The following is a 69690-nucleotide window of genomic DNA, read 5'->3' as shown; positions in this document are numbered from 1 at the left end:
ATGATTGACTTCAGACCTATGCCCCCTCATCAGTACCCCTTTCATCCAGCCAACCAAACACATGTGCCCGACCTCAACCTCAACCGTGACCCCTGACCCCCTAGCCGGCCTACCTGTGCGATGACATCCGGGTCGTCCAGCATGTCGGCCACCTCCGGGCTGGTCTGGAGGAGCTGCAGGATCAGAGGGTTGGACAGGAGGAGCTGTTTGGTGAGCTGGGGGCTGGAGGCGGAGAGGGCGCTCTGCACCAGGGGGCTACCCAGGAGAGTGCTCATCAGCTCCGGGTCGGAGAGCAGCTGTTCCTCCATCTGGCGCTGGAGGGGCTGGAAGAAACCCGGAGCGCTGACGGACGGAGCCAGGCTGTCCAGCTCCTCCACTGCGGTAGGGGGGAGAGGGGAAGGGTCAGAGCATAAGACATGCTGGGGCTTTGTGATACGAAGCGGGGTGGGTGGGTGGATCGCAGGGCGTAGCACGGGGGACTGGATGTGAGTGGATCGTAGGATTTGACTCATCTGGCTGAAGCCAGAGTGGTGATGGGATGGGAATTAGAAAAATGTCTATTAGAGGTGTCAAATTGAGTTTGATGAGGTGAGTTTGATGCATTACGGCGTGAATAATACCACAATTAGATATGTTATTAAAATGTACAATAGAAAAGAGAAAGAAAGAAAGGGGAAGGGGAAAGGAGCTTCCAGATTCATAATTGACCAGTGATCCACCTAACTTGAGCTAATATGTAAGCTACATCGACTGGAAAGTTCAGTTCAGTTAAGTTATCCTTTATTGTCCCTTTTTGGGGGAAATTCTTTCTCTGCTTTTGACCCTTCCGGGAGTGGAGGGAGGAGTGTGTCACAGATAAAGAGGGGTGGGTGGGAGTGCGTAGAATATGAATGATTGGAGAGAGACAAGACAAGAGTAGGATGTTAAGACACGGTGAGACAAATAATGTGAGGTGATAATAACATCTTGCTGGAGATCATACCAAGACAGAGTGGAGAGGTGGGTGAAGGTGTCAGGTCATCAAGGGTAAGGTGATCAGTCTCTACTTTGTAGTCTGTTCTGGAAGCAACACTGCAGGACGCGGGTGTAGACGAAAGGTGAGGACTGAGGAGGAAGAGCAGTCGACCAATCAGAACGATTTATAAAATCATAGACAGAAGTGACCTATAGCCCTAAAGCAGTGGTTCTCAACCTTTATTAGGTTATTTATTTCAGGTAGCCTATTTTTGCACCAAAAAGATTTGAAAACCATGAATGTTTGAAAATCTAACGCCCCCCAGGGGGCGGTACTGCCCCCGTTGAGAAACCATGCCCTAAAGTATGTAGTCTACCTGATAAAGATGTTGAGGTTGACTGTTCCGTCGTTTCCTTTGTGCTCGCTGAGCAGCTCTGACCCACTGAGAATGCTACCGGAGTGGATCAGCACCAGTTGCTCTGCGGTGGTCCCCAATCTCTCCGCGACACACCTTTTCAACTTCACAACCCCAGGAGCATCCACCCACACACAGTATCATTACTAAGTTTAACTTGTCCATGACAGCTGCAATTAAACGTACGATTGATCCTGTCAAGAATTTTAATTATCCTCCTAGCATCACACAATATATTCTACTCTACTATATATTGTATGAGGATTTTTTTTAGTTTAATATAATTTGTGTTGGAATTGTAAATAATTCTACTTGAAGAAAATACTTTTGTTTTGAGCGTCATACAATATAGGCCTATTGTAGCCTATGACGCTAGGAGGATAATTAAAATTTTTACTAAATGTTTACATTTTTACTTTTATGACTATAGTCATAAAAGTAAAAACCTTGGCATGCTAATAGTCTAATAGCTCAAGCCTTGCCATCAACGAAGACCAACACATCAGCTTGATAAGGCTACATTAACGGTCTTTGAATAAAGTCACGTTTGTCCACGCAGTTGCGTTCACGTTTACCTGGCTTACGGTGCAGTTAACCCCGACGGCGAAATCATTTATCGCTATAGTGGTCTTCAGGGTCACCCGAAAGCTGTTTGAGAACAGGCCCGCCGGTCCCTCCGCATCCTTCACCGCGCCAGCCATCCTTGCCCTGGCCCAGAGATGCAGTCGGGTCTTGGCCGGGCGTGGAGCGCCGCCTAGATGCGTCTGTTCAGTGACTAGGCAGAACGACGGGACTCATGCCAAATTTAAGTGGCTGCGCAAGATGTACAGCCTATTCTTTTTTGTAGGATTTATTTCTTATATCTTTTTCACTATTACATTTTTTTTAAATACGCTTGCCTTCATTTATTTCAGACTTACGTTATTGCATCATTTAGACAACAATTGCGCTATTTTTTAAAGATTTCTTGTCCTCCTACAGGCATGGAGGTGTGGTTTTAAGTCGCCACACGTAACTGCAACTGTGATGAAGTGATTTCAGTCACTTTAACCCACCCACACACACACACAGACACCCACTTCACTGTAAAGTAGTTTTATTAACTTCACCGTGTGATAAGGAAAACAAACAAACAATTTGGCATACAGCCAAGGGTTTCAACCAGAAATGTCATGGGGATGCCGTAGCATCATGTTGCGATATAAGGCAGCACGGGATAACAAACCACCATCCTCACATAAACTCAACAGAGCATTGTTTTAAAAAATGTTTAAATAAAAAAACAGCTGTTGACGCCATTGGGTAGTGGGGGAGTGGGTCCATGAAATGTCGATTGAAGTGTTAAGAGTGGCATGCATAGTCTGCTGACATGACAGAAAAATAAAATTAACAACCCAGAGGGGTGGGGAAACATTTAATTCTCTCGAAACAAATAGGAGAACTAAACGTCAGCAGCGTCTTCTTCATGTATTTGTCCCGGTGGACACATTCAGTGCTGGACTCTTCATAGATCACACTCGGAGCCCTTCTTCCCCCTCTTGTTCCCCTGCCAAACACAAACACAACGACATGTTAGCATGTGACCGCACTGGATTCAGTATTGAACTCAGATGTATGTCTTTGAGGAGCAGGAAGGGGTTTGACATTTTTCTCTAGTATGCCAACAGGTAGGTTGTGGGACAAGGCAGATCGAACCCAGAACCTTTTGGCTGTAACCTCGTACCCACCACAGTATCATGGACCCCGTTTAGATTATATTTTATAATTGATAAGAATGCCAACGTGACGTATTCCTACCTGATGTTTGGGTTGATCCGTTTGCAGTCCTTTAACTTTAGACTTCTCTTGTTCAAGGGCTGCATGCAATAGTGTTACCTGAAGAATCAAAACAACCAAGTTTATTTAGCGTACATTTGGAACAGTTAGGATTGACTACGTGGCAAATTCTTTGTCAGTTGTTACAATGATACAATGCCAAACAAATCAAAAAATACGAAAGAAACATAAATAACAAATATCCTCTATCCTCTGCTAAAATAGCCAGTAAGAAAGTCAATTTAAGATTACCTGTGAGGACAGTTCCTCTTTTATATTCAGCAGCTCATCCACATGGAGGAGAATTTCTGCTTTATCTTTCACTGAGGGAGACAGGAAAAAACACATTTAATAGGACTCCTCTTTTGCCCCATAATTTGCGATACATATCATACAAGGGCTTTCTGGGTGCAGTGACAATGCATTTTCAAACTCACTCTCTCCCTGCTGAAGCATCTTGAGCAACTGTGCGTTTCTTGCCTTCACCTCTTTGTATTTAACCTGCACAATTGGAGAGAATAGGGAGAATCGAGGTCACCAACATTGATTTTCCAATCTCAGGAAGACACAAACTTTTCTTTTGAAATTAAATAAACATGAAGACTACCAGTAATGTAGAATGTGTCTACTACTACTATACAGTTTAACATAGGACGAGTATAAAAAAAGATCCACGAGTCCAATCAAAGTGCCTATGTAAAGATAAGAGAGTGGCAAGTGGCCCTTTTGAAAACGTTCAGGGCTGCGACGCTCACCTCCCATTGGGATATGGTGGTCTTGAGTTTCTCGATCTCCTGGTCCTTCTTCTCCAGGTCGTCCATCAGCTGTTCCGCCCGGGGGTCCTGCAGAGACGGCACACGTACCATAGCAATTAAACCATCAGAACGCACTTAGCTCCTAGAGGGCCTCTGATTTATTCTCAACTGTTTATCATTTGGCTACAGCAACAACCCTGTCGCTGTAGGACCACACATAGTGTATGTGTATGTGTGTGTGTCTGTGCGTGCATGCACCGCTCTACATCTAAGAAGAATAATGATCAGCTATTCGACATGGTGTGCGTTAGTGTCAGGCTCACCGGTTCGTGTTCTGTGGAGTTGTTGGCCTCTTGGCCCGGGCTGGTAGAATACTGTTCTTGCCGTTTCTCCCTCTGGATGATTTTGCTCACGTCGTCCTCCAGCTTGTTGAAGAAGCGCTCGTCTTGCGCTGGCCCGACGTTGGCTGCTCCGCTTCCCTGTTTTTAAATGAGTTGACCATAACATTCAGAACACCTCAAACACCTCAAAACATGTTCATCAACCTATGGTTCACAAACACATTTATTTATACACAATTTGTTCCCAATTACTACAGAAAACGTGTAGTACTTGACGCCAGGTTGATAAATAAAGATTAAAAAAAATCACTTTGCTCACCTCCTTCTCCTGCTTTTTACCAAGATGTTCTGCAAGACAAAATAAATGGTATCAAATTATTGCATATTCAATCTAAATAATATTTAGCCTCTGCAGTTAGCTAATCGAAACTGATGCAAAGTTACTCATTAAAATAATACAATAATAATTTAATTGATAATCTGTTAATCGCAATCAAGATATCTGGCAAAATAATCACAATTACGATTTTGTGACATTAATCATTAATCCTACATTATCATGATGACAACAAAGCAGACGCAGAGCAAATGCAGCAGGTGGTTGAAAGTCAAAGGTCCCATGACATGCCACCAGGTGTGGTGTGATTAGCCGTTACAAGCCGTTTTGGAAATCGTCCCCATGACATCACAGGTGGGCGTGTCCACCTAGATGTGTGACGGGCAGATTTCCAAAACGACTTGTAACGGCTAGTCACACCACACCTGGTGGCACGTCATGGGACCTTTAAGGGAATTGATTTGCCCTGACAACAAAGCAACATTCTCAACTATCAAAGGCACCAGACTGCAAGAGACCCCTCTGGGTATAATGAAGGGGACCCCCCCACCAGCCAGGCGGTGGCGGTGGGGGTGGGAAGGCCCTAGCATCCCCTCACCTGCAGCCCCGTCACTCTGGAAGTTCTGCAGAGAAACCGTCTTTTTGTCTTTCCCCTGTTGACCCTTCTTCTTCTCCTTTTTCCCTCCTCCCTCCTTCCCTCCTCGAGACTTGGGCGAGGATGCGTCTGTCGTTTTCTGTCGGCGGGCGGAGAAGGTGTGTGCATTATCCGACTGAACCCAGTTGCATGGCTAAGTGAGCAAGTTAACACAGCTAAACTATCAAAGGTAGTTTTGAGCTTAACATTTGCATTTGTCAGCCTAACTTTGTATGTATTCTTCAAGGCCCCAAAAAGACACATTCTTCATCCGAGTGCTGGGCTATTGTGTATTGGATGGGTTTTCAGGACAGAACTCTAGGGGGCAGCATACAGTATGCATACAGTATGTATACAATATACATGGTCAATATGAATACATTCTCAAGGGTGGCGTGTCAATTAATTAACATATAAAGAAAGGTTTTAAGCTTTAATGTATTATTATTATTAGCTGATCATCCTATAGTCTGGGTCATAGTTTGTCTGTCTGACATACCTGATGTTTTTGCTGCTCAAAGAAGTCCTGTTTGCTCAGAATCAAGGCCTTTTCCAAGTCGGCCTCATACAGTTCACTGGTTATCTAAAGAGGAGCACATACACAAATGCTCATCAAGAAAGCATATACATACTAAGAGCTCAAGCTTGATATAAGGGCATATATACACATCTATCCTTTTACACAACGTACGCGATACAAAGGGGTTTTTACACCAGTTTCAGAGAAGAAAGTAGCAGGGGACCAGTGGCACATTATGCACAATGTCACATCATTTTCACTATACTCATTTTAAAGCATTGTAGGGGACCTCAGCTGAGCCAATCACTGAAGAAACTAGATTATGTGTCATTCTCACCTTGAAAGCAGTTGTTTTAATATGTGGCACATTTAATTACCAACTCAAAAGCACACGATTTCAATTACCAACACCAATTTAGTCATAAGCCTGGTTCTGATATTGAGGACAGTGATGGCCTATATTTTCAACAGAGAACAGCAAACTGCAGTGCAGACTGAATCATGTCCTGCATTTATCCAAGACATGGCTTAAGGTCTGGGATGTGAATCACACAATACAATTCCATGCAGGGGGAAAGCTGGTTAGGCAGGGTAACCAGGTTACTAGGGCTGTTCTGGTCGGTAGGAATTAGTTCGACCAAATTCTCATTGGACAGATAATCGCTGGTGATACTTTCATAAGAAAAAAACCTCTTCTTAACCCATTATTTCTGGGGGGCCTGTGCAGATCGATGTAATTTATTGTTGAGTGATGGGCTGTATTGTGTTAGAACTTAACTATTACTAGTCCGACTTAGGGTGACTGCTAAACTACTGACTGAACATTTACCCGGCTAGAAACTATTTTACACTATGTCAAATAAGTCGTTGATGGCCACATTTGGTTAAAAGGGACTACACAAAAGTGTGTTGGCATTCTAAAAAATATTTTTTTCATGTTGTCTGTGATGCTCCGTCAACTATCGTGTTTTACCCTGATAGGCTTCAAGCATGAAGGTATCAGACAATGCACCGTGGCACGCATCGTCACCCATTCAATTGGGACACATTATTTTAAACACAGATAAATCAAATCTTTTCAATTCTAGTTTGATTCTAGTCTTTCTACTAAACAACGCTGCCTGTGCCGCGTTCAGTGGCTCGTCTGGTGACCCGCTTTAAGTTGAAGTTCTGCCGTAACCGTCACGACTCTGACCATGAGTGGATCTGAAACCCACCACTTCCTCCAAAACAGCACATAGGTGATATTTAGTTTGAGTGGAGTGCACTGTGGCCGATTAAGATAACCTATAGACAATGTGAAAAAAAATGATTTTGACCAATCGGTCATTAGAGTTGGTCGAATTTCAGTATAGCAAGATTTTCTTTGGATGACTACAGCCCTACAGGTTACAGTGTTTATTCTGTGGACACATTTCCCATATCATCTCATCTTGCATAGCAACAGCACAGGTTAGGGTTACGGAAGCAAGTTGAAAAGCCAGGTGCGCTAAATCTACCACAACATTTGACGAAAACAAAAAAAAAAGTATACAAATCAAGACTGACTTTAAAAGGTGTTTATATCTGCCAAATAAAGTTCCCTTGGCGGTCGAAGAGTGGTTTGAACGGAATGACATCTTAAGTCTACTAAATGGGAAGAGAATCGGGGGAACTGGGTTCCGTAAACCGCCTTCTTTGCTTACATGGCAGTTAAGAACCCTGGTTACGGCGGTAACCAGGTCTGCTGTGTGCATAGTGAGTGCAACGTACTGACACAGACATGATGTGTCAACATGGTGGGAGTGAAGGGGCCTCCGTTGCTCCTACCTGCTCATCCCTCTGCCTCCACTGCTGCCATCCTTCGGGTGGTGGAGTACCCTGGTCGCCTAGCCCTGGATTCAGAAGCACATTGGCTACGCCTTGAAGGGTCGGTGGTTGAGATGAAGGCTTTTGAGGGATCTTCTTGAATGCCAGACTTCTTAACTAAAATGGGAGAAAATAAAAATAATAAGTTTGACATCATGACATATAGGCTCCAGTCTGAATCTAGTGTAAACATTATTCTAGAAAGCATTTAACATTGCATAGTGTTTAGGTACCAATGCTTTGAGTACATGAATAGTTGTAATCAGCGAATGAATCACGTAATCAAGTTATATTTATTCTATCAACCACCGGTTGGCATTAAAACTGCACTGTATGAGCAACCTGTGGTAATAAGGCTCACCTACACTGTAGGCCTACCTATTCGTGGCTTGCTCTCGTCCTTACCTCGTTCACTTCACACTTTTGTTGGTCCTTCATTTTCTTCTTCTTATCTTTCTTCTGGTCGTTTTTCTGATTCGTTTTGCCAGCTGTCGTGGTCTTACCCGGTCGGTTCTTCCCGGACGAGTCGCGACCGGCTTTCCCAGTGCTCTTACCCTCAGAGTCCGAATCAGAGTCGATTTGCAGCAGGGCGAACCGGGAAGCGGTGGTTGGGACATTGATCATTGTTGACGATGCCATTGATCAAATGTAGGTAGCAAACTGTTCACAAAGACAAAAAAATACTGCGTGAACCGCCGACTACACAGAACCACACGTGTGGGAGGTCCACTCGTTCTGAAATGAAGCAAGTATGCGGTAACGTTAACAATACGGTTGATGTAGAAACCTGACGCCAACGCTTAAGTCTTTCGGTTTCATTTATACAGATATTGCTGCGATATCATAAGAAACCCGCAGTTAGCATTACATCGCATTTAGCCTCGCTAAGCAACACATCGTTAGCCGGACAAAGCTAACCAAACAAGTGGAGAACAGGCTCAATGAAACTAACCACGAACGCGTTCACCGTTTGAAAAGGAACACGTACTGCAAACACTACTCGCCAAGTATTTTTGGATGTCATACCGGGGACATATGGTGGGTGAAAACCTACTTTTAGTTGTGAAAGAAAGTGTCCTGTTTGGAACCAACACGTTCAGCTCAGCAGTGCTCGCCGGAGGAGTATGTACAGCAAGCCGGGTGGACCAAAAACATCCCCGTGTCTCGGTGTATGTAAATGACTATTCGATTTTGTTGCAGAACGCTTTGATATAATGTTAACAAGTTTTAAAAAAATTGCTAGAAAGAGGAGTGAGAAAGAGAAAAACTTTAATTTAAACCTCATGACTGAATGGAGTTGAAAACGACAATGAATAATTGATTGATCTAAATAAGGAACTAGGGATCTCCCAAAATGACCCCACACCGCCATGAACAGATCCCAAAAATAAATAAAAGTAACCAACGCATTTCTTAGGAATTTTTAATTCAACTATCAAACCACATTTCATCATTACAATAATAGCACGCACTTACAGTGCGTGTTTACACACTACCTAGCATTTTCAATGCTAATTCGACATCTGCCATTCAAATGGGTTTATGTTGAAATACTAAGCTATTAACTAGTAACTCAACTATTATAAACTTTAATGTAGTACAGCGATAGTGATAATTTACTACACAGAAGCCGTCTTACATCTTATGTAGATGTTTTTATTAAGATGTTTAATCCCCTACTGTGGCTTTGAGATTGTAGCCTTCACAGCAAATGTCATTACCTCTGGAGTAAGGCTTGGAGGCTCAGTGGAAATAGTAATGACATTAATATGTATTGACAACCTGTAAGAGATAACCTTAATTTAGTTTCCAACAGTTTCGTCTTTAACCTTGACCTGCATTTACAATTGGGGAGGAACCCACAAGGATTGTCATTAGACCGGAGAACAGAAAATAGAACACATAAACTAACAGGTTGCCATTCTGATTAGTAGTTAGTATATTATATTATAATAGTATATTAACAATTGGCAAACAGTGTTACTACTATTGCTAGTAGGCAAGGCACTCTTGTCTTTGCTCGTTTACATTAGTGTTTTCGAGATAACTCTATAGAGTCCTCCAGTATCGACTCTGTGCTGGTCTTCACTGCTGAATGGCGCCCCCGTGTGGCCGAACGAGAGACCTGAAGGTCTGAGGGTGAGATCTCCCTAAGCTCTCTGCGAGACACGCGGATGGTGGCGATCTCTGGCCCCTCCCCAACCCCAACAGTCCCCTGTGCATGTGTCTGAATATAAGAAGGCTCCTTTGGTGTTGTTTTGTTCATTTGAAGGTTAAAGGTCGACGAGGAAAATGCTTCGGTCGGGTGTTCGCCCGTCCGTGCCTGTGTCCCAGTGTGGTGTGCGCTACTCTCTGATGGCCGAGAGGGTGTCTTTGTGTTCCTCTGCACGTATTGGGGCCCCTGGGGGTCCACGTGTGGGAGTGAAGGCTGAGCGGCGGAGGGCTCTTGTGGGGTTTGTCGAGGATCACCGAGCAGCTCTTTCAGTTTCTTCTTCAGCTGGCGGCTGGTGCACTTGTAGAAGAACAACTCCCTCTCCAGCTGCTGCAGCCTAGCTCGCACGGCCTGCTCTGCCTCCCCAGAGCTCCCCTCTACACACACACACACACACACACACACACACACACACACACACACACACACACACACACACACACACACACACACACACACACAAAAAGTGACTATGAATCCCATCAATTACCTTATTGACAGTTACATAAAGTCACACATGAAACCAAACAACTTGGCTTCCTATCAAGAGGCGCGTCAGGAAAATATTCATGTTGCCAAGCACTCTATGTACCAACACATTTCCCCCGCCACACACTTTCTGAGCACTAATGAGCCCCCCGTCCCCCAACCCACACCCACACATACACACACCCAAACACTCACACACAGACACACACACACACACCCTCCCTTCTGGGTACCTCTGAGCTGTTTGAGCAGCAGCTGCATGCTGCCCTGGTGCTGCTGTTGCTGCAGGGTGAGCCTCCGGTCCGTGTCCAGCACCAGGTGCTGCAGGGCGGCCTCGGCCGTCCGGTACTGGCCCTCCCGCTCGCCGGCGGCCAGACGCAGGTCCTCGTAGCACAGCCGCAGGCAACGCAACTCGTCCCGCAGGCACACCACCTGGTGGGGTGAGGGGCAGGTTTGAGGTGGCGGTGGTGGTGGTGGTGGAGCATTGATATAATGTTGAGATCCGGACGGGAGACTTTTGGCCATTGATGTATTGGTATATTAGAAGTATTACGTGCTGTTATCTTTTGCGTTTACATAACATTACAATTTGTCATCCAGTTGGATATGAACTGTACTTGTATTGATACATGCCACCGGGTGGATGCATTGATACATAGCATTTACCAATACCATGTGTTCAAACATGAGTGCATACATTCTGAGCATGGGTGGGCTCAGTGGGTAAATCCGCCCCCTTACCCTGACAGTGTTCGCACAACCCTCTACCATTAGAGCCGTTTAGTAGGCGGCTGTAGCTCAAAGGAATAATTATGTGCATGCACGTCTACCGTATTTGAGTATGTTGGACATTCACCTTGTTGAAGTATTTCAACAGCAAATTGGAGGCCTCTGTCTGCGAGAGCTTCTTCAGCTTCCCGGAGACGTTACATAGTTGGGAGGGCTCAGCGGTCTGGGACTGGTGGGAGATCATGGCGGTGAATGACAGCTGCTTCTGCCTGTCTTGAATGGACTGGTTCTTAAAGTCCAGAGCAGCCTCCAGCACTTCTATAGCCTCCTCCAACTCAAGCAGGGAATGCTCTTCCTGGACACAGACAAATGAATGACATATTAGATACTTAGTTAGCACACATGTGCAAATACATTGATTGAACATAGGTTCATGGAAATGGCTTATATTACATACGATTAAAGATAGGGGAGGCAATTTGGAGAAACCAGTCAGAATAAGATAGATTTTTAAAGTATCCTACCGAAAAAATCTCAACCCTGGCTTCAGGCCTCTCGCCAAAGCCACTCCCCTGACTAAACAGATTAAACATCTCGCTAGCTTCAGCAATAGTTCTTCCTGGACTTGTAGATAACTCGGGTCACGTGCAATGAGTGCTCCGGCAGAGTGCGCGCAGCTAGCCAGGTAGGCCTTTAATAATTAAATTCAGCCCGAATTAAATGATTGGATGCCACAGCCATAGATGCCAGATTCGATTTGTTTTGTCAGAGCATTTGATTTATCGATTGCTGTGAAAAAGAAAATTGCGGTCTATCAAGATTTTTAAATGCCGGAAACGCACACACACACACGCACAAACACACACACACAGTCACCGTCTCTTGTCCTGACCTTTGTGGACAGCACCTTCCCATCCCGGAGTTGTGTGTTCAGAGTGTCTCTCCTCTCTCTGAGGGAGTCTCTCTCCTTCTCCAGTTCCTCTGCGGTGACCACTCGGCTGTGCCCGGTCTGGTCGCTGCCCCCTAGCTGCTCCTCAAGGGACTCCAGGCGTGTCGACACGCGGAGTAGATCCTGACTTAGAACCTGAGAAAAGGGACGGAGACGGATGACAAGGAACGTTATGTTGTATTTCAATAATAGAAGATTACAAACTATTTTATTTGTATTTGGGGCAATTTTGAAAACTTAGAAAGAAATATCATTATTATGATGAATGGAAGTTATAGTGAGATAAGTATGTTGATTAAGTATGATTAAAGGGGTCCTATTATGGGCTTTTTTTTACTGTTTATTATTTAATTTGTTTGATCTCATAGCATTTACTTACAACAATAAAGGGTTGTTGAGTACATTATTTTTTCTCCTACTTTTATGAGTATTACAACCCCTATGTGAAACACCCAGTTGAATTTTGAGGCAGTTAGGTGGCTATGTGAAGGCTCTGCCTTTGGCAAAGCATACAAGGGAGATGTCCCTTCACAACGAAGAAAACACCTTCTAACTTTGAGATAATTTGTTAGCACTTTGAGATTGTTTGTTTGATGTAAAGTGTGTTATAAATAAAATGTATTATTATTATTATTATTATTAACCATTGTTAACCAAAACTTTACTTGATGAGAGTAGCAAAATCTAACTGTTCTTCTGACTGATTGTGAATCATCTGATGACGCTCTCCCATTGATGCCGCCTTCAAAATGCTCAGAATTTCCGGGAGGTTCTGAGGTTCGGACCTTAAGCTCGGAGGAAAGTGCTTTGAACACTCTGTTGGATTGGAGTTTGAAGTGACCCGAGTCCTCTGAGTTCACGTCACAACCATGGATGCCCATTTCGCTGTCATTACATTGTAGACTAAAGTGAACTTGCAGCAAGCATTAAGAGGCAAACTTAACACCCATTGTAACATTTGCATTACTATACATTGCTTACAATTATAATCAACCCCATGATAAATTCTCGCTCATGTTCAACCATCGCAATCAGTTCTACTAACTGATTCATCTGATTCAGCAAAGAAGCGCAAAGAGGCCCCTGCGGGCATCCATACTTGTTGTTGTCTGGTCTCAAGAACGATTTTATGCCATAGCCTACGCACTTCGGAGGGGCGTTTCCTGAACGCTCTTATTTCGGAAGAAGGGAAGGTTTACGTAAAGACACGTAAGAGCTTCCGAACCTCCGAGCTGTTTTGAAGGCGGCATGACTCCCAGCGAAAGTACAACCTTACGTCACCTTGTACCGGAAGTAAAAGAAAGCCGCGGATGAAATCCCAACGAGCCGTTTCTGGCAGCTCAGCAACTTTGATTTGCGTCATTTACTCCCCCTTGTGGCAACTTTGTGGTATTGTAACTTTGCCAACCATTTATATACCCAAAAAACATATGTAAAGAGCAAAAGGAGAAGGAAAAAACGGAAAAGCATAATGGGACCCCTTTAACTTTTTACAATGTCCAAGGAAAGCCATAAGTTAGGTAACCGCAACATGTTGTGTGTTATGTGCTTGAATGCGTTCACATTCAAGCACACACACCCACGCCCACACACACACCTGGCTGGAGCGCAGCCTCTTGTTCTCCAGTTTGCTGCGTTGCTGGAGACACGCCTCCTTGCGTAGCAGCATCTCCTCTCTCCTCTTTAGCTCCGCCTCCAGCTCCTGGAGCTCCGCCTTCCGCTGCAGGGCCCGCTCCTCCTCCGTCTCCAGCCAATCACCATCATGCTCCTTTTACCAGGAAGAAGAAGGATAATTAGGCAATTAGGAGTGGAATGGAAATACAGTCAGCATAAGAACAAGAACATTGTTTCATTATCGTTCTAATAATATTGTTAAATTATGAGTTTCACCTCTTCTTGTGCGCCTTCAAAGAGACTGCTTTGAGAGATGCTGGTTCCCTCTATTCTTAAGCCCTTCAAACATAAGAGAGATCAAGATTGACTTAACAGTTGACTGCTCCGTTCAATACAGTAGTTATCCTAACAGCTTACCAAAATATTTCCAAAAAAACCTGTATATTTAATTGAATAGTATTTGTACTAATAATTCTTAAATTCTCATTTTGATGTAAAGCACTTTGCTCCTTTGTTGCTTTTACTGTGAACATTTTTTATAAGTGGTTGCTAATATTAATTATAATTAATTAAAAAGATCATATCAATTATACATAGAATTCCAACCTTGTTGATGGACTGAGTGCCTGCAGAATGGTGCTTCAGGCTGGTTCGGAGTCGTTCCCTCTGCAGGCTCAGGTGTTGCAGGCTGTGGTACAGCTCTGCCCGGGCCTGCTGGCTCTGCAGGGACAGTCTGTTCAACACGCCTGCCTTCCTGCCATCCTCCTTATGTGTGTCGATGGCTCTGGCATCCCTGCCTGTCACACAGACCAAGATCCACACTAGTAAAAACCAGCTTTGCCTCGGGAAAAATGATGTTAAAATAATTCTGGCAGAGCCTTGTGCTGTACTTGGCTCGCCTGTTCGAGTAAGCCAGGCTTACGAGAACATGTTGAGTAACAACTTTCATAATATTGAGTCAGATAGCACCTTGCAATAAAATAAACACCGTGGAGGGTCTTAAAACAGTACACTATTGCACAGTAAATGATGACATAAGCGGGTTGAAAACATAATATGTTATGAGGGAGAAAGCACACTTGTTTTGTCGAGCTCTTTAATGAGCTGCTCCTTCATGCGCATGTTGATGGACAGATCCTGGATTCTCCTCTGAATGGGGCAGGATCTTACTCCCGCCTCCTTCAGATGTATTGGTTTCCCATGGATCTCTGTGGAGAGCCAACATCTGATGTCACTGACAGTGACAGAATACAAACCAAGCATGTTGGTTGAAGGGGTCAATTGATCTTTCCCTTTGAGAATGCCAGAGCACTTGAGCTTCATGTTAATTGCATACATAAGCATGCCTACGCAATGTACAGAGGTTATGTTAGCCATACAGTTATTATTGTAGGACATCAGATAAATATATCTGTAATGGTGATGTTGTTCATCCCACAACACAAAGCAAGCCAAGGGTTACCTTGTGTTAGCTGTGACCGTTGAGACAGTAGGTTTCCATCTTGGGTCTTCTGGTGAGTTTCAGTCCCATTGTGTTTCTGGTCTAGACTCTTCTGAAGGCCGGTCCAAGTGCGATTCAAAGAACGTCTGTCGTAACAACACAACAATAAGCCAGATATCAGATCCTCATAAGAGGGATATCTGCTTATTTTGCAACCAACATAAGCTGTTGGAGAGTTGAATTCACCTGAATGCCATTTGGCTGTCCTCCCCATCTCCATCCTCCACTTCATCACTCCACTCTTCCACCTCCTCCTCCATGTTCTCCCTCTGGTCTCTGTCTCCCCTCCCCTCACGCTGCTGGATGAAAGGGCAGTAGACCTCCTGTTTCTCCTCGATCTCCGCCAGCAGTAGGTGGCCACGCATCCTGAACGCTGCCATCACTCTTTCCAAAGAACATGCCGGCGGACTTGAATGGATCTGCAGTCGCCGCACCAACACACACACACACATACACACACACAACAACTATTTGAGGCACCCGTTTTTATTTGCCTCATGAAAATGACAAATTATTCATAAAACAACCCTACCCCCAAAAAACAATGAATTCAATTTAACACGATGGTACGATGTTACCATCGTACCTTCCGAGCAGGCTGGGGGCGCCGGCTGTCCCCGACCAGGGGGGCGCTGTAGGGCCTCCTGGCAGAGTGAACAGAGGCTTCTGTTTCCACGGAGCTCCCTGAGGTTCCCGGCCTAGAGGTCATGAGGTCACCGCGAAGCCGCTTGATCAGAATCTCTTGTTCCACCAGCTGTTCCGTCTGCAAACGTCCAAACACACACACACACACACATCATAGGGCAATAGTCCTAGAACCTATAATATCATTTGAATTCATTGCTCAATTCTATCCGATTCAGTTAAGCTGTATTCATTTATTCATAAATCAGGACTCATGTCCCTTTGCATTAGTTAATATACCATCGCTCCCCCCACACAGCATTGCACACGTCTTTACCTGTATGCGTGTGCGTTCCTTCTCCTCCTCTAGGGCCTGCAGCTGGCTCTTTCTTTCCAAGACTACTTGCTGTATCTCCCTCTGGGCCTGTCGGAGTGCCTCTTCGCTCTGCTGCAATTCCTGCTTGGCTGTGGCCAGAGCCTCCTGAGAGAGAGGATCATTGATTTGATATAATTACGGTTTGAATGTACTGTAATATTAATGATCCACTTTTTTCTTTTTGTTTATCAGGAATCTTTAAAGAGACCTACAGTGTAGTCATTCATTTGTTAAAGCACCGTGTGGACATGATAGAGTAAAAACAATAAGGAATGAGACATGTGTAGGCCAGTGATCTGTGTCTACTCTTATGTCCCATCGCTACCTGGCTTTTGTTGAGCTCTCGCCTGAGCTGGAGCACAGTGAGGGGATGGGCCTCATCTGGATTTTCATTGGTCGGATCTAAATGCTCAACAGCTTCGAGGCTCTCTTGCCAATCCGTCACCCTCTGCCTGATCGTGGCACTCAGGGTGGGTGTGGACAAATCCTCCAACAGCTCAGCAGCTTGATGGGCCAGGAGGAGATACTTCAACGCCTTCTCCTGATTGGCTGTCCTCTCAAGGTCAGTGTAGCTCTCTGAGCTCTCCTCCACCTCCTTCTTCTTCTCCTCCTCCTCAACCCTCCCAGCCGCTTTCCTTGCCTTCTCCCTCTCCTTCTCCAGCTCTCTCTCCCTCTCTTTCAGCAGCTCTCGGAGCGTCTCCACCTCGTAGGCCAGCTCCCTCAGGCGGGCATCTCTGGGGTCCCAGAGGGGAGGGCAGGACTTGGCGTCCGACCGGGAGACGGCGGCGCCGGGGCGATTGCGTACGTGGCGCGTCCTGTGGGCGAACTGCAGGACGCTGAGGGTCTCGGCCATGCTGTGGTGGGAGGGGCTGACGCACGCCACCATCAGCGTGTGGGCCGTCCCCCCCAGTGAGTCCCTCAGGAGTCGTGTGATCTTGGCGTCGCGGTACGGCACGTGCACGCCGCCGTTGTGGTGGTGGTTGTTGTGGTTGTTGACGACGTTGCCGCGACGACCCCGCCCGGCGTCCGAGAGCGCGCGGATGACGTTGCCCAGTGCCAGCAGGCCCGCGTTGATGTAGACCGACTCTTTGAGCCGCACACCGGTGTTGCCCGTCCTGCCGGCGCGCTCCGAGCCGGCGAGGTCCACCAGGTGCAGCTTGGAGAAGCGGACGCCGTGACCCACGGCATCGCCGCGGCGGCCCTGGGTGAGCTGGAGGGTGAGGATGGCGTGCGAGCGGCTGGAGTGGTCGTTCATCCCCGTGGTGCCCGTGTGGCGCAGGGCGTGGCCCGCCTGCAGGACACTGAGGAGCTCGTCGGCGGAGCAGACCACCGTCTCCCTGGCCCCCACCACCACTGGGAAAACAACACAAGGATGAACCCCTTTGGAATGATATCATTACAACTGATGTCATAATGTCTAAGGTTATTACATAATTAATACCCTCAGATCATACGGTTTGCCTCAAAGAAGCTGGGTTCATGAAAAACTGACACACACACAACTTAGTGTTATACAACGGAGAATGAGCCTCCCTTATAGCATAATGAAAACCAATGTGAACCCATGTGAGAGAACAGACAATTCCACTAGCAACAGGATCAGAGCCAGGCAATGGGCGCATATGTAAGGTTCTACTACCCTTGAGACAAACTACTGTACTGTGGCCTATAATCAAGGTCCCCTAGCTTTACCCCTAGCTCTGATCATTATTAGGCCCTAATAGGTGTTAATACACAAGTGCACGTTAACTCTGCAAGTCAAACACCCCAGGAACGCCTACATTATCCTGCCCCCCTCATCCCTAGCATGTGACCTCCTGTACAAGCGGACTGTGTGCCCCTCCTAACCTGTGTTTCCCCGCTCGTCCTCTCTGATATGCAGCTCTTTGTGGTTGGTGTGGAGTTCCAACAGGTCTCTGAGCTCCTCCCGGTACAGCTCCATATAGGAGACCCGTACCGTGTGCTCCACCGGCCCACCGCCTATCCCTGCCGGCCTCTTCTGCCCCAGCAGCTGGAACACATCCTGGGCCAGGCGGCCGATAATACCCCAGTCCTCATCTGGAGGAGAGGGCAAGACATTGATAAGAGTCGGATGGGGGGGGCGATATGTCTTTTGGAAGTTTGGAAGTAATAATCACACATGGACGGTCTTTACAGCCATATGCCTAATGGGTCCTTAATTGCCTAATGGCCAAAAACACATGTCGATTTAAAACTTTTTGAATGAAAATGTTGACAATACAAACTATTTTGTAGTTCGGACTTCTGCATTAACCGAAGCGAGACATGCTTTCTAGCGTGTCGTCCACTTACCAACGAGCCCCCCTCCTAGTGTGTACGTCTTCCCCGACCCGGTCTGTCCGTAGGCGAAGACCGTGGCGTTGTGGCCGTCGACGAGCGACTCCACCAGCGGGTGGACGCAGGCCTCGTAGAGCTCGTCGTGGCTGGACTCGCAGCCGAAGACGTGGTCGAACGGGAACGTCTTGTCCTTGCCGATCATCACGCGCGACGCGTCGGGCACCACTCGCACGCACACCTGGTGGTTGTGGAGAACCTCTCTGGGGAGTAAGGGGCGGACGCGGACCGCCACCCTGACACACACCTCGTTCATCTTAGCCGCGGCACCAGCGGGTGGGGAATGGGCGGAATCCAGAAAGTTCAACTCTTGATTTAAACTCACCGCATGGTCTTTGTCCAGCAGCGTTATTCACTTAGGGAGTGGACGTCTACATACGTAAATCCTTGTAAAAGTGTTCCGGTGTTATGAAACGGTCGCATAATTTCGATATAGCCGTGATAAACAACGTTTGGGTAAAAGTTAGACCCGTCAGGTGCGTTGTGTGAACTCGGTTCAGCACCTGGCCGCGTTTGTTGTCGGTCTGCCGTTGCCATGGTTGCCCGGGAAACCGCCACCGATGTTGACAGGCAAGCAGCGAGTCAACGAAAACAAAGGAAGGGCTTCCGACAGGTGCGCGAACGCAACAGCGACACCGTTTGGCAATACGGTACAGTGCAGTGCAGCACAGCGTTCAGTTGTCGCTAAATGACATTACTGAAGAGAATCTAAAACCTATCATTTAAAAAAAGTGCATCTCTCTACCTAAACCATATCTCATTAATTAAGTCAAGCATAGGAAAATAAATGATGCAAATTACATTCATGTTGTTAATATGCACTTTATTTCAAAGAAACATAACTTTGCAATAGAAAATACAGACATCACTCGATTTTGAGAAGGCGGTCAGTAATAAATGCAGCGTGTGTGGTGTATGGGAATATGGGACATCTCTTTGTCATGTTTCTTGGCGTAAGGCCACAGGTAAAAGTCGATGACGGCTGAATTGATGTTGCAAGGCACGCCGTCTCTCTCTTGCACCAGCTTGCAGAGATGCTCTTTAATCAGCTCCACCGACCATATGGAACATCCACGGATCTCCACTTCTCTCCTGTCCCCGGACCCCAGGAGCTCGCCTTGGTATGGAGGGAGAGGAGACGGGGAGGACAGGATGAGAGTAAGAGTGGAGATCACTAAAGGGGTCATCATACACTTCCTTGCTGTGGAAGTGACCAACAGCTCACACACAAACAACTCACAAAAATATCTCTTATGTGAGGAATATCAAATCGATACATGTTTTCTAATCAATATAACATTTTTATTGTTATACAAATGTCTATTATACAAGTGTATGGGGTTTAGGACTTTACAGAGCTAGATTAGCTATCTAATTATCTGACTGTAGATTGTCTGTGTACAGGCAAATAAAGAGATTCAACACAAGTGATACTTGAAACAACAACTGACACAAATAGCATTATTTTATGTGGATCATCTTGGATGGGGATTTTTCACGGCCAAATGGACAAACATTTAAAAACAGATTTTCCACCCAGGGTTACCATTCTTGAGCGTGTCCATCAGAGCGTCGCTGTATCGTAGTGCACCCAGATACACCAGGGCCTGCGGCACGCGGTAGTCTGCGAACATGGTGAGCCAGTCCAGGTTAGGGATGTCCCCTTCCCCCCTGGCCTCCATGATGCCCCAGAAGTCCGCCACCAGGATCTGGGCCCGCTTGTAGAAGGAGATGCTTTTCCCCTGAGGGCAGGACGGACAGCGGGCCCATTTATTGAGTGAATGAGGGATATATTTCAAAATATTATTAATATGTGTGTGTGTGTGTGTGTGTGTGTGTGTGTGTGTGTGTGTGTGTGTGTGTGTGTGTGTGTTTGACTCCCAGCAGAAATAGTTCATGGTTCGTTTGATTGTCACTAATTTGATTAGACACAGTTTGGGGGAAAAAAACAGTAGGGGGTTAGGCAGGTTTTCATTGCATAACTGAAAAAAAAAAAGAAAATCCTTTTTTGCTTAATTTGCCAACCTTCATCCAGATTGGTGCAACAAGTAGGCAGTGTTCAAGATTGTTCCTCTTGAAGACAAAGAAAAGCATTTCTTGGTAGATCTGTCTTCCTCAAGAACAAATATTACAAGACCACAAGGATGCTACTTGTGTGTCTCCAATGCTTAGTGTGTGTGTGTGTGTGTGTGTGTGTGTGTGTGTGTGTGTGTGTGTGTGTGTGTGTGTGTGTGTATGTGTGTGTGTGTGTGCTCAGAATTGTGACCACTTTGAAACGGTGCATATCGCTCAATAATATTATCTTCACTTTGGTTTCTTCTTCTTCCTTTTCAAGTGCGTTTGCATTGAAATATGAAAATATGAAAACTTATTTCAGTCAATATGCCACTATGCTTCTGACCAGCAGATGGCAGTCTCAAGCTTACCGAACATCACTGGCCATTACCACAATGAACAACATCAACTCTGTGTATGTATAGTGTATATTGAAAAATTAATATGTTTTTATATGTTTTAATTTTGAAATTCAAACTAGGGGCTAGTGGTGTTTAGATTAAAGAAAAGGTTAAGGCTTATCAACCTGTGGCATTCTGGCCTCATACACAATTAGCATCCCAGCATCATTCAGACCCCATGTTTCGTTTCATTCTGAACTCCTATTTAAGTTATTTATCATTCTGATCATACAAAGTGTTGCATCCTTGTATCAAACTGCCCTCCTTTTTATTTATCTTCCTGTTATTATTCTGACTTTTTATTTAGTTGAATTCTGTATCCCTCTGCCCCAATATATATATACATACTTAGCTGCATACAGTGTCATTCTAACCTCATATACATAACATAGTCAGTAGCACACCGGTATCCTTCTAACCTCATTTATATACATAGCTAGTGTCATGCCAGTATTTTCTCCCCTCATATATACATACATCGTTAGCAGCATGCCAGGAACATTCTAACTTCCTATATGTGGATAGTTAGTAGCAGACCCGCATCATGCTGACCTCATAAATAGTTGCATCTCTGTAGGAGGGAAGCTTCTCCACGATGAGTTCCACCATTTTCTGGGCATCATTCCCGGCTTGGCTGATGAAGCTCCTGCAGCTTCCTCCATTTTCTAATAGCACTCGTCCGCCTTCAGTGAGAACCTAAATCATATCCACAGGCATGAATGTCATGCAAAGCCTTGTATACAGACACCCTCCCCACCCCTAATAATATAGTTAAAGAATAATGCTATATAGGTCTACCACAAATAATGATACAACCAATACTAAAAACAAACACGCCATGACTGAGGAACCACAGTGAGTGAGTTGAGTGATTGACACTTATTGAGTTGAGTGATTGACAGTTAGTGAGTTGAGTGATTGACAGTGAGATGCGTGATTGACAGCAAGGGAGATGGTGATTGACCCTGCGGCTTGGAAGGAAACGTTCCGCAGGGTTTCAATTGCTGCTGTCATGCCCGAAGGAGGACACCAGTTGTGCGTGTATGTGCATGTGTCATTTGTGTAACGTGTGTGGTGGTGCTGGGCCGTACCTGGTGGCGCTCGTCCAGCATTGGCATGGGCGTGGCGTTGTCCGAGCGCAGGACGTGCTTCAGCTGCTCCAGGCTGATGCGGGAAAAGTATTCCGGGTCGGTAATCGGTACGCCTGAGGCGGGAGACAGAGTGTGAGCAGAAAGAAGGGCCATATAGAGAAATGCAGGCCTGCATTTCCATTCTCTTAGGAGTTTTAATAGCCTACTTCTAAAAGTTCCAGTTAGTTATAATCACAGGAAAATTAACTCCACGGTGGCCATTTCTGCTGAGAAGTAGCAGAAGTATAATTGGATCTAATCTCGTTCGGTCAAACCCTGTGATTCACACCCTGGAGCCAGGTAGCTGTGCTTATCCGAGACTATGCTGCAATTAGAACAGCCACAGCGAACACCCATTGAGAAACACTGTTCCATATGAGCCATAATTGAGACAAATCCAGAGTCCTTCCAGCCGACTATAAAGCGGCGTTAGACTCACACAGAGCTGAGGCAATTTCCAAGTGAGAGCAATGTTTAATGCAGATAATAAGGTATAGAATTCGATTTGACGTTTTTATTTTAAATAAATCTTTATTCCCTTTGCAAAATCCTCAAGGTTAACAGTTACCTTGAATTCAATAATTCTGTATTTTTTTGGTCTACTGCCTGTGTATTGCAAAGTCCTGAAGAAAAATATTTGTGAAATTGTTTTTCCAGGAAACAGAAAATTACTTATTGCATAGAATATGAAAAATCCACTCACGGCTAATGTTTTGCTGGTTAAACAATCAACAATGAACCCCAATAATTCCATTAAATGACCTTCCCCAACCTTGATAACAGTTCTATTGAATAGTTACACTACAGTAAGTACAATTATTATCCTATCTCAAATTAAATGTGTACAATTTATTTTGCAAACCATTTCCAAATAAATCATAATTTCGAGAATAAAAAGTGCATCATGGCCCCTGCGTGTGGGGATTGTTTCTTGGATTTCTCTCACCTTCTTCTATAGCTCTGGTGATGGCAGCACAAAGAGTCATGTAACCTCTGTATGTGGTCCCTTTGTAGGTCACCTCACACTGCTTGTCCTCTTTCTCTGGCCAAAATGAGAAGTTCATGGTATCCACCACAAACACCCAGTTCAATGCCTGTACTTCACAACAACAAATATCCAGAGTCAGCCGAAACGTATGTCACAATATTACCACCATGTATGACTGCCTGGAATTGTATAAGGGACTTTGCAGTGCATTCAGAACACTCTTTCTTTTGTGAATTCATTTTCAAGAAACGATTACATTCTGTGAATATCTCTAACTTAGTTTTTTTCTGGTCCGAGTGGTCCGAGTGCTTGTCTATTCAATACACATTATCTAAATCAAATGATCAATCCGCCTAATGTCATCATCGGCACACATTCGTGCTAAAGATTCGGGGATGTCCGGATGGTTGTGTGTTGCTAAGACAGACACTCCCCTGGTCAGCGGTGTCCCTGGGGGCCAGGGGGTTGGCCTTCTTCCAGCCGCTCGCCGTGAGGTCCTCGCTGTGGCGAAGGGTGTAGAGCATTTCTGCCGCCCTGCGAACCCCTTCCACCTCCACAAACACATCCTGGCTCCGTGCCGCCACAAAGCGTCCAGACTCGAGCGGAGGAAGAGGCCGATCCATGGCGATGGTGGTGGTGGTGGTGGCGGTGGCGGTAGTGCTGTTGATGGTGGTTACAATATGACTGCATAACTAAAAGCAATGGGAAAGAACGTAGAACGCAACACTTCCGTGTTATTTAATCGTTCACACAATTTCCATCGTGTTTCACTGAAAATAATATTCCCAATGGGAATAACCCTTGCAATATTCAACTTTTTAAAATTATTATTTATGCCCCATTATGTAGCCTACATAGTTGAGTAATACTTACTTTAAAAATAATGAGAGGCCGAACATCTATACCCTATCCCTGAACTTGCTCCATACTTGCCAGCTATACCATGAGGATAGACTCAGAGTCGCTAGTTGGATATAAACCACATTCTGACCCATTTCTCCTGCTGGCTTTAATGGAATTATTATTGGGACCACAGTGTTTCAGGCCTTTGCCCTGGCCAATGAAAATACATTTGTTGTCATGCACCACTACAACCTCTTGGCCTAGGGGGACCCAGGGCTCTACCACTGTATTCATGTTATACCAAGACGGCATGATTAGACTTGACTTTGGTTACATTAGGGAGGTACGTCCAGAGCTTATAATTCCAGCGTCACCATACTCCAACAGTAGAAATCCCAAGGCAATCAGCAGGCAATGCAGAAATTCTTGTGGATTGCTATGATCGATTTTGTAAAAAAAAGAGGCAATGGAGTTTCTTGTTTTAGGAGAGTAGTACATAGGCTACATAATACATGATTATGAACAGTTGGCGTAGACCTATTCGATGTATTTGTATGTAGAATAAAAATGTTCGTCGTATTGTTGTTAAATATTGCAGTCTTGAGTTGTTTAATTGGACAATTTGCATATCATACAATGACAACAATTGCTGCCATGATGAATTTGAAAAAAGGCTTAACTGGTACATTTGTGTATCAAGTCTATTGGCGCTATGCAATTACAGCCAGCAAATTCCTTCGTTAGTTGTTGACACAATTGAACAACAATTAGCATTTACTTTCCATGTAACGAACTGTCTCACAAAACCATAACAAAAGGCTACGGTGCAGGCAAAGTCCGCTACCTGAAGATATTGGATGGATCATGGTTCAATGAGGTCGTCCAAGCAGAGGGATATGTACGATCACTGAAGTCATAATAAATGCATTGAGCGGAACTCGAACTTACATTGTGTTATATAAAATAAAACATAAAAACTATAGTTTCCTTTTGAAAATAATATCCCAACTCTCAATGCCATGCAACCGACAGGCGGATAGCGCTGTTGAAGTCACCTTTGACGGCTTATGACACCGGTCAATCACCCAGTAAGCTATGCTCATTGATTCCTAATTTGTGATAGGACCCATTTGTATACGTTCATTAAAAATTAAAATATAAACCTATACTACAACTTGCCACTGAATTAAGGACCTGGACGCACGGTGTCCCGTGACAGCGACAGTAATAACTATTTCCTATCACGTTTGGAAAGTCAATTTATGCATTTCCTGTTGAGCTCAGTGTAGTAAATTATTGTAATTTAGTATGGATTGTTTTGCAATCAATAAACTCACATTGCTTCACGAAGGCGAAGAAAAGTTAATACCAGATACTGCAGGGCACTCGTGAGTTTGTCGCTTTATTCCACTACCTGGTTTTTGCCTAGTCAACCAATCAGAGCTTCCCATTGGTTACCGTCACAGTCAGTCAAACCAACCAACTCCGGATTCCCTCCCACACGGTCGGACCATGGATGCATGGGTGGATACATCGATAGCATGATAGGACATTATCAACTGCTGGTTGGTCGCCGTTAAGATCACCGGTGTAAAAAGTCCATCCACCTTTGACGTCTAATTTCCATCCACATAATTTTCTTAGCAATTTTATTGTGTAAACTCAAAACACTTAATTAGCAGTCATATTAGACTTGCATATCTGGCACAAACAAACTATTATACACGGTCTGCATGCTTTATGTATTGTGGAGCAAACCACCTGCCGATTGTCTACTTGTTTGTAGACAATTGCAGGTCTTTGGTGCCAATTATGGCACAGAACCAAATGTATACAGTGAGCTGAGTAATTCAGACAAAGGCATTAAGGAGCATTAATCGTTTGGTAAAAAAAATGGCATTTTTATTAATTTTACAATTGGACAATGTGAATCTACAGCGTGACAGGACAACGAGTGTAGAGAACAGGACACTGCAGGGACAAAACAAACCAATTCCACATTAGTTACCTTCCATACAATGTCTTAATAAATCACTAGCTACAACTTTCCATCTCTGGTTATTCAAAAGCATTTCCACCTCCCCCCTGACTTAATATACAACGAAAGTCGGTCAGCCCTGAATCGTACACAAGTGTAAAACTACACTCACTGTAGGAGTCCCAAAAATGTGCAGCCTTCCTCCACACTCACAACACCTCCAAACTGAAAACATTTGAGGATTCCCACATTGATTTAAAAAAAGAAACTAAAACCATAAAATATTTCACAAAATGAAAAAAAATATCAAAACAACAAAAACTGTAGCTTACATTCTGTGCGTTGCGCCGAGTATTACAAAGGTTACAACTCAGCTGTGAGTGACATCAATAAAGATGACCATAGCGCACGCACACACACACACAACAATTTACTCTCAAGACAAACATGTACACAACGCAGAACCTCATCCAAAAATAAAGATCATGTTTCACTTGTCTTTTAGGAAGCAGTATTAATATCAGAAATAGCTGAAAAGAAGTTACTGTACGAGTTAATGGGCTACACCTAAAAATGCTGGATGTTTTTTTTTTTAAATATATATATATATATATATATATATATAAATAAACGCACAGGAATGTTGGACCTACTTTAAGTTAAAAAATACAAAAAAGAAACCCAGTCCGGGATAATATTTTGAGTGGGATTTGTTGAAGAGGGACGTGAAGGGGTGTGTGTGTGTGTATATGTATGCGTTTGTGTGTGTTGGTGTATACACGTTTGTGGGGGGAGGGGAGGGGGGGGGGTTCTTCTTCGCTCAGCGTCTCATGGGCCTACAGGAAGTGACCAGAGTACTGCTTCACACTGAAATACAAAGCAAGACATTAACAAATAAATACGTAGAAGGGACAACAGTTACTCAAGCATTGTACATTGGGAGGATTTGGGGGAAACAAATGGACAACAAAAATGTCAGGGGAGGGAAAGAGCAGGGGGAGGTGTATTGTTAATCCTGGCATCAAAGAAGAAACCGTGCACCGGGATAGGATAGGGAGAAAGAAGGAGGGGAGGCAGGGTTAATTACCAAGGCAACACTACACTACTACTTAAAGAGCGCTACAGCAGTTAGCATCAGGCTAAGCTAAACAGCAGCAACACGTAGTGTATACAATACATGCTTATTGGTTGCCAAGGGAGACAGAAGAGGAGGAGCCTGTGCCATTTGGCAGACTGTGATTTGTTGTCGGTTAATCTAACTAAAAACAACAAAATCACTAGTCTTCCACACAGCAGCAGCCAGGGGAAGAATCAATCCACTCCCTGCTTCACAGTGAAACGGCTTGGATGGCTGAAGCACTCTGCTTGTTGCCTTCTACAAATTCATTTAGTCGTACAAATAGACCCGTTGGAAACGTGTATTTCATTGATGGTTGGTTTGCCTGTCAAACCTTCCAGAGCCATTTCATGAAAGAGGAAGGTTTTGTGCAAGTGGCAGGTTGCATGAAGAGAAAAGGAAGGGGTTAGTGAATAGAAGAGACAGCTGGCAGCTAATACATGGCCTAAGAATAATCCATTCATATATACATTCAGTCAAATGCATTGATGTGTGAATATTCAAAGAGCCAATTCACACAGTTGATTTGATCATTTATCTGTAAACGGGTTGCTTTACTACAAAACAGTTTGCACTAAGGATCAGCCATAGTTATATCAACTAAATTCTAAAATAACGAATTTAGAAGATTTTCTATGACACCTATTGAATTTTAATGGATTACAATAGATTTTCTTAGGGCTGCAACTAACTAATTATTTTCAAAGTTGATTAATCAAAGGATAATTTTCATGATTTATCATTTAATCTATAATGTTATAAATAATAGCAAATGCCATTACAAGTTCAAAGTGACTTGTTTTTTCTGACAAGCAGCCAAGAAAAACTAAACATAATCCTGTAAAAATGATCCATGAACCAAATATTTGAATTTAACTGCAAAATTAAGCAGCAATCTGTTAATTATGCTTCATAAATCACTACAACGATTAATCAATAACAAATATTAAATGACACATTTTCTGGGGACTAACTAATCTATAGATTGACTATTTGTTGCAGCACTAGAAGTCTTCGCAAGACGGATACCAGTCGCCTCATTGTATTTACCAAACAGTGGTCTAGGCGTCGCCACTTGCCTGTTCTGCAGGAGGTACTGGGCATTCTGGATCTGGTCCTGGGTACCGCTGATGGTTATAATGCGGTCCTCAGATCCCTCCAGGGGCTCGTCGATCTTGATCGAGGCGCCAGACTCGTGGCGGATCTGCTTGATCCGCTGGCCTGCTTTACCAATGATTGAGCCCGCCATCTAAATGCAGGTCATGGAGGTAAAACAGAAGGAGGGTCAGGACTCCTATCAGTAGCTACAACCGAGTGCACGTTTTCATACAATTTCCATGAGGGAAAAGAACGCATAAAACACAATTTCCTCATCTGATCACTAGACGGTAATGAAAAGGTGAATTACGTGATAAACGACAGGACGCTCCCGTCATCATTGCAGCATGCTGACATTCTCGATAGACATTAAAATCATTATCGCTCTGCAAATGCAATATGAACCAATTTAGCAAGAGACGAAGCCAATGACTAAATGTTCCTCGTAGCAGACTGACGAATGACGTTGACGCACACATGGCACCGCAGAGGGTTTCGCCCAGCCTGCCTGAATTTAATTAGCGGCTCGTTAAAAAATGAGCGCGCGGTGGCGTTCGGGTACACCGGTGACTCGCTTGTCGCATACTCACGTCTTTCGGGATGGTCACCTGGGTGGTGATGACGGGGCCCCCCATGTCGTTGTACGAGCCACGACCGCCTGAGGACACGAAGACGTGGAGTCAGAGAGGACAGGGTGATATGGGGAAATAAATTAAATACATTCATATTGCATTGTTTGTACACACGGGGACGGAAAGGGCCCGCGTATGAGTGAATAGCAGTGTGGCAGCTCACCTGATGGGTAGTTATCCCAGGAGGAGCTGTTATCTGCCAGAGAGAGAGAGAGAGAGAGAGAGAGGGAGGAGGGGGGAGCGTTAGCAAACAGAATGACCGATCAACAAGCCATGTCAAACATCCTTCAAATGGCAAGAAGCTGCCAGGCTTTTGCAATAGTGAGCCATATATGTTATCAATCACACTTGTGCACCAAAAGCCTTTGGGACAAAACAGTTGAAAGAAGACTGAAATGGCCACTTCAGATGGCATGATTTAGAAAACGGGGGTTGGGGGAAGAAATGGCTTTCCTGTAAACCAACATATCATAGAGAAAATGCCTATTGATTCATTATTACTTTTCTTGGCCTTCCTATTGAAGATCAAGCCCATTAGTCAACATGAAAGAAATTTGTCTTATTTCCAAATAACTGTCAGAGCAAATGAGTGTAGCACACATTGTCTAACAAACACCTCGTCAACAGTAGATTAAGACGCTACACTTAATACACTACGCTAGCACACAACCACACCAGCGCCGTAGAAAATTACATTTCCTTACAATTCCAGCACAAAAGATAAAACAGGTGCCTACTCACCATATCCTCCACCTCCCTGTTGGAAAAGGAAAAGAAAGACAGATTTAACAAAGGGTTCAGCATATTACCGAAGGAGGCTTAAATCAGATGGACAGATGCAATGAGGATGCAGTAGCTTCGTCCATGGAATAGACTCAACTGAAAGCCACCCAATTTTCATCCCTGAGCCAGGCTCCTCCTTCCCTTACTCCCTCCCCCCCTTCCTTGCATCTCCATCAGCCCCCACTTCCCCCTGCTATTCAGCTGCTGCTCTGTCACCAGGGCAACAGGCGATTCAGAAATGCTGTTGCCGAGCAACGCTTGGCAATATCCTACCAGCTCGAACAGAGCTAGATGGAGAGAAACCTTCCAGTCTGTCAACAAAGCGTTATTATTGCCTAGCAACCAGCCAGGGCCACCGTTCCTACCCCCCACATCCTCCCTCCGCTACCCGAAAAAAACGGGCTGTGAAAGTACATGGTAAAGTACATGCCAATTATGTGCGATTATTATGGGTTCTGCTGTGATTACGGTCATTTGGTTGGATGGCTCACATTGCAAGAATAAACTGGTATGCTCATTCTTGCTTGCATGTATGCATGCACGCACTCATCCATGCATACTTGGGTGTTTGTGGAAACAACTGGCCAGCTGCCCTAATATTGCCGTGCTAGGTCATTAAACAATCTTAAATCACTGCCATCGTTTGGTAGGGAGACCAATCAGCAGGCTAGCCTGATGATGCCATCATCCAATAGGCTACCAGAGAGAGCTGCATGCACTTTGCCAAGGGTCACTAACCATGTTATCGCCATAGCGATCTGGTCTGCCTCTTCTGTCGCTGCTGACGAAGATGGCGAGGGACAGAGAGAAGGGGGATGGGGAGGAAGGAGAGCGAGAGGAGAAGAAGTGCTTGGATTTAAATGGTTCACATTGTTCGCTAAGAAATTTCAAGGTTTAGGTCAAAGTACACATACACTCACACACACAGACACGCTGAGCACGATTACAGTATAAACACATTTTGTGCCAGCCAGCCACCCGCCCACACAGTAACAGGAACAGCTCTGACAGTGCTATGGTGAGAGGAGTGACAGCTGGCGATGAGGATGGACCCCCCCCACCCCCACCATCTTAAAATCCAACCAAAATGAAGGGGAAAAAAATGGGAAGGGAAATTGTAGGAGCTGATCCGTTGCCCTTGCAAGACTAACAAACATACGTGTAACCGCCATGTTTCACAAAAGACTTCTTTCACTTGTTGATTACGTTTAATACAGTTCGACAATGGCGGCCATTTTGCCATAAGCCTTCAGATTTATTGAAAAAAAGGAAAATGTTACTATTTTGTAAAGCTTCAGTTTAGTCCATGCCAATTGCTACGGTCGAGGATCAGATGTAGTGCACACTTTGTTTAGACTCCACTGAATATCCTGATCATAGCAACCTCCACAAAGGTGATATTAACAATCATTAGATGGCTGCACCAGAGAAGTGGAACAGTAACAAGTAGTCACAGAAGCACTATTAAACTCACCTGGAAATTAGAGGCCTCTGCATATGACTCCTAAACAAGATGGAAAAAAGCAGTTTGAATAAGGGTTCTACACATGAGAAAGGAGACGATATTGCTGACAAGTCAAGCTCCCTTGGGAATGACTACAGAAGAAGATGGGTTCAAGCAAACCACACACACACACACACACACACACACACACACACACACACACACACACACACACACACACACACACACACACACACACACACACACACACACACACACACACACACACACACACACACACACACACACACACACACAATTATGTATAAAAGGAGTTAATTCATTTCTACAAACTATGAGGGGTGGCAGACAACAAGCACATCAGTAAAACGGATAATGCAGGCTGGTAATAGGGGCGTAAAAAAGGGATGCAGAGACATTTCAGAGTTGGTCATCTGTCAAATCAATTACCAACTTAAGGCTATGATCTTCAATACGTGGTCTTTTTTTCTTCCAACCAAGGGTTAGAGGCTAACAGACACCACCTTCTCTAGTTGTGACAAATACCAAGGTTATAGAGGCAAATATCACTAATTAAATAATTCAAATTCAAAATGTCAATCTATCCCTTGAGGAGGAGTTGGGTGGGTCGGCGGGTGGGGTAGGTGGGTGGAGGGGACTAAGGAGCCTGGCAGAAGAGCAGAGGTCTTGGGGGCCGGGACTTACTTTGACCTGTCATCAGAGCCGCGGTACTCATAGTAACGGTCATCTCTGTGGGCAAGGTTGAGATGGAAAGACACGCACATATGTACATAAGCACAGACACACAGATACAGATATAAAAAGGTGCACATACACTTCATGGGAATGGGATTACAATGAGATTTTGCGTGCTCTGCAAAAGGTAACAATGAATTCCCTTTTTTGATTTGTGTGTAGCATGGCAGTGGTTACATCAAGTTGGATGCTAGGGATCTATAAATGACCAACCGAGATCATAACCCAGATTTGGTGCAGTATTCAATAGCCCAATAAATACATGGTAGAAAGCAAATGGTGAAAGGGCAGTCTCATTTGCAATCAATATTTGTTTGTAGGTAGATAATCTAATCTCAAGTCAGTAGTCAAATGCTTCAGGTTTTTTTTAATGCCGCAGAACTCTTCAGTAGTGGTTATGGTAGCCACCATCAGTATGGCCAAATATGGGATGACCAATAATTAGTAAGTTTTGTAGTTGGACATTGAAACATTATTCGAATAGTCCAGTAGTACTTTGAACACTGTCATCCAGTGTGAGGATACGCAAGTCATAAATCGCCATGGGGGGGGGGCGATAATCGTTTAAATACTGTATATTTAGCAGCTATATCAATGTTTAACAAGTCCAACAAGTTTGACCTACTAATAGCGAGTTGTGTATTTAGTAAACATGAATAGAAAAGGTAGTGAGGTTTTTCCTTGTATGGCGATCCGTCCCCCACAATAGCGCCTGTGTGATTCATAACCGGGTTAATAGCCTTAGACCTGCCGTGAAATGCATTCAAAACTTTCCACAATTTTCCAAAGAACCAAGGTTGACTTGGTGACTATGACTGATGAGTGTACTGGAAAGCCACTGACGGGATATTGTTAATTTGTGTTTTTAAAATAACACGAAGAAATGAAAAGGAGAAAACGATCAGTTGATAAAAACTGGATTCTGCAGCAGTGATCTTCGCTGATACGCACTATGAATGGACTAGGGATGTCACAATACCAGAAATTTAGTAGTCGATACCAATACCAGTGAAATTCCACGATTCTCAATACCCAATTCGATACCACGGTAAAAAACATTTGAACATTACAGAAACAGTGGCACTGGCATGTAGCCTTCAATGACTTATTCAAAATAAATTGTTAAAAATAACAATAATAAAAAAACAACAATACGCACTGAAAGCAGGCAGTCATGGAGCTATGCTGCTCGTTTACACTTGCGTGCATGGCAGGGTTTAAAACATAACTTCCAACGTAATATTAAATAATATAACAGTTGCGCAGGGCAGCCACAGGAGACGCCAACATCGTTTTCAACTCTGTACCGCGCTGTATTAATTCCCAAGTTTTGAAAATTAAGGAAAGTATTTGAAGTGAATAAGCGACGCTGTTTTTGATGTTTTTTTGGTCTTGAACGAATAGTTTTGGATGCATGCAATCGGCTTTGAGTTGGTTTGTTACTTTGAAATCGCATACACTCGCAACACACACACGGCGATCTTCAATCAAAACAACATCAAGTAAGTGATGCCGCACGCAGTCCTACCATTCGTGTTTAGAAGCGCAACATTGAAAAGGATCCCCTCTCCCCTCTGTCGCGCGGCGCAGCGTTCCAGACACAACTCTTCCTCCCTTTTTTTTTTGACGAGTCAGGCTGAGCTGTCGCACTCGCTGAGGCTGCAGTTGGCATCTTCCGTGTTCCTTTGGCATTTAATGGCAGACTACAACACTTGTAAATGTATATGCTGCCTGTGTCACGTCCGGAGGAATAGCATCCCCGGTACTGTAGAAAATCGAGTACGTCACGTTTTTAGAATTGTAGTATCGACTTGGTACCGAAGTATCGGTTATCGTGACAGCCCTAGAATGGACTCCTTTATCTCAAATATATACAGATAATCGTTTGTAAAAAGCCGAACGAATGAGAAGGGCTGTTGATGAATGTATTATAGGGACGATTGTATGGAGCCAAAACGACAACCAGCATGCGAAGGAAGCGTATACAGTTTCGCATCGATACATCAAGCCTGCCTATGAAATTAGAACGAAAAACTGTATTCGATGCCGTGAGTCTTTGAGTCTCATGGAGTGCTGCAACAGTATCCCTCATAAATCACTGACTGGGGGTCAGACTAGAGGACACCACTTTTATAACATCTAGGTTTCAAGAAACCCGTGTCTTGCTTCACATTGTAGAAACTATGTTGACTTGCAAGCACTGGACTGGCGCTTAGGTTATGCCATTAAGATACATAATTATTTTGAGAATGGGGCTCTTGCTCATCTTTTATTATTGGCTAATGACGATAGGCGACCGATTGATCAGTGCATCATGACGTAAATGTCCCCACAGTAATACATTTTTTTTAATATATATTTTTAAAAGAAAAGCGTATGAAAATGTTTCAAAACATCACATCGGTTCTGGGTAAATCATGCAGAAAGTGTGGCGTGTGCACACATCTTACCCTCCTCTGTGTGGGGGTCCAAGGGGCATGTTGCGTCCACGGCCGCCTCCTCGGCCTCCCCTAGCGGAGTGGGAGGGAGGGGGAGGGCCCCTTCGGGGGCTCATCTCGTCGTAATCTCGGCGGGCAGGGGGCATGGGGCCACGTCCCCCCCTACCGGAGGGCATGCGGTCGAACCCCCGGTCACCACCGCCCCTGCCGCCACGCATGGGGAACCCCCCCATGGGCCTGCGACTGCCCCCCCTCTCCTCAAACATCATAGTGAAGCCCCCGTAGTCGTAAGTCTCATCGTAGAAGTTGGGGTCATAGGGCTGGGCGCGCCCCTTAATGGGAGCCTGGCGAACAACGACATGGTAAGACACAAAACAGGAAGCGGCAACTGAACTATTTGAGAGTAACAGTCGCTTCCAAAATGAATTCAAATGAAAACATTTGAATGGATTCATAGGCGGCATCCTTTACCACCTTAGTATTCAGTATTACATTTTGTATACAAAAGTGACATACCTATTCCTTAAATTTTCCATTCAACATTCATGAGCTACAACTACCACTCACTTCAGCAATGAGCTCCAGCATGGTCTTGATGCACTCAACCACCCGCTCCGATTTGCCTCCAACCAGCACCACTCTGTCTGTTGACTGAGGGCAACACTCCTGGAACAGCTTGATACTGGTCTGGGTATTCTAGAGAGAAAACACATAAGCACGGGTCAACATGAGCATTAACAGAGCTGGTATGGCCACCAAAAATCAGAACTGTTGTGCTCATAGAAAACCTTTATGAGCTGACCAATTATTAAAAACCTTTACATCCCATTCTTGAACCATTATATTTTACATCCTTAAACTGCAATAGAATTAGCTCAACAGAAACTATAGACCGCAAGCTTACCTAAGCAGTATTTAACTATACAAGCGACATCCTTGGAACAGAACGATTGTATTAATTACATCAGGTCTAGACATCTGTGGTTTCAGTCAGACAGTTTTAACCTAGAAATCACAACATTGCTTCTATTCAGGAAATTACGAGTAAGGTGCATTATAAAATATTACATTCCTATCGTATTTTCCTTCAGCGCTTTTGATTGCTTGAGACCAGACTGGGGTCGACATACCTCTCGGAGCTCTTTGATCTTTGCTCCCTTTACCCCGATGATTGAGCCAGCCAGACTCTGGTGAATCAACAGTCGAAGCTCACAGTCGAAGTCCATGCCATTGTACTGCTGGTACTAGGAGGAAAATATTTATCAGGGCATTGTATTAAGGTACACTTTGCAGGATCAGGGCACCGGACCCAAGGAGGGATCCAATTAAAGGCCATATAAAGTCGAACACCACCCCTCTGTCCCCTCCTCACTACTTACGGGCGCACTGGAACCAGATGGCTCAACAGAGGACTATTAAACGGCATTCAAGCTTGCACACAATGTGTTCCGCCAAATGGGAATAAAGAGAAGAGAAAAACATTTTCCCTACCTCCTCCAGGGTGGGGATGATCTTAAGCAGGATTTCGCCAACGGTCTCGATGTCTGCACTGATACTCAGGATGCTACACATTGTGCCCACCAACAGCATCCAGGCAGAGCAGCAGCGAAGCCAGCGGGGCGGGGGGGGGTGGGGGAGGGGGAGGACCAGTGATGTCACCAAGGGAGAGGAAGAAGGTACTTTAGATCAGGGTATTCACAACATCCCTGCAGCAGAGTGCTAGCCACAGAACAGACTACAACATTTACATTGCACTTCTTCCCCAACTCATCACTGATACCAATGTCAGCGAGAATATCCTATTGACCTACAAGTTGTTGAGGCCCCATACCAACAACAATCCACCCAAAAAATATATATAATTTGTCTTCTCCATAGGAGAAGATGGTCAAAGAAAAAAAAAGTGATTAACAGCATGCCAGTGAGCAGAGATGGGGAATCAAACAGCATAAAGAAAAAAATAAGAGCCGCTAAGGATACTACACAAATAATAACAATTTGTGGCTGTAGAAATTATATATTTATAGTAGATTTGACAGCATACACTAATTATTGATGTTTTTACACAGGTCTGATATTTTGGTAAAGCTTCACATGGACTACAATTTTGAAGGTTATCTGCATCCACATCGATTAATTAAAATAACCTAAAAGACTAACGCGACTCCAAAAATCAATGAAAAAATACAAATCCAGACAAAAGAAAATGTAAGTGCAGTCTATGGATAGAACAAGATAAACGGCCAAGAAACAAAGTATTAAGCTTTTATGCAACAGAGGTTGAGATGGACCACCACTGGATTGGGGAGGCAGGCAGCTGGGAGAAATGTAAAAATCACAGGACAATGGCGAGGTGAGAGAGCGCACAAGAGATGGGGACACCGTCATCGTCTCCAATGACCAAGCTTAGGTGAAAGCGTAAAGGATAGGAAAAACAGACAACACTGTAAACCTGGCCTTATGCACACACACACACTGGATGGGCAGTCTCAGGTTAACAAAACAATGACCGTCACCAGAAACTAATGGAATGAGGCAAAACACAGAAATAAAATACTTGTTTACGTTATTTTTTTTCGATAATCACCGGGAAAACAATTTTCAGAAATGAGCGGGGGTAACGCAGTCAATAAGACAAAACATCCATGAAAATATCAAAACAGACATGTTGGAAACACAGGAACCTGGGGTTAACGTACTAGATTTTGGGAAACCCTTAAAAACATATGGCTGAATTTTGACGCAACTTCAACATGGAGGTAATATTTAAGATTTTGACTTGGCTTTCACTGGGTCAAGAGTTTGAGTTGGACATAAGGCATTTTTTTTTTTCAAGCTACAATACTGTGAGAAAAGGTAGATTAAAATACAGTGACTTGACAGAGGCAGGATGACTATTATTTATCTGTTCTTGTTGTCCTGTATACAGGCAGTGAGAGGGAGGAGCTTTGGGACATACCGCTCAGGCCCACTGCTGTCTGGGACTGACACACTGGCATTGTACTGGGCGTGGAATGGGCAGGGGCCAGGGCCATTCGAGCACACAGATGTCAATCAAGTAAGGCGCCCATTTAGGGACAGGGCACGATAATGGGCGGGGCCAACCAGGGTGTCAGGTGGGCGGGCGCAGGAGGGGCCATCCAGAACATGGGCAACAGAGGAGGAAGTGGGCAAAAAGTCAACAGTAAAATAAAAAACAAGGAAGAGGGAAGAGGGAGGGAGGGGGGGGGGGGGGGGGAGAGGAATACATTTTAATATACAGGCTCTAAACTGGTCAAATGTGACTTCATTTTTTTTTTCTCTCAGAGATTTGTTTGGCAAAGAGAGAAGAGAAGGTGACATTAGAAAAATGGGTAATGGTATATTGAGAGATTCAGAGGGATAAAATGTTTGGGGTTGGGAGGGGGAGGGCAGAGAAGAGGGACAATGAGAGAGCAACAGTAATTGAAGAGAGGGTACAGGGAATGGGTAAGTGGAGAGAGGAGAAAAAGAGGTCATGACAATAAATGAATTGAGTATTGGGCAGGTTACTTAAACATTTCTCATTGAATGAATAAGGTAGTTGGCGCTAGAAGTGACCTCATCTGCACTGTGCCAATTCTATAAGTTAAAACTGAATTAGCGTGGCTTGAACTGGGATCTAAATTTTTAATTGATTTGAATACAACTTGTGTCAAGGAAAAGCAAATTGAACAAGTGCGCTTTGGGCAAGTGAAGCAAAGAAAATAAAGAAAATGTATCCACATCAATATTACAACTATAAAAAAAGGTTTCCAACAGCCATTAAATACACATTTCGAGACCAGAAAATCTCGCAGATATAGTCAGTATAGCTATAACGAGAAATGATGGTTCCAATAGATCTTATGTAGTAGTTGTTGGCAGACTGCACAATTTTGTTACGTTTAGAATACATGTTTAGAATAGGTGTACTCACGTCTGTTCGTAAAGCTTTGATGTTTTTACCACCCTTCCCAATCACCGCTCCTGCATTCTAAAGTCAAATGGTGAGGATAAAGTTAGAAATCTAAAGAAAACACTGAAATCCAACATCTGAGTTAAAAAATTACTAAATTATGTAGTACAAGAAAACGTAAATTCCTTGAAACATTCCTTGATGTTTAAGCTTTCTAGCAAGAATTTGTTCAAATTGTATTTTTCCACCAATATGGCTCTATTCTAACACTAAATATGCCATGTGAAAGACAATAATGGATGCTTTTTGAAATGCACATAGTTTACTTTGCTCTGCAGGAGGATACGAAGCTCCACCATTTCGTCTGAGTTCCTGGAGCGCTTGAATGATTTTTGGTCCTCTGCGTCCTCAGCTGGGCGCTTACCTAAAAGATCATTTGATTAAAACTCATTTAACCCAATGAACTGGAGAAAAATAAAATCTATATCCAGCAACTATACGTTCACAATGAATTACTATGTAATCAAAGCAGTGTCGTTATTGCATATTTTAATTTAATATTTGGCAACTGAAATCTACACTGTTGACTAATTAATAAAGAAGTCTTCAAAATACATAATATTCTTACAAGATTCAAGTACCCATAAAATGGAATTAAGAGATTATATACCGTTTGTCTCTGTGTTGCTGAATGAGGTCTCTTCTTGTTGTTCAATTGTTGTCTCCATTGTCGGCTGGCCACAAGTGGGATTGGATCGGCACCTCGGTCCGGGGAAGAGGCGGCGACGGGAGGAGAGAAGCAAGAAACTGGGCTTGCAGATCTGTGGCGGTTGGTCGTCATTGTGAGAGGAAGAAGGTCGACAAATAACAGCAGTGTATTTAAGAGCCGTTTAAAAGGGCAGGAGAGGAGGGGTGGATTATTAGAGACTGGTAGGAATTCTAGCACTCACCGATATTTATTGTGAAGACCAGGGCGTGATGATGGGCGTAACAGAATAGGCAAGAACCAACCAGCGGCTGCAACCTGTGGACGGAGGGAGACCAAGACAAGAGATGTCAGAAAGAATCGACGAGCGGCACACATTTCTTTGTCGTTGTTGCATTTGCATCGTTGCTAGAGCCACACCAACAGCGAATACTGTGGTGCCCATTTCGTTCACCAGTCATACGCACAGCTAACAAAACACTGTATTATTGTATGCGACAACAAAAACAACAATCATAATAATGCCGAAAACCGGGGACGAGGGCCAGAACCGTAACCATTGCCTCCATGTTTAACCGTAGCCGCTTAGAATAGGCTAATGCAGGGAACGGCGAGGAGGGACATTAAGCTATAACAGCGAGTCAATTCAACTGCGATATATACAATTGTTTTTATTCAGACTAGGTGCTTAGAGCACATATGTAACCTAATGACGCTAAATAGCTAGCATAAAAAGCCAAGCTATAACCAACGTTAGCGTCCAAAATGGCATGCAGGATCTCCGTCGAATTGGTTTGAATGTAACGTTATTCCAAGTGCGGTCTTCAGCGACGCTAAATACAGCGGTGAAATACATCAAGTGTCGAAGTCACTTTTATCACTAACAATTTCGACTCAGTAACGCCAGAAATTACTCACTCGAATATCAGTAAACCGTGAACCACAAAGAGGCCTAGATAGGACAGAGAGAGTTGCCTATAGGTTCGCCATATTGCGAGGTAGTAGCTAAATCCAAGGGTCCGACCGTACAATGGGCGGTACCACTGTACCGCTTCCAACCAATCAGTAACGGTAGCAAGGGGAGAGGTACCGCCCACCGTACGTTCGGAACCTTGGCCCTAGGAGCTACCATGTTGGAACCGATGTGCTAACGAAAAACGTAGCTAGTCGAGTTAGCTTTCACGCTAAATATAGCAGCAAACAAAACCATTTGCCGAGCTGTGAGCAATATGAGGAAACCGCGATATTACGCGATCGTATATTAAGTAAACCTGGGAGAGTGCGTGCAACATATGTATAAAATAATTACATGAATATTATATTTCTATTTGGAAACACGAACCTGCGATGCAACACTTTTACTTCTTCCTTCCCTTCCTTCTCGAACGTTACCCAAAGCGGAAATGGCTCTATGTCCTCCCACAATCGAGTGTTTATTGGTGCAAACCGCTCACCGTCTTCTCTCAGACAAGCGTTGATTGGTGCAACTCACGTCTATCAAACATCTGACCGGCACCGTTGGCCCGAGCATGAGACCGTCAGACTTTTGCAAATGCTTGGTTGTTGGTTTGCACAAGGTTGGTATCCTCAAGATGTCACATTATTAAGATTCAACTCCCAAGATAGCGTGTATGCTAATAGTTATAGTTGTTGAAGGGCCAGTGCCTTGTTCGCATGTTTATTTGGTTGAAGGAATGGGGTACGTCAACTTTGGTTCCTTGGCTGGTCTCCAGCAACACTAAACGCGCCAACAAAATATGTCAGAAACGCGCCAACAAAATATATGTTCAGATGTTCAGACACATCTGACAGTAGTTTGCAGACAAATAAATAATGTAAACGAATTGTTGCAGACAAAGTACATACGGCTTAGCTGGTTGGTTTCGGAAGGTTGATTGAATCAGTTGATATGCGTTCAATAGAGAAACATTTGACTTTCCTCCGATAACTACTATCTCCGGAACTAACCCATGTTCACATAATTTACCAGGAATATTGTCTAACCTTTAGTTATAGGGACCAAATATGACTTCCTAAGGGCAGATGGCTACAGCATAAAGATAGATTGGATCTCGCTGGATCTATAGTAGTTAGCCGACGCTAGAAGAAGAAGATGCCTCCAGGTACCCAGGCAGTGGTGAATGCCACTATGGCCTGGCTCCAGTCTTCTTGGCATATCCATGTGCCCTTTGCCTGGTTGGAGACCTGCGTGGAGTGGGTTCAGGAAGAGGGAGGGGGAGCCCGCCTCACACAACAGCAGATAAACCAACAGGTGCAAACCATAAACAATTGTGTCATTGGCATGCAAGTGAATGAGCGCAAGACATATTGTTACAAAACGAGTGTGTTTCCAGGTGTTAGACCAGTGGCTTTTGGCAGATCTGAGGGACCTGGGCCACCCTGTACTCCCAGGTGATCTGTCTGGGGCCCAAAAGACTGAGCTCACAGGCACGTTTTGTGTTCAGGTAAGTCTTGCATCTGTAATGTATGCTCTAATAGTGTATCTATATACATTGTGGGTATCTATATACCCACAATATATGTCCACCGGGATATATATCTATGCATCCGTTAGCCAAGAAGATATTGACAAACTATTTTGAAATGTGCTTCTAGTGCTCCCCAAACGACTAAAGCACGTATTATTCACTCACAATCCCCTACATCAAGTGCCTCTGTATATTGATCACAAAACATTTTTGCATAATAAGCAATATGCAGAGAGTGCACCTTGTAACCCTAAGGCTTTTCCACGGTCCTAGATGGACTCACTTCTCGACATCAGCCAGCCAGCTTACGGCCAGCTGCAGAATTTGAGAGGCAAGGACTGCACCAATGAGGAGGTGAATTCTGTAACCCAGGCAACCCAGAGACCCTGGGAGGCCAGGCCAACCCGCATGCTGCTGCTACAGGTTAGGCACTGAGCAGGCCAGCGTTTGGGCACATCCTGGCCCTTTTGAAGCACTGAAAGATAACACAATGCATCAACATAAATGTTTACAAATATATTAATGAAAAAAATACAAATTATTAGAAGAAAAAAAAAATAGGTCTAGGTAAAACTGATTAAAAGGTACACTAAAAACAATTATTAGTATTTTATTTATGCAAATAAATAGCAAGCTTTAGTTTTTGTCGTTAACAAGAGGATTCTAGAAGTGTTGGGATGTGCTGTGATTACAATTATTTTTCTCATTGTCCAGTCTGCAAAAATCATACTTATTCTTAAATCAAACTGGAATTAAACTTAATGATTGGGTTAATATAAAACCAAGAATCTGTCTCTCTGTCTGTCTCTCTGTCCAATACTTGACTCACATACCAATTTTTCACATCAAGTGGTGTGATTTTGTTGCTAAGAAACATTTCCAGGAAAAGTATGCTTTTAGTCTGCCTATTTTAGCATTTCCCCCCCTGTGTTAATGCATTAAATAGCCACTTTATCAAGCATGTGCAGTCTATGTAAATATAATTGTAAAATAACTACCTCTGCCTCCACAGCAGGTGTTAAGATGGAAAAGAAAGAGATTTGGAGACGCCTAAATCCAATGGCACTGTGCCAAATAAACATTTATGGATTTATGCAAGGGAAAGAGTTTATTTGCAATAATTAGATGGTAGATTTTAGAGTCAAGTAGATTTTGCTTTCACCTGGTGCAAAAGGTTATTTTCTGGTAAATTGTTATATTAATGTACACATACCAAGACAATTTAACAAATGCTACACACCCACAGTGCTTCATTTTGTTAGGGTTAGGGTCAAATTCTTTCAAATTTGTATGGAATTCTTCACAAATGTTGTGGAACTGTAGATGTATCGTACAGTGCCTTTTATAGTGCATTCAAACTGAATCTGATGTCACATTCTGGTATAGCTCCCATCTCAAGGCACATTTGGTTGCTTGGAAACCAACATGAGCACATGCGACAGAAGTAGACATTTTCACTTCACCATATCTTAATCCAACCAATAGCGAGACAGAATAATAATCACAAGATGTCTGTAATGTAATGGTTATATTTATTGGAAACAACATAATACCGATTGATCATTAATTGGTAATTTCCATGATGGGCTTTTCATGATGGGACCATACAAGATACAATCAATTCTCTTCCTAAAATTAAAAAAATACAACATAGATCTTGAGTAATGTTACTTTGAGGCAGTTTCAATTTTAACCAACTTTTGGTGTCATAGAAAAAGATTACTCATAGAAAGGATTCATCATCAGGAAGGATTCTGTTAACCAACACAAAAGGGAAGCGCTTACTTATGTTGGTGTGTTTTTGGGCACCATTAGTCTACGGCACCAATGGTAAACAATACAGTATTATATCCATTGCTGATAGTCCTGAGCAGGAGGAAAGAAAGTTGGTTTTTGGACAGTTGTTAGGGTATAATAGCAGAAAAAGTACAAAAAGACCCTAAAAGAAACCCCAGCAGGGTTACCAAAAGGTAACCCTAAAGGACTAAACCATTTAGGCTTAGTCCTTTATCGCAACGACCCGGGTTCGATTCCTGCCTGTGGTCCTTTGCTGCATGTCCTCCCCTCTATCTCCCAAACCTTCCTGTCTATCCAACTCTGTGATAAGCATAAAAATGCACAGAACAAAAAAAAGCATATGTATTATATTTCTCCCAACAACTACTCACACGTAACGGCTTCATGCTGTGTCACCTATCCAGTAGTCTTTAATTTGGGTCTAACTGTGTGCGGTCTGCTGGGCAGGTGACCGATGGGGTGCAGAACCTGGAGGCCATGGAGTACCAGCCCATCTCGGCTCTCAACACCTCTCTCAGGTGAGAGCCACATGCACACGTCTTCCAGGGACCCCGGGGTCCAACGCCACTGAACGGCCAATGAATGAGCAGAGCTTGCACAAGCTCTTGCTACAAACCATCAGTGTTTCCAGCTAAACGGTTGTGGGGTCGAACCCTAACGTCCACTGTGTACCTGTAGGCGTCCTTGAGCCCTACCAGCTCGCTAATGACGTGTATCGACAAAACCAAAATCACTATATATCGCTTTGGACAAAAGCGTTTGCCGAATGACTAAATTGTACTGAAATTAAGTTGTTTTTATCTTGAATTTAACTGTGGCCATTCCATCAAACAATATATATTTTTTTCTCCCCCAAATCAGATTGCGACAAGAACACACAAATCATTGATTGCAACTTTTACATCCAACTACCATTGACCACGTAAATGCTTGTTGGGATGGAGAAAAGAAGAGTACCACCTTGTTGCTGACGGTCCCCTGTGTCCACCCTAGGCCCGGTGTGAAGCTCCAGCTCCAGGGGCAGATGGTGTGCCGGCTGGGGGTCCTGCTGCTGGGGCCGCCGAATGTCAAGGTCCTCGGAGGAGAGGTGGAGGACTTGGTGGAGCGGAACAACCAGGTAGGCTTGGCCCTTTCTCTTTATATAGCGCTCTCGCCCTCCACCCCCGGCTGGCTGTCTTTCTTCAACTCGGGGTTCCATTGGAACTGGAACGCGCAGCCTCTCCTGTGGGGGCAGAGTAGGACAAAATCCCTTTGGTCCTATTTTCTCTATCGGGTCTAAAAAAAATGATTATTCCTGATGATAATGACGGCTTGCGTGTCAACCAGTCAACTGTCCCATTTGATAATGGGATTTATAATGTGATCAGGCTAAGTGGCATTACCAGTCAGGATGTAATTAGTTTGACTCGAACCAGGGCAGGGTACTCTGCGGAGCCCTGGGTCTCCCTGCAGAGGAGCAACATCCTGGAGGAGCTGGAGAGGAAAACGCACCTGCGCTACAGCAAGGTGAGTCACCCGCAGCAATGTATAATGATGAGGTGGAGATTGAGGGTAATAAGTAGGTGTGGGAAAAATGATAGATTCTTCGATGCATCGCGATTCACTCTAGAACAATTCCTTTTCGATGCAGAAAAATGAATAATCTGAAACAAATTTAATTAAATTTTATTTTTATTTTTTAAATTAAATTTGTTCACCTGCTGCAGAGTGCTACAGAAAACTCTCCTTTCTGCACGCGGGTTCTCTGTGCAGAGAACCGACTTTATATAATATAAAATATTAGATAAGGTAATATAAAATAAAAAATATTATAAGGTATAAAATATTAGATAAGGTAATATTAAATAAGGTAATATTAGATAAGATAATTAAAGACTGTTGATTGTCTTTAATGATCATCACACAAGTAGGAAGTGATTACCAATCTCTGAGTAGCAAACTCATTGATCGTTTTAGAATCAAATTGTTGACCTCTCAATCGAAATCGAATCGTGAGTTGCCAAGAGCTTCCCACCCCTAGTAATAAGGTAAAAATTTCCCACCGATGAAATGTGTTAGTGTTTATTTTGAAAGCAACTCAATGAAACTCCAGATAGAAAGAAATGGCAGCATTGCCTGCATTTCATGTCCCTGTACCTCGTAAAATAGCAAGATTGTGAATTCCTGCCAGTACTATTATGCTTAGCATAGTAAATATGATAATAATGATAATGAAGAGGAAAACAGATTTTCAGTGTTTCCTTCATAGATGTGTATGTTAAAATCAAAGTTACACATCACAAGGCTTTGTCTCGTCTCCCAGAGTTTGTAATAAACAGTCCCCTCCTTTCAATTGAACAGCCTCATTCGAACGCTGTATAACTGAACCATGCATCTATGTCTCCTTTTGTGTCATTAGCAAACCATGAAATGGAGGATGACCAGGAGCTGTTGGCCAGTCTCGAGGCCCAGGAGGAGCTGGACAGGGCTCAGGGCACAGCGTTTATGGACAGCGGCTACAGGACAGGCTCCACTATCACCACCCAGGCCCACCCTCCATTATCCAGGTAGGTAATGGCGGGACAAAATTAGCCCAGAATTGAGCCTGTTATTGTTGTTATTGTCCTGCCTGGACTGAATGGTACCTCACCGGCCCTCAAGCTTTGCTTTGAGCTGGGTGATAATTCAATGTTACTCTCGCCATTTTTCATTGGCATCGTATTGAGACTAACGTTTATATTTGTGATCATATTGTGATACTCTTGAGTTCAGATCTTTTTTTATGATATATATTATATATATTATACGTATAATATATATATATATATAATATATAATATATATATATATATATATATAATATAGAATGTCAATATCTTTGATTTGTATGGCATCTTTCTTAAACAGTTTTAACATGCACGTAAAGCAAATGGATTAATAAATAAAGAAAAAGCAATGGCTCGATAAAGACAAGAGAACAGAGGTGGAGAGAGCACCAGTCAATATGCAAATAAATTATGAACTGATATAAAAATCTCATAATAGTCTCACAGCATAAGGTGTATACTATTTAGATTTGCCAAGTGTGTTCCCATACCACAAATGATTTGTATAGCATGGTGTTTGATCATCGTCATATACTGTTATACATTACATTCATTCAATTAATTTCATTTTTTTATCAGTCCCATGACCAGTTAATGAAGAAAACTAGTAACTTTATTACAGTGACCATCTGTAGAGCTTCACAGGCACTCAAATGGAGGTATATTTTCTAGGCACCCTTAAATCCAAAGCACTCAAACAATCAAAAGCCCAGTGGGAAAAGAAATGGACTCTCAGGATGAGACCTCTATATTATTCAGATTGGGCTCGTTTAGGAACACTCATCTGTTCATTATTGCATACAAGTCTAGCTTTCGACATTTTGAATTCGGTAATGGTCATTACTAAATGGTCGGATAGCATGAATGTATTTTTGGTGTTGCCATTAAAATTGACACCCAATGCCATGGTGACATTACCAATGACCCAATAGCCTGAATATAGATACAAAACGTAGAGTTCATCAAATATTCATTTCTAAGAGTGTAGTCCTCTAGTGCAGGACTGCCATCTTGAGACTGTGTCCATCTACTCCATATTCAGTGGTGCTGAATTGCATACAATTCAGCTGAATTGTATGCTGCATTGCATACAATTCAGCACTTGTTTAAACTAGGTCGGCCTTGATGCATTGATATTATTGTATTTTATATTCTTTAATCAGTGATTTATTAACAAACCATGATACGCTTTTATCCTGTGAGACACATTTACAACCACAATGCTACCTATTCTTCATATAATAATAATATAATATTATTCATATTATTTATGACTTCCACCATGACTTGGATAGAATCTTTGCGCATGCTTAACTGTTGTATGTACCAGTAATATGAATTGGTTTCTTCCAGGGGCGAATACTCAACACTTTCTCACGGACGCAATCCTGTCGAAGCCGGAAGAATAGGTTTTGGTGACCAAGGAGATTCTGTCCTTTTTGACCCACCATCCTCCATGAGATCAAATCGACACGAGGAAGAACATTTCCCTGATGAAGACTTTGATGACCTGCCTTTGGATGAGTTGGACAGCGTGGTCTTTCGAGAGGATTCAAATGAACCGGCGCATCTAAACTCCCCACAGGCTCGCGATGAAACAAGAGGCCGGTCCCACAGCTCGGCTCCACCCTCCCTCGGCAGGCCCCCATCCCAAGGGCCTTCTGCCTCTGGCTCTCACCCCGACGCCGGCAGCTCCCGGTTCAGCAGGCCGGTGACCCCTAAACCCTCCGTGTCCTCACCGGGAATACCTGAAGATGCCTATGTCCTCCCGGACGACCCGGACTTGATGGACATGGACATGGAGTACTGCTTCGAGGAAGAGATGCACACGCCTCAGCAGACCTCCAGAGGCCTTGGCGTTGCTGTCCCGCCGGCTGTTTCCACGCCACACCCAGAGTCCACAGACCGTGCCCAGGGACCTGCCATGCGTTTGAAGGATGTGCCTTCGACGGAGCCCGTCGGACACAATTCGAGACCATCTTGGAACGTCAACGCCACACTAGCGCTGACCTCTCCTCCGTTCACCTACCTGAGGTTGCTGCAGGCCAAGTTCCCCGGAGCGCGACAACGCCAGGGCACCAGCGTGCGCATCAAGGCCTTCATCGTCACCCTGCTGGGCAAACTGACGAGCAGCACCGGCGCTTGGTGCGTCCGGGCCACCGTGTCGGACGGCACCGGCTACCTGGACGTGGAGCTGTCGGATCAGGTGCTCACCGGACTGCTGGGGTTCACCGTGGCACAGAAAGGCGCCATGAAGCGCGATCCGAGTCGCAGAGGGGAGCTGGACGCCGGCATGAGCCGGTGTAAGGAGGAGATGGTGGACATGTGCTGCGTGATGACGCTGGCGTTTGAGGAGCAGGGCAGCAAAGCGGTGGTCACCAGAATAGACCCCGTTACGGAGGTAGATCTCGGAGCCCTGGAGCAGAGGGTCAGGGCGAGGGAGGAGGGGAAATGATGGACTGAAACGGGGCAGAGGCCGGTGCACGGAATGGAAAGGCAGCTTTGTGAAGAACATTTCAACTGTGCTGGTAAAGCAATACCGATTGAAACGTGTGACCCGGCCTCCACACATTTATGATAATTGATTGTAAATCATGACATTTACGTTTTATGCAATACATGAATCCGTAACACGAATCCGTATGCCACTCATTTAGAGGAAAATTTCTGGGCTCACTGATGCATCCAACAAGCGTTCAACCAATATGAAATTTGCAGTGAGAAAATGAATTGGCATTGCACAGCAATGAATGTATAATGGGCCAGTTAATAAACATTAAAATAACTTCAGGTTGTCCCTTCTATACGTTATGTGTAACTTATGCATACATGTATCAAATCTGTTTTGCAAACTGGTAATTATAGGTGGTTTTATTCAAGGTAGCAGTAATGGGAATCTGAAGTTCTGAATGGAGACACATGAGTGCCAAGGAAAGAGAACAATTATTTATGCGCTGATTGTTGAAATGAATTGGTGTCCTTTGCATTCATTCACTCAATACATCTTTTGCTCCTGATTGAAAATGATTGAATGTCCAAGGGCAGTATTGGTCTGTAATAAACTTGGCCATGAAAGAATGAGAGAATTAGACATAAAAGGAGAGACCATGGACCTCCGCTGTTCTCATTCAATGTTGAGCTCATCTGTGATTTGAGTATGGTGGGTTTATATTTAACCGCACCACAGAAACCATTTCCTACCAATTTGATATTTTGCTTTTATATTTTATGGTTTGCGTATGTGTGTAGACTCCAGTGTTGTGCATGAACTAGTTAATTGAACAAGTTCATTTTTCTATGAACTTTGAACTGAACTTGACATATTTTTAACTAAAGAACTTGAACTTGAACTAGTTCAGATTGTCATTCTGAATTGATGCTTAGGTCCAGATTACATGTTTATTAAATAGAGTTACTGCCTTAGTTGTGATGAATGAAACCGGTGTAAAAATAATATCCACAGCAATTTGAGATTGTAGTGATGGGCAGCAGGTAATGGAGAGGATTCATTTTAAAAGATAAGCACAGAATACTCACTCCAACAGTTTTTCTTATTTTCGGTTTCTCAAAAAATGTAATGAACTGAACATGAGCTAGTTCAAAACTGAATTGGTGAACTATGAACGTGAATTTATTCATTTTCTTTTCTATGAACTGAACTTTGAACTAGTTCATGTTAAGTGTGAACTTGCACAACACTGGTAAACTCCATAAACAAATATAGTATCCTTGAATCGAGCGCTTCTTGTTTTGTTTCTCAAATTGTAATCTATTATGTATGGAAGCCCATTCCCGCCAGTAAAAAAAAAAAAAAAAGATGAAAACTCTTCCTTGATAAAAAAAATAAAATCCCCATTGTAAGTCATAATTATGAGATAAAAAGTCGAAATTATGAGAAAGTCATAATAATGAGATAAAAAGTCGAAATTATGAGATAAAAAGTCGAAATTATGAGATAAAAAAGTCATAATGAGATAAAAAGTCATGGTTATGAGATAAAAAGTGCATCACCATCATCGCTGGCATCCCGAACCATGCAAAAGCAATCCTGAATAAGTTAAAGGTCCCATGGCATGAAAATTTCACTTTATGAGGTTTTCTAACATTAAGTTGAGTTCCCCTAGCCTCCCTATGGTCCCCAATTGCATTAGGTGTAAACCAAGAAGTAGGTATCTTGCTCCATCTTTGAAAAAAGGATAGCTGAAACGCTTTGATTTGGCTTCCGGTCCCGTATGACGTCATACGGGACCAGGTTACCAAGTGTTCTTTGTTATTTGGATAACCATTCTGCTGTTGGTGTTATGGCGCATAACACGCAACACAATAACGCAAGCTTGCATAAAGCTCCCATTTGGGGCTCCAGCAGGAGACAACCCCGGGCAACGGGCAGCGTTTAGCGGGGCTCTGACAGACAATCCTGGGCAACAATCCTTTTCTCCTCCATGTCGCGGTTCCCAATTCCTTCTCAACCAACCCGACGCAGACAACCCCGGGCAACAATCGCGGGCAACAATCCCTTTCTCCTCCATTTCGCAGTTGTACTTAATATTGACGTGGAAGTGGAAGAACCAGAGGCGTTTGAGAACCTGACGCAGTCGTTTGAGATTCATAATATCATCCGGAGGCTCAAACAGCTTTTGACCATGATAATATATATTATATTATATAGATATCTAAATATAATATGATATTATTTAGATATAGAGCTCCAGGACTCCCACCGGAGCACCCAGAGTGTTCAGTGTTCCACTGTAAACACTAGCGCATGGTACCGTGGCCACAAGCTGCTCACACCTTGACCCACCTCTAAAAATGGCACGTTTGTGGAGAGCTCATTGTGGGACTGGCTCGTAGTGGCTGTAATTCTGCACCAAGGCAGAATTTCTTGAACGTCTTCAAGTACTGTATTAGGGGCCCACTAACACCTATATTAAAGCATCCATAAAATAGCATGTCATGGGACCTTTACGAATTACAGCTATGGTTACTTTTGTTAAAGTCTTTCAATAAGTACACTGTTACAACTAAACAATTAGATCTCTGTTCGTGTAGTCAAAGCTACACGAACAGAGATCTCATTTGTTTAGTTAATTTAAGCATGGTTGGGGATGCCAGCGATGATGGTGACAATGAAGGGACCTTTGAAAACAGTGCTACTGGAGCACATGCACACTTTACTTTTTATCTCATTATTATGAGAGATTATTATGAGATATTATTATTATTATTTATCTCATAATTTCGACTTTTTATCTCATAATTTCGACTTTTTATCTCATAATTATGACTTATCTCATAATTTCGACTTTTTATCTCATAATTTCGACTTTTTATCTCATAATTATGACTTTTTATCTCATAATTTCGACTTTTTAATCTCATTATTATGACTTTTTATCTCATTATTATGACTTTTTATCTCATTATTATGACTTTTTATCTCATAATTATGAGAGTTTTCATCTTTTTTTTTTTTACTGGCGGGAATGGGCTTCCATAATTATGCACTATTGAAATGTAAAAACAATAAGCATCCAAAATTTTTCCCGAAAAAAAACAAAAACGGTTTACAACGAAGATCTACATCCGTTGTATAATGCTGAGATGTGTTTCTGCTGTCACGTGGGCGGGGTTTGTCGCTCATGTCTTGTTTTATTGTTGCAGTACAGCCACGGAGTGCATGCGAGTGCATACTGCAGTGATAAAGCGATGTTTCATCATGATAATGAAGAAATCACTGGCTAAAGGACCCCATGGTGAGCCTATGTTTGCACGTATATTAAATGTGCACGCAGATGTGCGTGTGTGCGTGCGGGGCTAGGCCCGGTCACGCGCGCTCATTGCTATGCCCCTGTGTGTGCGTCCATTCAGATGGATGGTCGGAGTTCATTAAGGCCTAATCAGGTTGAGCAGTTAAATCAGGACCCTGCCTCGCATGTCGTTAGCCTGTTATGTGCTAATGAGACTGGATACGATGGCGGGGCGGGGGAGGGGGGACACGTTGAGTAAATATGGGAGGGACTATAGAGGGACTATATACTACCAGGAGCTAGAAGCAACATACACACATCCGTATCATCTTTGATAAGGGAGGAAATGTGAAAAATCGAAACTAAAAAAGGGTGGCTGATGCTCAAAAATGCCTCTTGGCAGGAGACATTGTTTTTGACAAGTGCCGTCATTTTTATTGCGCTTGGATGCTCTTTACTATACGGTGTTATCCTATGTTTTATAGTGTGTATATATATATATATATATATATATATAAACAATTATTTAGCTTGATATATCATTTGTATAGCCTAAAGCCCATCTGAAAGAATACAGGACATGGTCAAATTACCTTCCCCACTTTCCTTCCAAATTGGTGCAGTGTAGTTCCTGGACCCCAGTAACACGCTGGGCTATAGTCTGGTTCAAAAGCCAGGGAATTATTTTAGATGTCAAAGTTACCATGACAAATTAGCCATTTTAGAGGAGGAATGAGGAAATGTTGCACTTTTAGTTTTCAATGTTCGATGTTTGGTTCAATTTTCCCCCTGCCTTGTCTCAATCTGGTGGGGTAGTTGTAAATAAAACAAGCTTTTTTCATTAGCCTCTAATTTTGGATGTACCTTCCCAAATTGCAGTTAGCCAGTGAGTGGTGAATGAGCCCCAGAAAGAGAGGACGCCCATGAGGGAAAAAACATTTTGCTAATTTCTCTAATGCACATGCTATGGCTGTAGTGTACCTCTTTGGTCATCACAAACATTGGGGTAAAAAGTGCATGAGCAATCTCCACTAATACCAGCCTGCTGCAGCAGCAGTTGTAATTTCCTTTGCCCTATTAGAGCCATTGATGAAAAATCCACTTTAGAGAGGACCACTCTTTTTAGGCTTTCCACCAAGATGAGCAAATGGGTCCTCTTTCGATGAATAAAGCATACCTGTGTGTTTGGGTGTGTGCGTGACACAGTATGTTCACAGTATGTAGACTACAAGTGTGTATGTGAGATTAAGACTCATATATTGATAAAGGTGCAGTCAATGCATGTAAAACTTGTTCATATTTGTTCCCATACTGTAGATGGTGTAAAGTTGGACTGGGAGAATTTGCCTAATTGATGCTCTCAGTGGGGAGGCTGATAAGCAGTCTAAAAATGGAGGGAGAGGGCACAATGCCAGACCCACCATGGATGAATTCTGTGTCCTTTTTTACTGTTTATACATATATATTTATTATCGTAGATTGCCTTTCAGCATGTCTGTGTGTGCTGTGTGCCTGTATTCTAAAGGTAATGCCCTAGAATGTTTTACAATATTATGCCTGAGATATTTTTTTGTGGTTGTCATATCCCAAAAGGCCTCGGCCTTGAAGCTATATTGAACCTTAAAGTTGATGGTTGAGATTCTCAGTTGGATGATTTTTAAGCACATATAAGAACAAATATATATATATATATATATATATATATATATATAAATGTATATCATTCCCTATGATAATTTGATCATTTTTTTATCACCTTTGCATCTTATATCAGTCCAGCTGTTATTAAATATGCCGTGTTCCAAGACAATTGTCTACCCCCTCTATTACCAACAGAAGTAATAATATTAATTAAATCTAAAGAATAGTACATTAGAGAAAGAATGTGAGCAAAGCCTCAAGGAACACGAGATAAAGTACGGTCACCGAGTGATAATTAATGCTATCTCTTGCCCTTTATTGACAACTGAATAGTTAACTAGACAAAATGGAAAGCCCATTACAGCTCCGCAAGCCTCTGGCAGACTGACAGCCCCAACAATGTGGACGGATTTAGAACAACACAATGTGCTTTTCTCTTCAAGTCCTTACTCTTGTTCTATGCATCTCACCCTTTCCCCGTTCTCATTCCCCACTCTCTCTGTCCGTGGTCTTCTCTGTCTGTAAGTCAATCTCTCCATCCAACGCACTCTCCAGAAAAGTCATTACCACCTTTTGAATATGGCCTGTTCGAAATGAGGGTTAAAAAAGTAAATAGAAAGAAAGGAATGGTTCAAAGAGCAGTGTGCAAGTGATTTGGCTATGACAAGGAATAGAACACTTATTATTTTTTTTTTCTTCCTACAATGAGAGGAGGCAGGCTGACAAGCTGGCCATTAGAAAGGTAATTTGACAAGCTGTGCGGAGGGTGTTCTCAGTGCCCTTACACCTCTCGAACATATTGAAACCGTGTTCCGTACTTCTGGTTAATGATGAAACAGTAAGATGGCTACAAAAGACCCCAAGCCACAGAAATGACAGCTTTGCTATCTGGCGTGAAGGTTCATGGTGGCTCGTCGAGGTCAATGGCAATCACACCGCTGACACGGCGGTTGGCTCCTCCACAGCATATACACAAAGTGTGTGTGACTTATTATTCTCTTTTTTGCTGATGTTTTGGTATTCTGCCAACATCTGCGTTGAAGGCGCATTCTCCTCATCTTCGTCGTCATCCTCGTCACCATCATCACATATGCCATTTGGGTGTCAGGTTACGTGTCGAGGAATGCATGTGTGTTGTAGTTTATTCATGAGACGGGATGTAAAATGAAAGGTCACCCTCAGGAAACTATTGGAACGCAAATGGCTGAAAGGAAATTAGAAAAAAATACGTGTAGGGGTGATTGTGTTCACAAACACATGCACATTTTTTTTTCCACACAAACGAATGCATACACACAGACACACACACAGATATAGGAAGAAACAAATGTAAATATGAAAAATGCTCTCATCAGTCAACCCTGATACAATCCTAGCTCACAGAGCACGACACATCACAGCCAACATAACAATATGTAATAAGCCTCAAGAATTGGGCTCACTACAACTACCCCAAAACAAAACATTTATTTATGCATCTTTGAGTGTATGTGCTCTGGGGGTGACTAACTATACTATAGTCTGTACATCACATAATAATAATTCTATACGCAATTTAAATCCATTCACCAGATCAGTTGACACATTATGGATACCATGTCAATTATTCATTAACTGTGGTGAGCTGTCTTTTTAAATAATTACAAGACAGCTCATAACATACAACGCATATTAAAATCACATATAATCATATATGATGAAGGCTCAAAATACGTTGTTTGTTTTTATTTCAAAACGGTGCTAAAACTAATATGTGAATTGACCCGAGTGTGACCCAAAGGAAAATAAGAGTTAGTGATTGGACAGTGATGAAGTACAGGGTTCCAACACTTTGTGCTTGGACTGTTTACTAAGTGAATGCAGGCAAACATTGTCTTTCTATTTTCATGTGTTGTCCTTTGCTCTAACAAGGTATTTCCGTGAGTGTGTAATACCAGCAATTTCTTCTTTCTCAAAAAGTAATCATTTAGAAACCTAATGGAGTTGACCAAATAAATAATAACACTTTTATGCACACACACACACATTATCATACTCTTGCAAATGTCTTCATCCATCATCATTTGTTTGCCTAATTGTGCAGTATTTTATTAGAGTAGCAATGCAAGAAAGGCATGTTTCCGGAAAATTGAGTCTCAATATAATGTTAAGTGGATAAAGACGTCTTTCACGCGGATGTGCTGTGGCTCATTACGTTGGCCTGGGCAAAATCACAATGCCATGCATAAGGACCCTAGGCCTCACTGTTATCACAGTAATTATGTGGAAAAATGCTCACAAGAGAATTTATGGTCAACTCTGCAGTCTCAACCGCGCTGTCTGTTGAAATTACCAAGCTGCCAAACATGTTGTCGCTTCTAGACATTTGTTTGCAGCTGTCAGACATATTGAGCAGAGCTCAAACATCAAGGCTTTCTTCCCAAAGTTACTGAACCTCATTGTAGAAACATTTAGTTATCTTGCAAATAAACACAACAAAATTAGGGATCAAAGCTCCAGCTTGTAATAATAGAAGTCCAGCCAAGTTAAACAGCTGAGATTGTTTATGAGTGTATTCCATGATTAAAAAAGCCTACAACTAATGAGTGAAATAACGTGGATCCATGAGGCCCAGTTGGAGAGTAACCTTGTCTGGAATTTTACTTCCTAAACCTGGAATCCCCCAAATCACAACCACCTCTCCTCATAACGCCATGGGATAAGAGCGAGGGCAGTGCAAGGACGATAATGTAGGAGGGAAAGCAGGGAAAGGACAGATGAGCTGCAGGAAACAAAGAGGGAGGTTGGAGATGGAGAAATGATTGATGTACATTCAGGGAGAGAACGGAGAACGAGAGAACAGAGAAAATGAAATGGATGAAGAAAATATAATTGGACATAAATGACACAGTTGCAAAATGCTAATCTATTTACAGGGGTTAAAATCAAGTAGACATAAAATATACAACTTTGTTATCCTAGTTGTGGTGAATATCTTCTTGTTTTGCATGCATTTGCAAAAACGGTTTAATATACTGTATAATAAACTCTAATAATATGGGAAAATGTATGTGAAAATAAAATCACTGAATAATAACTGTTCTGACAGCAGAGACTGCTTGCATCTGTCCAATGACGATAACCCTCCAGTGTTCTTCAATTCAACTTTTACAACATACAGCCCAGTAATTAAATCAAAAAAACACATGTTAAAATTAGACACAGCCTTTTCAAATTCTACCTTTACAAAAAAAGGGAAAACCATTCAACAGATAATTCGAAGGGAGAAGGTCTACGGCTTTCCATGTACATTTCTTCTTTCTACATTTCTTTTTACCTTTCTTTCTTTTTCTTCTTTTTTTTTTTTTTTAACCCAGTTTGCTTTAAAGGTTGTCATTTAAATCTGAGTGCGCCTGCTCCTCAGGACTCACAGCCGGCGCACGGTGAGCCCGAGCAAACAGTGCACCGGCCCTCCACGCAGGCCTGATTGACAGGCAGGGGTTTAGCGCTCAGCTGAGATGGAAGCCGGCCCTTTGTGGTCGGAAAGGTCCTAATGCACCCTCAAGAGCCCTCCACCTGCTCGGCTACCTCTAGTAACCATGGAGATTTGAGTAGCTCGGTGAGCGATAGGGTTAAGTGAGTATGCATTCAGCTGGGCATGAAGTGCAGCCAAAACAAGTAAACAGTTGTTGGATGCCTAGAACAACAGTGCGGGAGAGTACCGGGCGGGCGACGCGTGTTTCCACGCTTTGATATGCTTTTAAAAAAACGCGGTCCTTCTGCTTATGCTCTCTTTCTCTTCCTATTTGTAAAAGGGGGGGGGGGGGGGGGGGAGAACATGACAAGGGGTTGGCATTAATGTAAAGACTGCATTAAGATTGTAAATTAAACAGCACTTAATATTCATTAGAGCAGTGAGACAATTAGGGCTGAGCCACGGCTCTCTAAATGGGCTTAATGAAGAGTTTGGAAATCTCTCTGATCTAATAGAGGAACAATACAGAGCAAGAGAGACCTAGGAGCAAAGAAGAGGGGGGGAAATGAGAGGAAAGATAAGACGCAGAAATGGAGCAAATGTTTAAGGGATGGAGAGAGGGAAAGAGCGAGTAACTATTATTCTTAATCTATGCATTGTTATTTGCTGTTCAAAGATCACAAGAAGAAAAAAAGAGAAGGAAGAAAATAGGAAACAGAAAATAAACAGCAGAAAGTAAGAATGTTGCGTGTGAGCAAAGAAGAAAGAGAAATTAGAGAAAGCAAGTAAGAGTGAAGGAAAGAAGAGAGAAAAGGGAATTAAGAATGGAAGAAAAGGGAAAGGCTGAAAGAAGGATGAGAGGTCCCAGCGTGTGTTCATCGCTGCACCAGATTTACCCCCTGCCTGGCCTCCATGGAACTGAAATGAGTGTACTTGTGTGTGTTTTTGTGTGTATGTCCATGGGTCGTTGTGTGTGCACGAGTGCATGCATATGTGTGAGTCCATAATTGGGCAGCCGCAAGCGTATGTGCAGTATGTAATTTTGTTCCATACGTGTGCGGCTGTTTGTGTGCCAAATGCATTCAATGAGCCACTCACAAAAAAAACAACGGCAAACCACACCTTTTGAGGGCTAATCAAGATGGCAAGGTTGTTTTTCTCAGAACATGCCGAGAACATGCGTTGTTGAGAGACATGGAAATAAAGACAACACCTCAAAAACTTTTGGCCACACAAATATAGCTCTGCCATTGGCGACCGCATGTTAACAATCAGCTGTGAGCCCAGCTCATACCCAGCCGATTTGGTTTTAATTTGCTCACAATTCAGTCGAGTAGCAACATGACGGTGGTCAAAAAATGGTGGCCAAAAAATTGATTTTTATGAAATGACAGCCCCAATTAATTAGCTGGATTAGAGTGCGCCACACAAATGTGTTGGTGTTTACAGATTGAAGGCGAACACAGTTTGAAGGAGATGAAAAATGGGACATTTAAAAAAATAGGCACATAATTGCAAATGAAACATATTCATTTGAAAATGAATCATCGATTCAGCAATAAATTATTATGATTTAACCAAATCATGATGGATGGATCGATAATCCTGATCAAACACGGGGAGAGGGCCTGTTACAATGAGAAATGTGTCATGTTGTTAATATAAAAAAGAAGGAATGTGAATTGATTCCAAGAAATAAAGCACAAAGCCAGACAGTAGATATTTACATTTACATTTACATTTAGGGCATTTAGCAGACGCTTTTATCCAAAGCGACTTACAATAAGTACATTTGTCATAAGAAGTGAAACAATATATTGCCATCGGTACAGCAAAGATGTTCATAGAACCAAGTGCAAGTTAGTCGCCAGGCTAACCCCATTCCCCGTATACAGCAGTGATAGCTAGCTACTGCAGATGCTACACAATTAAGTACATGCTACACAACATGCATGCACAACACAATTAAGTAGATGCTACACAATTAAGTACAATGAATGAATACAACCTGCATTAAGTGCGTTCATTAAGTGCCAGGACGTACAACAAACAATAGTGCAACAGACAAATAAGGGACTGAATGGCTATGTAGAGTCTAGGTGAACAATGAACAGGTGGGTTTTGAGTCGTTTGCGGAAGCTGGTGAGCGACTCTGCGGTCCTGACATCAGCAGGGAGCTCGTTCCACCACTGTGGTCCCAAGATAGAGAAGAGTTGTGATTTAGCTGATCGACCTTTGGTTGCTCTTAGTGATGGCGGTACCAGACGTCCAGCTGAGGTAGTTGAGCGGAGGGATTGAGCTGGGGTGTGTGGTTTGACCAAGGCTTGGCGGTAGGCAGAGGCAGTTCCATCGACCGTCTTGTATGCCAGTACCATCATCTTGAATCTGATGCGGGCTACTACAGGGAGCCAGTGGAGGTGGCGGAAGAGGGGAGTCACATGAGAGAATTTAGGTAGGGTGGGAATCTCTTGGCACCTCACGATTCGATTCTGATTCAGAGGTCAACGATTCGATTCTTAAATGATTATCGATGCATCTCGATGCAACAATTTTTTTAATGTACATTTCCATGCAGGATTTTCAAAAATATATATATACATCTGAGTTTGCTACTCAGAGATTGCTAATCACTTCCTACTTGTGTGATGATCATTAAAGACAATCAACAGCTGAATTACCTTATCTAATATTTTATATTATCTAATATTTTATATTAGATAAAGTCGGTTCTCTGCACAGAGAACCCGCAGGCAGAAAGGAAAGTTTTCTGTAGCGCTCTGCAGCAGGCGAACAAATTTAATATATATTTTTTAATTTAAAAATATATATATATTACATTTGTTTCCAATTATAATTTTTACTGCATCGAAACGGAATCGTTCTAGAGAGAATCGCGATGCATCGAGTAATCGATTATTTTTCCCACCCCTACTGCATATCAGTACCACCATATGTGGAGCTGGGTGCCCTGTTCCATGGAGATACAATGAAAGATTTACAAAATAAAACTATAACAATATATTGTCAATGGACATTACCATATTGGTATTGCCATCAGTCCAACTATCCATCCCCCTATCCATTTATCTAGCCGTCCAACCTTCTACCCATCCATCGAACCATCATGAATTTATCTTTATATATAAGCAATTCAGCAATCCATCAATTTCATTAACTACCAACCTTGGTTCTGTAATTATTTACACCTTCATGCTTTCGGAGAAAGCGGTCTGCAGCAAGATATTGATATTAATATATGCTCAATGCTTTATATTTCATATTGAACTCCCTGCCTTGTGACTCCTAAAGCACAGCTGAATATGCGACGAGCACAGTTCAACAGGCACCCATTCATCAGGGATTGTCCTGTTTAATTCCTTGCCATGCACCGACACACGTCCATGCAATTATGTGTCAATGGCCAATTAGAGCATTAATTATGGTTTGTTAGGCCCAGAGCATAGCCTGAAGAACACATGAAGAGATGCAGGCGGAGGCCTCTGTTTGTGTTACTTGATTTAATTGTCAACACCCTGATTGCTTTATACAAAGAGAAGACCATCTGCTGTAATGTGTACATTGAAAATAAATGTTCAGACTTATTTTTATCAATCAATGAGTGTATTGATCCATCCATCTGTCTATATCAAGCCATCCATCCATCTCTCATTGATTTAAATGTGACTATGAAACTCCTTAATTAACAAAGGCTTGGTACTGAAGGGTTTAGGCATTCTTTACCCAGCCTGTAAATTTAACATTTGCATTTGGTTTAATGTATTCTTAGATCCAATATTGACCATTGTGTGTGTGTGTGTGTGTGTGTGTGTGTGTGTGTGTGTGTGTGTGTGTGTGTGTGTGTGTGTGTGTGTGTGTGTGTGTGTGTGTGTGTGTGAAACAAGTGCGGTCGTATGGCTGTCTCTCTCCAGTTGTCCTAATCTCATACTTCTTCTCAATGTTCTCTTTCCAGTTTCCTTCCTCTGTTCTGTTGTGTGCACAAATAAGTGTGTGTGTGTGTGTGTGTGTGTGTGTGTGTGTGTGTGTGTGTGTGTGTGTGTGTGTGTGTGTGTGTGTGTGTGTGTGCAGGCAGTCTCTATCTTCCTACCATTGTCTGTGCTTCCACTGGGGGTAGTAGTATTTCAGCGTGGGCCTGGCCTCATGGGTATTCCAGTATTATATTAGTATTGATAATCGATCAAAGGACAGATCAGTCACAAATCATTTATCATTGGTAAATACACTTGAATAGTCTGTATTTCACTATTTGGCTTGCAGACTCTCTGCAAACTGTAAGTATGGTCTTGGTTGATCGTATTTTTCAAGTCTTTGCAGCAGCATACAGTAAGCAACAATTAACTCACCATTGACAACTAACCCTAACAACCATAATAACAGTAGGTCTATTTGACAATCACATTGAAGGACTATCATTTATTTTTGATAGTTATAGTATTATTTCATATCCAAATGCATGAGCAAATCGAGACCAATATCTTGCAGCACTGACAGTGCTACAACCCGGTTGCACATATTTTGGAATCACCGTGCAGACCGGACATCCTGATCCCCGTCGAAGCGATAATCAGAAAAAGGCTCAAACCAAGCAATTCAAACAAATATAGATTAAATCTCAATGTGACACCGAACTTAAAAAGGCCCCTCGTATCAGACGCTGACAGCGGACACTAATGTCCTACTCGCAGTGGGGTGTGGCACATGGAACACCTTTTCACCTTTTTTTCTGACCTTTTCCCGGTCCCTGACTTAATGAAGTGACTGTCGTGCTGTGTGTCCCTCCTCCATGTCTCTCATATTTGCAGATGACAGAACTCACCCCTATGCGGCCATTCCACGGTCCTTCTGTGGTGATTTCCATGTCGATATTAATTGAGTAGTTACCCAGCGCCAATCAGGGCGATTTGATGAACGGCTTTTTTATGACCTGCCGAATTAAACTTACAGGCGCAAGCGGTGGAGAGACTGGGAAATGCAATACAAAAGTGCCATCTAGTGGCTTGCATGTGTATTTAATATGTCACACGAGGCGGCAAACATGACCGTAGACTCACCATTAACCCATTATGTATCCAACCCAAACGTAGCCATGTTCATAAACAAGCTTTGGCCAGTTTGGATAAAGATTCAACAATCTATGATTAAATAAGACATCATTTGATAAGATGATGATTAGATCAGGTTTAGAAGTTTTGTCCCAGAATTGCCAACATATAACAGAGAAAGCGACATAGTTATGACCAAAATAAAACGTTTTTTTTAAGAGGAAGACCTATGGATTCATATACGTGTGGATTAATACACTGTGCTCGATGTCCTAGAAATAGTAATAGTAAACATGTCACATCTGAATGACCTCCACTTTGGAGGAGAATAATCATATGAATGTTAGTTAATATATTGGTATTTATGTTTTTTTGGTGATTGTTTAGTAATTCATCGTAAAATGATTTTCATAATGGGGAGACAACCTTCCACGGCGTTTCTCATGTGAGATGTGGCAGAACAAAGATTTCTTCCCTTGGTTCTTTGATTTAGGATTTTACAGGACTACAGCTCTCTGGAGTCTTCTTAATGTGGCGGTGTGTATCGTAACATAATTATGATACATTTTGATGTGCAGGCCTATTCACATCATCATATGAAAATAGTAAAATAGCTAAATACACATGCAGTGGCTGGGTCATAGCTAACAAGTAAAGGTCTGTCTATATTGAAAGTGAGTGATCGTCGTGATCTTTTCCCAGGTCTTTGCAATAATTACAATTATGGAGCTGAATGGGACACGTATGCCGAGATTTCAGTTTTCGTGCAAAAGAGACAATTATAACGGCACCAAGATCGATTTTGGACAGCTGTAGCCTGTGAATAAAACATTTTAACCAATAACAATCTTTTTTATTATCACCATGGTAATGTACATGTTCCAGGAAATGGTGGAGGTACTTAATAGCCTATTTATCAATCTCAACACAAAACACCGTTCAGCTAGATGCCACTAAATGCTACATACTGCACCTTAAACATAATCTCTTTTAGCAATCACATAGACTACATCTTGTTTTTGGTCATCCTCTCAAAACTGATTCCTTCTCATTGATCCTTGGTTCATACTTATGCTTATGATCTTTTAAACCATAGGGCTGTGGATGATGAGTTCAAGCCCAATGGTACAGTTAAAGGAGGTAGAGGGAGAGAAAGCACAGCAACGTTGCATAATGGAAGTCCCATTGGCCATGTTCAATGGAGTTGACGCCATTACACTGCAATGAAAGACCACACAGTTATTTTTCTGACCACTTGGTATGACCTTATGTTAATCAAGATGACACTTTATCAAGGTTTCAGGTTGAAAACTGGAAAAGTTGCATGCACTTTATGATTATGAATAACATGTAAAAGATCTTTAGAACACACACACCACACCCAGGCGCAAACTGTCCTTAACCTTTGTGTTGGTGTGAGAGAAAGAGCGGATGCTAGAGCTATTTAGAGAAATATTTGCTGACGGTATCTACACCAAGTGCATTGATAGTTTAAGTGATGTTGATAGTGTAGTGGCTAGGGTGTTTGACTCAGACTCTAACGATACTGTGTTCGATCCGAAGTCTACCTGTCGGTATCCTAGAGCAAAGAGGCCCAACCCCTGTCTCATGAGTAACCTCTACTTTAATTCACTTAAATCACGTGAGCTGACTGTAAATGACCCACAAGCACCTGGTGTATAGTTGGCTGCAGCATTCAGTTATCTCAGTGCTGGTATTCCAAACAGAGCTGTTGGCGAGCACTCCAAACAAATCATCACACTGGAATTCCGGAACGTACAGAATACCTGGGAGGAGAAAAGAGAAGAAACAAAGACCATGGCCGTCATTCTTTTGAGTCAAATATCACTGTGGGTGCAACACCAGGGTCTCTATGTCCCCGGTGAAACTCCCACAGTGGCCATCCCACTGGGTAGGTGCACTCCTCTCCTACAATATACATGCACATCAGGAGGGTGAGGGTGGCGACCAGTGGTGGCTATTTGCCGCGGAAGTGGCCTTAGTTCAGAGAATGAGGAGACAGCTTTACCTGCGATGCATGCGGTCATGAAACAGGCCACACTTCCTGCAGTCAACGCTCTAAGGCCACAGTCGGTGAAGTCTGATATTCTCTCTGGAGCCAGGGTATCTGGAGGTGCGGGGAGATTGGGTAGTCCACATGTGATGACGCATCAACGTCACTACCTTTTTTATTTATCTTTCTGTCTAATTAACCACTTAATAGATTCGTGAACTGGGTTATCTTTCGCTGATAGAGGGATGATTTGAAGAGAAGCAGCGTGTCAGGATCTTACTCATTACACCAATGATCATCCCCAGGGAGCCAAAGTTAGAGAAGCCACACAGAGCATAGGTGGCTATGGTTTGGGAGTGAATCTGAGGAGAGAGGGGGGCGCTTCAGTCCAATTGTTGACCAATATATTTATCCTACTGCAACTGCAGGGCTTCACAGCTCTTTAAGGCGACAGTTAAAGAGAAAGCAACAAAGGGATTTCCCTTCACATCGTGAACATGTATTCCCACGTATGCTGACAAAACTGATCTATAATAAAATATAAATTAATTTAGTAATTGGTTTTCATTCATCAACTGTCCAGCAAGTTGTTCAGAGACTTTCCTAAATATACTGCTAAACGTTGTCCAAGTTGTTAATAGACTTACCGATATATACTGCTTAACCTTGTCCACATACTCAGGCTTCCCTTCGTCCCTCATCTTAATGAGCACAGACAGCCTCTCATAGCTCACAAACTCGTTCAAGAACGTCTTGATGCCAATCAGCTCGCCCACGATGAAGCTGTCCTCCCACGATACGCCCATAACGAAGGCCAGCGGCGCAAACACATAGGAACAGATGAGCTGAGGAACGAGAGAGAATTAGGAAGACTTAAGAAACAGCGGCCGGCTAAAGTGCGGACTTGCCCAGAGTTGTGGGCCAAAATGTAATCTAACCACCAATGAGTCGTAGGGCAAAACACTTTACATTAACGTTTCTTTTCTTAGTTAATAGACTTTAGTCAAAACCACCGTTGTTCAATATTTTATCAAGGGGTTACTATGGTAACCTTTTTCTAAGTGGAATGCCATTTGCCTATTTGCTGAGATTCAAACTAAAATGCAATACTCATTAGAGCAACTTTATAAAAGCTCAATAAATAAAAACCTATAATGTTAGCAAACAGTTGGGGCAACTCAGGACTGATAGCCAGCCCAAATAACCAGCGGGCCATGGTTTGTGGGCCACAACTGTACGACTGCATGTGTGTGTGTGTGTGTGTGTGTGTGTGTGTGTGAGTGCGTGTGCGCGTGTGCGCGTGTGTGCGTGTGTGCGTGTGTACTGATTCACCGAAAAGCTGAACTGTGGACATCCGAACAAGTCTCCCAGCCAGGACAGAGTCTCGTCCATGAAGGCCAGTATGGAAACGAAGGCGATGAGGTTGACAACTACATTAGCCACCAATGGCGCAGAGGAACACGCCCCTTGAACTATGGCCTCCAGCATGTTGTTAGTCTCCCTGAAACAAAGAAAGGGCGATACCAACATCAATGACGCACAGTGGAGAATGACTTTTTGTCGTTTTTGTCTGTCTCACCCTTTGGGCATCTTTATCTCCCTGCTGACCGCGGCAGGCTCTGTCTCCGGCCAGAACACCTTGGCGATGGCCAGGGAGGCAGGCGCTGACATTATGGACGCCGCCAGGAGGTGAGAGGCCTCCACCTATCAGAGCAAAGGTCAGAGGTCGGGTCGATGGATATAGCATGGGGGGGGGGGGGGGGTATTGAGGTGGAAGTGATTAAGCAATGCACAAGCGTGTGTGTGTGTGTGTGTGTGTGTGTGTGTGTGTGTGTGTGTGTGTGTGTGTGTACGAGTGAAAGAGAGAGAGAGAGAGAGAGTGAGAGAGAGCGAGAGAGAGTGACAGAGAGAGACAGAGAGAAGATGGCTCATATTACTTATTATCATATTATATTGTTGTATAATCATTCTTCAACATTGTCAACAAGCTATTAACTGCTATTGGCTGAGGATTATAGCAATATAAGGAGGATGCATGGCTTCCTTTACCCCAGGGCGATGTAGGCCGCCAGGATGCTCCCAGAGACGCTAGCGAACCCGCCGGCCGTAACGGCGTGGATCTCAGAGCGGGTCAGCTGGTTGATGTACGGACGAATCAGGAGCAAGGACTCGGTCTGAGACAGGATGGGTGAGAAAAACAGAAAAACAATTCTGGATTGGAAGTCACCACCGTGGTTCATTGATATAGTGCACATATAGTATAGTATACATATAGTGGAGTTAGTGAGGTAGTTAAATGTAGGACCACACCTGTCCCAGGAACATGTTTCCTGCTGCAGCTGTCGATTCTGTTAGAGAGGTTCCCATTGATACATGCATTACAAAACCAATCTGCACAAAGAAGAAAATCCTATGTCAATAATCCAAAAATCAATAGAATAAAAATCAACTGTAAAGCCCCCACACTAAATTGTAGCATTCTGACATTATAACAACAAGTTTTAACACACATTGGTGAACATTAACTTCTCAGTGTTGTCTCAGTGAATCCCTAAGTAATGGCTGGTTGCTCAAAGCAGCCATGCATACATGGCTCATTCTCACCTTCAGAATGAGCCACTGCATGAAACCCACATGATAGAGGACCGAAATGATGGTGCTTACAAAGACGATAGAAGGCATCACCTGTAGAGAGAGAAACCATCATCATGATTTAAATCAACTTTATCATCACCATTAGCATACCATTATTATAACAATCATTATGATCTTCATTTTCACCATTAATATCCCCATCTTCGTACTCTTGGCCATCACAGCATTATAACCAGATCATCACCATTATTACCATTATTATCACCTTCATCCTTATCTCCACCGTCATCATCATAGTCATCACAGCCATCATCTTCATCATTCCAGTGTGTGCGTGTGTATGTGTGCATGTGTGCGTGTTTGTGTGTGTGTCGGATTGTTTCGTACCTTGAATGCAAAGAAGTGATCCTTATAACTCTCACCGAAAACCATCTTGGCCCCAGAATTTGAGTAGGACAGGAAGGTCTGTGTGAACAAAAGATGAAACTATGTAATAACCATAATAATCTCATCATAGTTGTGACATGTTAATAACCTGAGATGCAGCTTATATGGTCTGTTTAAATGGAAATACACACTATTTGACCTATCACTATTTACTACATACACAAGATTACATCAGACCAGACTAGTTATTAGAATTAAAAGATGTCAGATCAACAGGACAAAGTAACAACTCACGATCCGGCATTCAGTGGGTGTATATCGGTTTGTGTACGTTTGTGTGTCTGTGAGAGCAGGTGTGTACCTCTACTTTGTTTCCTATCCACTGTAGCGCTTTTAGGCCAACATTCGTCCTGAGCATGAGCAGACCAAAGACAAACTGTAGCCCAATGCCCCAAAACAAAGTTCTCCAATGGATCTACGAAAACAAATAAATACAATAAGTCACAGCGAAGCATGTGTCTTAACATTTAACAACATTTTACTACATGTGGAGGAGGTTCATATATAGGTTCATTAGTATGATGATCATCTTTGCATTCTCAACATCATCTGAGTGTGTGTGTGTGTGTGTGTGTGTGTGTGTGTGTGTGTGTGTGTGTGTGTGTTACCCTGGTGAGGCTCTTGGAGAAGAGTGCCATGAGCAGGATAAGAAGCACCAGTCCAGCGAAGGACACCAGTTGTCTGGTTCCATTCTTGGCCGTGTCCAACACAAGCCAACACACCAGCATCACCAGTAACACCGCATACACCACCCTGGCAATGGGGAACACCATTAGCCATGTCCTTCGTTCCATCAGAGGCTATGAGTGGGTTGTTCTCTGAGGTCAGGTGAATTGGCTCATCGCAAAACACAGAAAGCTCAGTTGTAAAAGCACATGGGGTAATTAAGCACATAAAGTATGTAATATTTCTCACCATTTGATCCAAAACCAGTTGCTGTCCCACAGCTCACAGATGGGAGAGAACTTCTGCCATAGAAGGTCACCGTAGCGTTGCATTAACCAATCCCAGGCCAGAAAGAAAATGACTACAATCGTGACTGCCAGCAGCTCAACAGCTTGTTTAAAATTCAGAATACAGGCCGCTATCAACATGGCAGCGTAACCTGGAAGAATCGGAGGAAGATGTACTTTAATACAGGAATCCTAGGCGGGAAATTCAGGGTACGTATAAATACATTAATTTCTGTGCGCATTGTGGACCCGGTGTTTGCTGTGTGTGTGTGTGTGTGTGTGTGTGTGTGTGTGTGTGTTTGTGTGTGCTTCTTGGACAAACATGGACAAGCATGCAAACAATTGTCAACACTACAATAGTGGATAGCTTGGCCTAGACAACAAGGTAGCTCTTCAGATTTTCCTGTGTCAGAGCAGCAACGGCGGTCTAGTTACCTGCAAGTAAAACTAGGAGAAGGGCCAATATAATCCTGTCCTTGTGCCTCATCAAGCAGGCCTCTGCCCACTTTGCATTCTTCTGTAGGAAACTGAGCACACAGGAGATGAGAGAGAGAGAGAGAGAGAGAGAGAGAGAGAGAGAGAGAGAGAGAGAGAGAGAACATTGTTTCTAATATAAAGCCCAAACAATGTTTGTGATTTAGAAATCCATGGGATTCCATGGGAAATTGTCTATCATACAAAACCTTTTTTGTTTGTTGTCGTGAGCATCTCCTCCCTCTTCAGAAGTCAGGTTCAAATCGATGCGTGTCAGATCTTTCTCCTTCCATACAAATGTCCGTCAACGTGCAAGCATGCATGCACACACACACACACACACACACACACACACACACACACACACACACACACACACACACACACACACACACACACACACACACATATAAACCAGTAGGCATAGTACAACCAGGGGTTATGATACCGCAAAGCATTATGCCAGGTTATGCTTTTTATCATGATTATTTAGTTCACAGTTTTCTCTATCTTTTCTTCTTTTTCTCTCCCTTATTTCTTTCTGTCTTGTAACACATGGGCCTATTTAAGGAGAAGATCCATTCCAAGAGAATATCTGTCATCACCATATTGTACAGCTCACCCTCTGCCTATTTTTAAAGTGAAAAAGCAAAAAAGTTGCTAGTAAATATGACAAGCACTGCAATGGAGTTTTCCAAGTATTTTATCCCTTGGGTTCTACTCACACTGTGTACGTCTATACTGCCTTTGAAGATGTAAGAAATGTGGGGCATTGATATAATCAACCTACCTCTGCCAAAAAAGCACTGTTGTCCTTCCCTTTGTCAGGGTGGCTCTTAGGAGAGACTCTGTTCATCTCCATTCTGAAGCCTCAGAGGTATGCAGACAGCCCTGCTCCACACTGGAGGCTACACCTGTCTGGGCCCTGCCCTCCCTCTCAGGAACACACAGCTCCCTCTCCTCTCCCCTGTTTGCTCTGTTCCCTCCCCACACACAGGTCATCCATTGACTGACCTAGGGGAGGGGTTCTTCAGTGAGGGACCTTGAGATAAACAGAATAGCAGTTTGCTGTAAACCTTTCTTCCCTTGTCTCATTCTTAGTGTTTCCTTTCTTCCTTTCTCGCTTTCTTTCATTCTCTATGTATCTGTTTATTTATTATGCACCCTGGCTTGAACTGGTCAAACAAGCTAAAGTCAACATTTGAACATCTTCTTTAGTTCCCTTCACACGACAGATAAGACGCTCCAACGGTGCGTGGTTCAACCAACAACCCAGATGAAAGTCTTACTCCCAGTACTAAAGTTAGTGAATACCTGGAAGTAAATAGAATGATAAATGAGTTAAATGAGAATTATTCAATTTGGTGACCTGTGAGGAAAGGGTTAGGGTGTGTGTAAACTGTGGTCAACACCAGTGACCACCAGGCTTACCACAAGGCCAAACCAAGAGGTTAGGGTCCCCAGCGGTCTCAAAGCCGTCTCAATCCATCTTTGACAATCACAGCCAAGTCTGGGTCTGCTCAAAGCAAGCAATTAAACATTGCGGCTTCACACTTCACAGTTCAGGAGAATACGATAATTAATTTATTTGCAGGGAGAAATATTTTACACTCATTTTACATTGATACTCTTCTCAAGCTTAATCCATTCCAAAAT

At 43.1% G+C, this 69690-nt stretch overlaps 7 protein-coding genes across 12 annotated transcripts in view; 1 reads left to right on the top strand and 6 right to left on the bottom strand.

The window, feature by feature from the left end:
- Positions 1-2071, bottom strand: part of LOC311343279 (ubiquilin-1-like) — a gene marked incomplete at both ends in the record, with an annotated part of 4756 nt that extends 2685 nt beyond the window's left edge. The window contains 4 exons of the mRNA XM_084468155.1: positions 114-376; positions 983-1104; positions 1332-1474; positions 1946-2071. Of these exons, the coding sequence (XP_084324281.1) occupies positions 114-376; positions 983-1104; positions 1332-1474; positions 1946-2071 (654 nt within the window). The remainder of the gene's footprint in view (positions 1-113; positions 377-982; positions 1105-1331; positions 1475-1945) is intronic.
- A 384-nt stretch (positions 2072-2455) lies between these two features.
- On the bottom strand, positions 2456-8741 carry gkap1 (G kinase anchoring protein 1). Its single transcript, XM_084467894.1, has 12 exons — positions 8675-8741; positions 8026-8280; positions 7582-7737; positions 5752-5835; positions 5217-5352; positions 4601-4629; positions 4264-4419; positions 3941-4027; positions 3623-3686; positions 3438-3508; positions 3168-3245; positions 2456-2916 (listed from the first exon to the last, which is right to left on the bottom strand). Exons 2-12 carry the CDS (start codon positions 8257-8259, stop codon positions 2875-2877), a joined length of 1137 nt encoding a protein of 378 aa, XP_084324020.1. The 5' UTR covers positions 8260-8280; positions 8675-8741; the 3' UTR covers positions 2456-2874.
- Positions 8742-9507: 766 nt separating this feature from the next.
- On the bottom strand, positions 9508-18725 carry kif7 (kinesin family member 7; the record flags this gene model as incomplete). Its single annotated transcript, XM_084468363.1, has 15 exons — positions 9508-10209; positions 10555-10753; positions 11178-11405; positions 11943-12134; positions 13597-13767; positions 13890-13952; positions 14220-14410; positions 14693-14821; positions 15076-15200; positions 15301-15533; positions 15701-15877; positions 16076-16219; positions 16440-17467; positions 17963-18172; positions 18428-18725. 15 exons carry the CDS (start codon positions 18723-18725, stop codon positions 9650-9652), a joined length of 3948 nt encoding a protein of 1315 aa, XP_084324489.1. The 3' UTR covers positions 9508-9649.
- Positions 18726-19284: 559 nt separating this feature from the next.
- qng1 (Q-nucleotide N-glycosylase 1) lies at positions 19285-25321 on the bottom strand. Of its 2 annotated transcripts, none has more exons than XM_084467836.1 (7): positions 25224-25321; positions 23481-23735; positions 23002-23152; positions 22017-22129; positions 21478-21621; positions 20016-20211; positions 19285-19586 (listed from the first exon to the last, which is right to left on the bottom strand). In XM_084467836.1, exons 2-7 carry the CDS (start codon positions 23664-23666, stop codon positions 19357-19359), a joined length of 1020 nt encoding a protein of 339 aa, XP_084323962.1. In that variant the 5' UTR covers positions 23667-23735; positions 25224-25321; the 3' UTR covers positions 19285-19356. The 2 variants fall into 2 exon arrangements, with proteins under 2 accessions (XP_084323962.1, XP_084323963.1); XM_084467837.1 differs by having other exon boundaries at positions 23481-23703; positions 25224-25310.
- A 457-nt stretch (positions 25322-25778) lies between these two features.
- hnrnpk (heterogeneous nuclear ribonucleoprotein K) lies at positions 25779-40183 on the bottom strand. Of its 3 annotated transcripts, none has more exons than XM_084467941.1 (18): positions 40118-40183; positions 39020-39093; positions 38740-38890; positions 38396-38493; positions 38091-38147; positions 37113-37156; positions 35645-35717; positions 35284-35397; positions 34721-34849; positions 34166-34497; positions 31665-31709; positions 30969-30998; positions 30233-30275; positions 29453-29468; positions 28875-28907; positions 28670-28737; positions 28061-28230; positions 25779-26731 (listed from the first exon to the last, which is right to left on the bottom strand). In XM_084467941.1, exons 3-18 carry the CDS (start codon positions 38795-38797, stop codon positions 26701-26703), a joined length of 1341 nt encoding a protein of 446 aa, XP_084324067.1. In that variant the 5' UTR covers positions 38798-38890; positions 39020-39093; positions 40118-40183; the 3' UTR covers positions 25779-26700. The 3 variants fall into 3 exon arrangements, with proteins under 3 accessions (XP_084324067.1, XP_084324068.1, XP_084324069.1); XM_084467942.1 differs by having other exon boundaries at positions 30233-30272; XM_084467943.1 differs by having other exon boundaries at positions 35284-35391.
- Positions 40184-40292: 109 nt separating this feature from the next.
- Positions 40293-48432, top strand: rmi1 (RMI1, RecQ mediated genome instability 1, homolog). 3 transcript variants are annotated; one of them, XM_084467692.1, is made up of 9 exons: positions 40293-40352; positions 40786-41047; positions 41130-41240; positions 41538-41687; positions 43509-43579; positions 44055-44178; positions 44477-44567; positions 45460-45607; positions 47000-48432. In XM_084467692.1, the coding sequence occupies exons 2-9, from the start codon at positions 40889-40891 to the stop codon at positions 48099-48101; spliced, it is 1956 nt and encodes a 651-aa protein (XP_084323818.1). In that variant the 5' UTR covers positions 40293-40352; positions 40786-40888; the 3' UTR covers positions 48102-48432. The 3 variants fall into 3 exon arrangements, with proteins under 3 accessions (XP_084323818.1, XP_084323817.1, XP_084323819.1); XM_084467691.1 differs by having other exon boundaries at positions 40348-41047; XM_084467693.1 differs by lacking the exons at positions 40293-40352; positions 40786-41047 and having other exon boundaries at positions 41201-41240; positions 41520-41687.
- Positions 48433-62636: 14204 nt separating this feature from the next.
- LOC311343277 (solute carrier family 28 member 3-like) lies at positions 62637-68896 on the bottom strand (the record flags this gene model as incomplete). The annotated part of the gene is given in 18 exon segments (XM_084468154.1): positions 62637-62769; positions 63224-63338; positions 63581-63679; positions 63846-63927; positions 64213-64410; positions 64898-65066; positions 65145-65269; positions 65615-65619; positions 65622-65739; positions 65876-65956; positions 66170-66250; positions 66548-66625; positions 66909-67022; positions 67216-67360; positions 67523-67712; positions 67996-68087; positions 68244-68320; positions 68825-68896. Coding segments are annotated over 18 exon segments (1974 nt in total).
- Positions 68897-69690: the final 794 nt, after the last annotated feature.

This window comes from Micromesistius poutassou (assembly GCF_964030765.1).
Source record: "Micromesistius poutassou genome assembly, chromosome: 5".
Lineage (NCBI taxonomy): Eukaryota > Metazoa > Chordata > Actinopteri > Gadiformes > Gadidae > Micromesistius > Micromesistius poutassou.
Note: the sequence above shows the minus strand (reverse complement) of the source record. Positions and strands in the feature narration are given on the sequence as shown.

Bases quoted from the DNA above. Each gene is read 5' to 3' on its own strand.
- gkap1 (XM_084467894.1), bottom strand. From the start codon at position 8,259: ATGGCATCGTCAACAATGATCAATGTCCCAACCACCGCTTCCCGGTTC. The intron at 3,509-3,622 runs GTGAGTTTGAAA...TGTCTCCCTCAG, and splicing joins GATGCTTCAGCAGGGAGAGA to TGAAAGATAAAGCAGAAATT. The intron at 3,246-3,437 runs GTAATCTTAAAT...TTGATTCTTCAG, and splicing joins AAGAGGAACTGTCCTCACAG to GTAACACTATTGCATGCAGC.
- qng1 (XM_084467836.1), bottom strand. From the start codon at position 23,666: ATGGATCGGCCTCTTCCTCCGCTCGAGTCTGGACGCTTTGTGGCGGCA. The intron at 22,130-23,001 runs GTGAGAGAAATC...CTCCCGCCTCAG, and splicing joins CACCAGAGCTATAGAAGAAG to GCGTACCGATTACCGACCCG. The intron at 20,212-21,477 runs GTCAGCATGATG...TCCTGCCCTCAG, and splicing joins GAGATGCAACTATTTATGAG to GGGAAAAGCATCTCCTTCTA.
- hnrnpk (XM_084467941.1), bottom strand. From the start codon at position 38,797: ATGGAGACAACAATTGAACAACAAGAAGAGACCTCATTCAGCAACACA. The intron at 37,157-38,090 runs GTGAGTACACCT...TTCCACGCCCAG, and splicing joins TCAAAGCTTTACGAACAGAC to TACAATGCCAGTGTGTCAGT. The intron at 28,738-28,874 runs GTGAGCTGCCAC...TCGTGTCCTCAG, and splicing joins CTGGGATAACTACCCATCAG to GCGGTCGTGGCTCGTACAAC.
- rmi1 (XM_084467692.1), top strand. From the start codon at position 40,889: ATGCCTCCAGGTACCCAGGCAGTGGTGAATGCCACTATGGCCTGGCTC. The intron at 43,580-44,054 runs GTGAGAGCCACA...TGTCCACCCTAG, and splicing joins GCTCTCAACACCTCTCTCAG to GCCCGGTGTGAAGCTCCAGC. The intron at 45,608-46,999 runs GTAGGTAATGGC...GGTTTCTTCCAG, and splicing joins GCCCACCCTCCATTATCCAG to GGGCGAATACTCAACACTTT.